This window comes from Haliotis cracherodii, unplaced genomic scaffold, assembly GCF_022045235.1.
Source record: "Haliotis cracherodii isolate W230 unplaced genomic scaffold, xgHalCrac1.p SCAF_6, whole genome shotgun sequence".
In the NCBI taxonomy this organism is placed as follows: Eukaryota; Metazoa; Mollusca; class Gastropoda; order Lepetellida; family Haliotidae; genus Haliotis; species Haliotis cracherodii.
Window position 1 is genome coordinate 58421595 of NW_027266319.1, and position 72089 is coordinate 58493683.

Consider the following 72089-nt stretch of genomic DNA (forward strand, 5'->3'; position numbering starts at 1 on the left):
GATCAAGTCTTGAGACCAGACGCCATACCTTATTTGGCACGTCGCCGCAACCACGAGTTGCAGCATGATAACGCCCGTGCCCACACTGCGAGAGCAACAAGAGACTTCCTCCAGCAGAATGGCATCAGAACCATGCAGTGGCCTGCCCTCATTCCCGATTTAAATCCCCTTGAGCACCTGTGGCACGAGATTCAAAGACAGCTGAATGACGTCCGACCAAGGCCGACAACTGCAGCTGAACTGCGGCAGGCGTTCCTCAGAGTGTGGGCTCAAGTGCCTATGGCCTTCATCAACCGCCTCATCCACTCCATGTATCGACGTTGCACGGCAGTCATTAATGCACATGGCGGACACACGAGATACTGACTTTTTCTCAGAGACTAGTGTTGTGTTTCACTCTAAGAACATTTGCCACTTAGGGTTTCTCATATATCTATCCATGGTGACGGGTTTTTTTGCGGTTCAGTATATCTATAAAAAAAATTAGGCAAATGTTCACTAGGTGTACACGTTATATATGACAAAATAATAAAGTTCACTTTCGTCCAAAAACTTCTTCTACATATGTGGGATTGGAAACAAATTTGCTGGGACTACCAAATAGGCGAGTCTAGCCTCCCTTTAATCTCTTAAACTCACGCAGATAACACACATAAAATTAGTTCTCTCTTTGTCTTAAGCGCTTCAATTGAGGGTAACTTTCCCTATCGTTGTCAGAATCCAATGATCTAGGGTTCGAATCCTAGATAATGAGTCTTGCTTTCTCAGCATGCACCATGCCTTGTTAGTTGGTTACATCAAACATTTAAGCAGACACGCTCACTGTTGAATATATGTAGTGTTGTGTTGAGGTCTTTATTTAACCAACAGTCTGTCCAGGTCCACATAGGTTACAGTACTTCTTGCAGTAGTGCACACCGTCCTCCTCGTCCAGACAGATGGGTTTGTGAGTCTCGTTCATCAGGGCACAGTCACGGCCACTCAGCATGTCGCGACACTCGTTTGGAGCAATGGTTCCTGTAATAATAAATACTCTTATGCAAGATTGTGATAATGTCTCTACACCTCACACAAGGCGACTTCAAACTCAACCTATTGACTGATTCAACTGGTTGACTGCTCGACATCTATTCCGGAGCTGGTTATATTCCAGTCAAGAAAAAGTGTATATCTCAGCAACAATACTGTCTTTGTAAAGACCAAACCTTGAGTGTCTCTTTTTAAGACAAAATCCGAATGTATTCCCAATGATCGAATCGAATTTGTATATCCAATCCAAAAAACATTTGGACATATTCTAAACTTCCTAGAAATGTGAAATAAAAATACATTCAGCCAAACGGAGAGCAACGTGGACACAATGTCATGCAAACACGAGTAGGACACCAACTTGGATCTCAAACTTCACATGTTCCTATTGAACATAAAACAAAGATCCGATTTAAAAACTAAATGTTTCAGGTTGATAGAATATTTTGACAATCACCAAAAAACCACAGAAGTCCACTAACCACAACTGCCCCTCTCGTCGGAGAAGTCGTCACAGTCATTGTCGCCGTCACACACCCAGCTCTTCTGAATGCACCTCCCGTTGGCGCACGAGAATTGGGTGGTCCTACAGGTTCCTTGAACACATTGAAGACGTTCAACGTCAGATGCCTCAGAACTCGGTAAGGTTGACACAGTCTGGTTGATATACATGTATATCGTACAGACAGCGACGTCAGAATACCTTTTAGTTCACAAGAATAAATTTGGTATCACTTGAATCAAACTTGCTAGAGCTGACAATTTACCTCGGCACACATGAAAGTCAGGTATAAAACAGAAAAACATACCGCAGTCATGTTCATCTGTGCCGTCACTGCAGTCATCGTCGCCATCACACTTCCACTGCAAGTCGACACACAAACCGGAAGTACACCGGAATTGGTCCTCAAGGCACGATGCTGCAAATTAAGGAAGCAAGGTTGTTAGTTTGGGTTAGTGAGGTTACCATATTCCTTCATTGTTAATCCAGCAGTTGTATGTGTATATATGTTGTATACTGGGGCAAAGGGTCCATCAATCAGAAACGATTGTGAATCTGTCCATTCTACATCTTCTTTTGCTACAATTCATTAATGTGAAGTATGTTAAAAGCATATATCGTCCTTACCAAATACATTCACTTTGTTTAATCCAAAGACACATGTAAATAATGATTTGAGATCGAAACTAAAACTGGTAGAGGTTTTGGAAGGAAAGGTGAATAGAGGTTCCCATACTTTTCATTTTCGGAAAGCAATATTGTAGAAACATATTTATTTGTTCGTTTGTTTGTTTGTTGTTTAACGCCGTACTCAGCAACATTCCCGCTATATGACGGCGGTTTGTAAATAATCGAGTCGTGACCATGCATCAACCAGAGCCTGATCACCCGGTCTTCTTACGACCAGCATGGGTTGCTGAAGACCAATTCTGAACCGGATCTTCACGGGAAAGAAACTTATGCAAAACCATATCAGAATATATACGCAGTTTAAAGAAAATTATTTTTTTGCCTTCTTTTTTTCCAGATACTCTAAGCATTGTTTATAAATGGTGTACAAACACGTCAATCAATGTGTATTGTATACTTACTGCAGTTGGCCTCATCTGAGCCGTCAGTGCAATCCTTGTCTCCATCGCAGTACCACGCGTCCTCGATGCAGATACCGTCAGATACACAGTGGAACTCATACTGGTCGCACTTCTTTTCACCTGTCACATCATGAATTTATCATTTTGTATTTCTTGTCATTCATTTTTGTATATTTTCCTGCCAAACCCTCTCTTTTTACTTGAAAAGAACCCCTACACAGGTATTTCGGTTTTACAAGCTGCTTGACTAGCCACCATAACAAACTACGCGTGGTGACCATAGATATACTTACATACCATCTGTCTTCAAAGGTTCAGGACCATTTGTCAAAAATAAAAGCAAAAATAATCAGAGAAAACAACATGTAATTGGCTAAACATCCTCATAGATAACATCTTAGGTGAAATCCGGTGATATAGTCAAGAGGTACGCATATCCATGGGCACAACTGTTCTCCCCTTCCTGCTGATTTGTTTCTGTATGCATATGAATTGGAATTTAATCTCGATTGGCAAAATCAAAACACGGGAATTTGGCCAAAACGTTTAACTGGTGCGTGAGGTTTATCGATGATCTGATATCGTTCAATAATAGCCCATTCCATACCACTGATTTATTTGTTAAACCTTCTCTCCATTTTCATTTTCGATCTAGAGTGGCAACACTATCTATAAGACAGTATGACAACAGGTATAACTTTAAATTTTCAAAAGTGAAATTAATTTTATTTCTTGCCTCCAGTCTTTGGTGTCTATATTTCACCACATTTAAGTGCAATCGAGCATCCTCTTGCTACAAAGTTTTCCATGAGCGTCAAATGATTCCAGCTCAAAAATGTTGTTTGATAAGGGTTACAGCAACCTAGCCTAGTACAAGTTTTATGACAGACATGCAGGGCACAATTCCGAATTTGAAGCATCAGTGGCCAAATTTACCAAAATATCTGATGCGAATCCCTATTATATTACCGTGATGGGTCAGGTGAACACTTGCCTTTGCATGAATTTATCACTGGTGCTATCCGCGGCGAAGGATACGATTATCTTTTCGCGAATAGGGCTTTGTCACTTATTTTCTAAAATCTTGGTCGAAATAGAAATAGGATTACACTCTTCAATTATTTATTTTGGTTTTGTAATAAGTGAGAAACATATAATATCAATATATAGTATCAAATGCTCTATTTCCATTTCTGTGAAATGTGACATGAATATTAACAATTTAATAGTGTTTAACTGTAAAACAAAGCACCGCACTACATGTATTAGTAAAGCCACAAATTTGTACAAACAGCTGCTGTTCCTTGGGCATTATCATTATTCATTTATTGACTTTTGATCAGTCAGACAGGAAAAAATACAATTTTCTATACATAAGTATGATTATCAGGCTCGTGGTTAATAAATCAATCTTTTGACTGAAATATGTTTTTCACATTCCTGATTCCTGATCCGTAACCCGAACAGGTACTCCTGGATTTATCCAATACCTTCGCAACCAAGACAAACAATAACTCAGGTCCTTTACCTGGTACTCATTATAGTCCGGTTTTCCAACAAACATTGGGACGTCATTGGTTGTATGAGACTGAAGAAAGACCACACTCCCGTGACAATTCTTAGAAGTCGCAAAGTCACGTCAATGGACAATATGGTTCATGATATAAAGGTCTAACATATGAATTAACATCATCTTTGTTTTGATTCCTTAAAGATGCAAATGTTAATGTCATTTGTTCTTACTACAGTCAGCCTCGTCGGAGCCGTCGCCACAGTCGTCATCGCCGTCACAGAAATACTCGTGTGAGATACATTTCCCCGAGTTGCACTTGAACTGATGAGCACCGGAACAGTCGGTGGCTACAAAACGATGAACTAGGCTAAACATTTATTGGGAACTATCCAGCAATGAATATCAAAAAGGAAACATACGTCTTATTTATCCACAATCGCAGACAGGTATGAAACTTTGAATAGAAATATGTGAAACAATTTGGCGGGACATTGTCAGAATAATAATGATCTGTCATTCGTGTTCATATTGGCAACATAATCTCTTAGAGAGACGAATATAGCGTCAATGCACACCCAAAACAATCAATGTGTTCTTCAAGCATCAAGTAAGGAGAGTTTAACGTTAAGCTCTCAATTCCAGGCCGAAACAAATTCAAGCCAAATTATAGACCTACACCAGGATATTGTAATTTCCATGAAGACGACCCTTAAAAACTATCAAATTTTGAATTATTGATGTGGGATTTTTTGTTATAAACATGAACTCATCTGAATTTCACTTTTAATCAAACTAATCCTATCAATGTTTCAGAATCCAGGAATTTATTTGCAATTTAATTTTGTTGTTGTTTTTTTTCATACAAAAAGAGAAGAAAAGGTGGATTTTTTCTTTATTGACATGAAATTCGTTGTGTCCTTACAAATCCTATCAGTGTTTCAGATGCCTGGGCTTTGTGGTTTCGTAAAGGAAGACTAAAATATCTTTTTTTCACCCAACGTTTAACACCAGGAACACATCTGAGTCATATTGTGGTGCTTGACATCCTCCTTGCTACTTGAACTCGGATGATATCGGACACAGGACCACCGTATAACACTCTATGTCATAACCCACGTTGAACCGGTTGAAGCACAGATACTCATACATACCACAGTTGATCTCATCGGAACCGTCAGTGCAGTCTTTCTCGGTGTCGCACGTATATTCCTTGTCCACGCAATCGCCACTACGGCATTTGAATTCGCGGTCAGAACAGCCAGTATCTTGAAGAAAGGGTGAACAGGTGAGTGGGTAGATAATTCACAATACAAGGGGGCATTATTTCGCAATGTTTGTACAGCCTTATCACACCCAATAGCATCATACAGCGACTTAAGCATAACTTTAACATTATTAACATATAGATTTACGGTCACCCACCAGCCCTCGATATTGTTTCACTATTATTTCATTATTTCATACAGTAGAAAAGGTTCTTATCTCTGAAGCCTTTCTTCGACGAGACTCACACAAAGCAATCTCTATGCTACAACTTTCATTTAACATAGTCCTAGTCTTAATATTAAGATCGTTGTAAGGTTTGATGACCTTTCGAAGAACACGTAACAATTACCCTTTGAGAGAGAAATTTTATAATACTTATTTTAGGGGGCCAACCATTTGATATTCATGTGTGTGTGCGTCTGTGTGTGTGTGTGTGTGTGTTTTGGGGGGAGGGCACCTTTGTGAACATATCTGTCAGAATAATAATTTATCCTCACGTTTTACACACAGAAGAATAGTATTAACTGGATATGCTGAAGGTCTGTAAAAATCTGTTGTGGGGTAAAAAAAAGTGTTTGCCTCCTTTTCCAAGAAATGTCTACCATAAACATTCTGGAATAACTTCACTATTGTATATCGTAAAGCGACAAAACCCTTTCCATATTTATATGAAAGCTCCGCCAAAAGGAGAGTTTATTTACGATTCCGACTATATCATGAGCATGTATTTTATGAATCACTATCAAAAAATGATGATACTAGGTGTTCGGGAAAAGGTGTTGAAGGGACTGGTTCTAAGAAAAATGTGTCTTACCATGAAAATTGATTACAGGAAACTGCTCTGTAGGACCTCAGATGGAGCTGATGGTATATTGATATTGCTCAACTTGAAGGGGAAATACATGATTTGAAGCTCGAAATTACCCCTCTTCTTATACAGGTTTATAGAGGCTGACATAATTATCAATTTCTATGCAAAAATCAAGATAAAAAATGTTTCGCAGTTGTTTCCTTCATTTCCAACTTAGGTGGATAAAAAGGTGAAGATACATATTTATCTTGGTGTTGTTGAAATATAAACGTCAATGCAAGAGAATAACCAGTTTTGATTATTGGGCAGATCGGATTCCATTTGACAAAATAGCCATAAAAATGATAGGAATGGAACACTGACAATCACTGATGACACATCACGAAAAGGGTAAACATGTCCTGCCCTACGGGTAGCACCCACTATGCACACAGTTTTAATTAAAGAAAGTAAGTAGTTTTTGCTTGACGCCGCACAACAGTAGTCAAGTGATCTGAGGACCAGAAAATCCAGTGACACGATAATACTTTTATTGATTTTACTGACACTAATAAAATGTTATGTTCATTTTGAATAATTTCTGCTGTGTACAAAAGGTGCAGAGATTCTGCTTCTTATAAATAAATATATATTTATGTATTAGTTTTGCAACACAGTAGGCGACAGTTTTAATGTCTGGACACAAACATTTCTTTCGTAGTTGACTCAGCATAAATAAATGCTCCTGAGCTTATGACGAAACTCGAGGAGTTCAGTCCACCAGCAGAAACATCGACCCAGTTCAAACAAATACAAAACGTGAATGCAAGAGTATAACTAGTCTTGATTATTTGCCGAAACAGATTGAATTTTAGGTAAAGGGCAAAATAGTTGTGATAACTGGAGGAATGGACCACCGAAAACCAGTGATGACACCAAGTGTTCCCAAAATGGGTAAGCCCGCCCCTCCCCACCGACAGCAAAACAAATATATAAATGATCAATATACTAGTATCTGATAGTGAGGTTAAACTTTTGGGCAGAGTGTCCTTTCTTTGGAAACAATCTGATTCATAATAACAGATCGGCTAGGAGAGGGGCGATGTTCTGTTATTGTATGCATATGAATCAGGATTGGAAGTATTGGCAAAATCAAAACACCTGAAATTGACAGAATTGTTTCTGTGAACATCAAGGCAAGGCACAGAGACTTCCTTGACTTTCAAAATGATGATATAAGGGTAATCGGTGCTCGGAAAATTGTCCTACTTGTACAGCTAGGCCTACATCATTCCATACTGTACACGATTCAGTTATACCGTCTTGATTGGAACATACACGAAGCTTCCTGTCATGGTTCAGGTCATTTCCATCCTGATGTCCAATGGTGACAAGACAGAAAACATGATGCTGGGAATCCGGCTAGACAAGATTTCGATGACGACACTCACAGTTGACGGCGCCGTTATCATGCCAACTGATCATGAGCAGAATCTAGGACTGATGATCAACTAGAACATGAAATCCGAACAACATCCATTCTGGACAGCAAGAGCTGCAAACTTTCATTCGAGGAACATCAGGAAAATACGTCGGTATCTGGACACATAAACAACACAGATACTGGTCCATGCATACATCACATGTCAACTTGATTACTGCCAATCCCTGCAAATTGGATCAGGCGACAGAGTGAAGAATACAACGTATGTGCTGGCACACGGACAAGGAAATATGAGCACGTCACACTGGTGCTAAAACAACTTCACTGGTTGACGGCCATCAAGATTCTAATGCAGACATACTCATTGATCGATGACAGTTTGGCACCTGCATATCTCGGAGTACTGATCCACGCCTGCCAACTACCAAGACAGATGCGATCAGAACATCACAGACAACTACTGCTGCCCAACACCATTTATTAACAGTTTGTAATCAATTAGCAAGTACCAGCTTACAAATAAACCTTTCTGTTTCCCTATCACCAAGTCAAAAAATATTTCAAATAAGCCATTTACATTGTTAATTACCAAGACGAAACATTCATTCAATATAACATTTCTTTTAAGTAGATATATTGTATTGATGTTTTTCCCCAGAATTATTAACACTCACTGTCAAAAACGAAGGCCCTGGCAAGGCCCAAGCATATTAAGAGCACTGCAACTTTGTACATGACGCCTGATCTTCAGAGAGATACAGAAATGAGATGAGAGTGTGTCTGATTATTTCTTTATAGAGGGGCAAGGTTCGAATCTTTGATTGAGCCTTAGCAACAAAGATACCCAGCCTACAAAAGTCCAGTGTCACTTTGGTGAACCTCTTCATCGAGTCCCTGCAATGAATATGACTCCCTTGTGATAGTCAATTTAAAATAGTTTTCGTTAAAGGATAATGCTTTCTGCATTTCTTTAAAGGTAACAGGTGCACCTAAATGGTGTGTGCTCGGGACAGCTGTGGGGCTAAACATGGCATGGCGCATTTTGGCTTATCTCTAAATAGATCCACCTCTCTACATATGGCCATGACAAACTTCATTTGCTGCAGAAGAAATGTTGAACTGCAAGCGCACAATGAAGACAACAATCCTAAAATGTCTTTGAATAGCACTACTGGTCAGACATAAAATATTCTGCAACATCGTTCGTGTAAGGATGACATTCCTTTTGCTATTCTTTGATGTTCAACGTCAGAACAAACTACATACTCTACACAGCATGCTGAGATGGCTAGAGAACCGATTTAAGGACAACTCGTACGAATAGGCGCCTCGCCCTACGTGGTGGATAATTTAAATTGCAAATAGGTTTTCTTTCTATGCTTGGAATTAACAGTTAGTGGAGCTCGAAGTCGCTATTTAAGAATATGATTCACCACACTGGTATGTGAACGATTCCGTATGGTGAAAAGCCAGGTTGATAAATGTAATATTCTTATCTTGTCTGTATTTTTGTCGTTCTTAATTATCAAAAACTTAAGTATTTATATTCGACTTCAGCGTGCACTCCTTAATATTTCCGTTTTAAGGCTTTAATTGATATTAATTGGATATTACTAAGGATATGTTATGGAGGTCAATATAAACCATTGCTTCTGTTTTGGGTTCGTTTGTTGAGGCTTCACTTTGCAGAACTATATTTTGTCAAATACCACAGAAGTACTGAGACTGATAATAAGACTTGTGTGAGCAAGTGGAATCTAAGTTTTAATAATATTTTCCTTATTCCGTTTCCGTACAAACTAAGATTCAAATTTCGGTTGTTATTGCCTGGCCGATTTTTTTTTATAAAACACCCATCACCAAGCACTCCGCTTGATTTACTTTCTGCCTCAAGATATTCCAAGTAAGCATTTCAATAATCACTATATTTGTTCCTCTGCTAAATAATGATGTTTTGGGACCTTGTACATAGGTATTTTACATTGTTGCAGGATAGTTTAGTGTTTATTATAAAGTAAGACTTTTGGGTACCGCGAGGTCAATTTTCCCGCCTTGCGTTAGCGGTATTTGTATTAATGTTTACGAGTTTATTGATTATGGCAAACACTGTAAGATACTGTTTCCGTGTTGTCATTAGTATAATTAGATATCAGCACAAGTTAACTGCACCATGTAAGACATAAGACTGACCAGTGAACTGCTGTGTTGCCGGTAAATGAGGCACACAGCTATGTATATCAAGTAGATGACACCTCATGCGTGATGGTTAGCTGGCATGATTAGAGATAAATGTCTGTAGCAAGATGGCATTTAATTTTCGTGACGGAATGTTGATGTATATGATCAAATAGCACCCTAAAGTCAGTATATCTCTAGTCATGATGGTATTGTCGGGTATTTTATGGAAGTTATAGCACTGAACTTTCATGTAGATGAATATCAGCACCAAAGGTCAGATGTCACAGAGGTTATGGCCTGCTCTATCAATATTGTCCAAGCCATTTAACTAATATGTAATATTGATTGCCATTATCTGTCTGGTACTTTGAGAGGGATGAATTGTCTTTGTTATTTGTGTTATATAGCCTAGCTGTACTAGATTAGATATCTTATAGGTTATGGCGTTATGCTCTATTTAAATAATTCACGGGCTATTTTAACCAGTAGGTAATGATTACTGGTATTATCATGATTATATAGCTGGTACTTTGAATTGTGTTGTTATTAAAACTATTTAGCTTAGCTACACTAGAGTACTATGTCAGAATATATTTGTTAGTTATCTGATGCTAAGGCATTATCTAATTGTTTTTTTCTGCTTTCAGGTTTTCTTGTCAGAGGCAGGCTAGTGAACTGCCGCCCTTATCTAACCCTGTAATTCTCAAAATCTTATAAGTAATTCTACTAATAAACAGACATTAAATTCAAGTGATGTGTGTCGTGGACCTGGCTACACTTGCATAGATAACACTTAATAAAGGTAATATAGTCATCTAAAGCGATGAAATTAGTTGTGCAGAGTTACTTTCCTTAGTTTCCTCAGAATCTAATGAACTAGAGTTTGAATCCCAGCTTCGCCATGATAATGATACTCTTGTTGTCAGCAGCATACTGTTGTCCGTGGTTTCAGCCAAAGTGGTTAACATGTAGAACACCCCGAGTTTTATGGTACAGGATATGTTTCCTTTTCGTTAAGGGGGCACGGGTGGCCCAGTCGTCTAAGGCGCCGCGATTCGCTGTGCAGAGTTGCGTCCCCTGGACACACCAGAAACCTATGATTGTGGGTTCGAATCCCGGTTCACCCCGATTATGTTTCTAGGTTTGTCAGCACCATAACCGTGCTCGTGGGTTTTACCGAAGTGGTAAACGTCTTAGACCTGCATCACTTCGGGCTTTCCTCCCATATTAAGCTGACACGCCGTGATATAACTGGAATGCTGTTAAAAGCGGCGTTAAACCCAATTCACTCACTGACCACCCGATCCCGTTAGTCGCCTCTATCGACAAGCATAGTCGTATTTTACGAGTCGAACCTGGGGTCTTTGGCGTGAAGAGCAAATGATTTAACCATGCATTATGTGCTTACTGTGAGATTAAATCCCAATCCTTGTTTCTGTCACAAACCTACATTTGCAATAGTAATTCCTTGAAAGTTTGCAAGAAGATGTCCAAGTGAAATGAGTATATACTTCTGGTTCTATGTGAATGCGAAATGATGTTCAGACATGAACGATGGGCTGCAACAAATCTCAGAGGAGCTGACAGTGATAGCTAGGAAGAAAGATGGACATTATTACTTGGTAACATTTCAGGCGAAGTATGGATCTCCTGTTTCACATTGAGGTCCGAGAGTTTGTAATGTCTTACTAACAACTGTGACTCACATATTTGACTTGAATATCCACATGATCATGACAAATAAAGATAATAAATATATCATGGTTACAGCGCAGAATTTTATCTGTGTTCTTTTAATATTACAGAAAATGTGTATAATTGTGTAGCGGGTTTGAATTCTTACTCCTTGAAAGACTACAATCGGAAATTGCAGAGTTTCCAATATTTTTTCGAGTCATATGACGCTCTTTGAAATCTTTCTTGAAAGAGCACACCTCACAAATTGAGAACCGAAAACGTCAAAGGCTGGGGCTGCTGGTAAAATGCCTGAAAAGTCTTTATGCATAGATCTAAATATGATGATGCGGCTTTACTATGTTTTAATCAAGGGGGCTAAATCAATGCATGGGAAATGGCTATTTGACCATTTTAATAAAATATCGATATACCTGAAACTTAAATTAAACTTTCTAGCTGTATGAGACAGTGCAGAAGAGACAATCTCTGTAACGCTACACAAAGATCTGAGGTCATCCCATCACAAGTCACCTCAGAACGACCTTTCGCGAACTTTGACCGACCAATGAAATGACTAACAAGAAGTCGACATTAGGCAGTTTTCTCGAGCCATACGGCACTAGTTGGCGATTTCTATTCCAGACTACGCTTTGAAAATTGATTTGCCAAAGTTCTTGATTAAAATTTTGAAAACTGAAAGAATATTCTGGAACGTCTAATAGATGGCCGAGATTTCATGGCAGAACTTCCCGCGGGCGTATACAAAATCTCGTCCGTTCAAATGTTTAGCCCTTTGAAGCAGGATAGAGACGATGATTTTGACAAATTCACCAAATTCAGTTGTACATTCTGTAACTGTTGTTCGGAGTACCCCGTGTTAACCTTTCCGAGGTTGCATGATTAGAAAAAACATTCTCACTATCACTTTCCTGACCTGGTAAGCGACACTCTTATTGGTCGGATGAAAGGTCGTTCTGACGTGACCTATAATGGGATATCCAAACTTGTTTGTTGAGCCATAGCGAGAAAAAAGATCTGGTTTTAATCAACTTGAGAGCAGCAGAAATGAAATTTCAAAAATACCTTTTGCATCTAATTTTCTATCTAAACACTAAACAGTGCAACATGTTTGTTTCTTAAAACGCATAGGCTGAATTTATCCTATATTTAATATATATATAGTTGTTTCAGATACCAAATACATTCTAATGGACATCGCGCATGTTTTGTACTAACCAAACAAGTTTTGATAGTGTGTATGGTCAGCACTGGTTATAAACACGACTTTGTCCACAAAAAAGGCGACACAAATGTAAGAAAAACACAGTGACTACTAACATGAAATAGATAAGATCTAGTGTTAACCGTTGGAAACTGATGTACATGGCTTTTATGTTCGAATCGCTATATATTATAACCAAATCTCTCTATAGATCATAATCTATACAATCTCTACAATCACAAAACCTCCTGAGACAGTAGTCCATCTAGGGGTCAATGGGATTCAAGCCATTTGACTTGTCGTGTTTGTTGTTTAACGCCGCACTCAGCAATATTCCAGCTATATGACAGCGGTCTATAAAATAATCAAGTCTGGTCCAGACAATCCAGTGATTGATATCATGAGCATCGATCCACGCAAATGGGATCGAACCTGACCACCCGACTCCGTTAGTCACCTCTTACGACAAGCATTATCTGACATATCTTACAGGATGAAATTATAATCTTACGTAAGAGTGGATTGATTATCAGTCGGAGACCCATCTAAGTTTTAAAACCATAGACTTTTCCTCATCCGCATGTTGCCTTCTGATGGTATTGATCCGTTTTTACAGTCTCACTAGAACAACGACAAGAGAATTACAAGTCTCAACGAAAGAATTTACTTTACTGTTATCGCTCGCCAACAAGCCTAACCACTGCATTCTTACAACATAGATTAGAAAAGTCGCCAGCTGTGATTAATGCAGCCTATGGTCGGTGAAGGAAATATAGTATAAACACTGATGAATGTCCATTGTGTTTCTGTATGTGAATCTATGTCACACACACTAAGAACATATACACTTACTGGAATATCAGCACTTTGACATGCCAGTGAGCGGTTATAATTAATGGAAGTTTATACTTTTGGCCCAATCAGTAATTTGAAGCTATTCACGTGTATTCAATGTTGGTGAATAAAATAGATAACCTTCTTTCTATGTATAGATATTCTTTTTAGATAAAGTATTATTCTAAGTTGGACAAAGTTGTAAAACACATGCACAAGCCTACTTCAATCTATGTATTTTTATCTCAAATTCTGGGTTTAACCTTATCCGGGCCTTATTATTGTTGTTGTCTGTCACGCGCCACAAATACGAATGTTAATGCGACTAATATTTGGACTTTTTTGAAATAGTATGTCACAGAAATGGATGCAAAATGTTTCCAAACGCACGTCTGTGTACGAGTCTCATTTGGTCTGCAGAGCTGCGTGCCAGATTTCTGTAATCAAGAGTCGAAACTTGAAACTCGAAAGGGAAGAAATGTGTTAACGCACACGGATGTGTAAATCACAAGAGGTGCCACAGAAGAAGGAATTTTCACAGTTCTGGTATTGCACATACTAATTAAATAACACTATTATGTGTACAACATACATACTATCTGTATTATTAACCGACATTTGTTCAAACGCTCTAATGTTGTTCTAATCATTTTTCTTTCAAAACATACTGCAGTTAAAAAATAAACATACATTTGCATGAAGCGTTTGCACTAGCCTCCCTCTAGAGATGAAACTTCTGATACGTGTGACCCTCTCCCTATGGCATGTTGAGTTCATAACGGATTTTATTTTATCATGTGTTACTTATCATTTTTTTTTTTAAATAATCTAAGATACCGAAAATCAGTATTTAAAAACATACGACTGTGTGTTTAGGGATGCTAAATATCTTGTTTGAGAAGTCGCCAAGGCTTGCTAAATACAATGTTTATTCCCAATACAGGATATTTACAATCCCAAAACACACCAACAGGCAATCACGTAGGGTTTTGCACCACCATCAAGCTGACACGCTCACTGTTGAGTATATACAAGGACAAGTGTTGTGTTGAGGTCTTTATTTAACCAACAGGCTGTCCAGGTCCACACAGGTTACAGTACTTCCTGCAGTAGTGCACGCCCTGCTCCTTGTCCAGACAAATGGGGTTCCTAGTCTCGTTCATCAGGGCACAGTCACGGCCAATCAGCATGTTGCGACACTGGTTTGGAACAATGGTTCCTGTAACAACAAGACAGAAAGTGCTCACTAGGGCTCACTAATATCCCCGACTTCGACTCCAACATATTTCTAACTTCAAAACATGACAAAGGCAATATGTTCTCAGAAAATTCTTTTATCGAAATCAAACTTTGCACTGCACCTCTCCAATTGGTATAGAAAAGTAGTTTTAAAGTTATAGGTCGCACAAATGTTGAAGTAAAAAACATATTCTAAGCTCAAAATATGAACTTTTTTTCAGAAAATACACATATCAAAATTCAACTTTGCACTGCACCTCTTCTTTTAGTATGGAAACTGTTCCCTAAATTTGGAAGAATCCCTACTGTAGTTTTCTTGTTAAAGGTCTCACAAATGTTATATTAAAAACCATTTTAAGTAAATGTGTTAATTCATAAAACTGAGAGGCCATAGGCCTATAGTACATGTTATATAGTAATGGGTGTATATACATTTATAAGGTAACATATTTGCATCTTCTTAGGTTCATAGAATGTAATATGAACAGTGTTTCATTACTACATTGTTACTTGACGTTAACGAAACAAACTTCTGTAAGCTAGGAAAAAGAATATAATATTTATGAAAGAACTGTGTTCTGAATTCAGCGTACAAAGGACATATTTGTAAGAAGTGGTATTAATTTTCTACCACGTTTAAATCATTGACAACTTCTGTGTTCTCTTCCCGTCTCGATAAACCCTTCGTTTGAGCTACATCTAAATCTTGCAAGTGCAAATGGAAATGTTATTGTGTTAGATTGAATACGTTTTGCTCTCTACAAAAACTGATTTTAAAGAGGGAATAAGTTGATGATGATGTATTTGATAATAATAGGGAACGATGCCAATATTGAATGTACATATCTTTCAGGGTCCGAGTAAAAACATCTATGAATAATCTGGTATATAGGTGTCCTGTTTTGTCCATATACTAGTATTACCATAACCACATGAATAAAGCTGTGGCTTAACAGAAGATGCTCAGTTAGGCTGTCCTTGTTGATCAATGAGTAATAGCATGTAATAACACGTCTTTACACTGAAGATGCCCAGTTAGTCTGTCCCTGTTGGTCATAGAGTAATAGCATGTTATAGCAAGTCTTTACACTGAAGATGCCCAGTAAGTCTGTCCCTATTGGTCATAGAGTAATAGCATGTTATAACAAGTCTTTACACTGAAGATGCCCAGTAAGTCTGTCCCTATTGGTCATAGAGAAATAGCATGTTATAACATTTCTTTACACTGAAGATGCCCAGTTAGTCTGTCCCTGTTGGTCATAGAGCATTAGCCTGTTAAAACATTTCTTTACACTGAAGATGCCCAGTTAGTCTGTCCCTGTTGGTCATAGAGTAATAACATGTTATAACAAGTCCTTACACTGAAGATGCCCAGTTAGTCTGTCCCTGTTGGTTATAGAGCAATAGCCTGTTATAACATGTCTTTACACTGAAGATGCCCAGTTAGTTTCTCTCTGCTGGTCATAGAGTAATATTATGTTATAACAAGTCTTTACACTGAAGATGCCCAGTTAGTCTGTCCCTGTTGGTCATAGAACAATAGCATGTTAAAACATTTGTTTACACTGAAGATGCCCAGTTAGTCTGTCCCTGCTGGTCATAGAGTAATAGCATGTTATAACACTTCTTTACACTGAAGATGCACAGTATGTCTGTCCCTGTTGGTCATAGAGTAATAGCATGTTATAACACTTCTTTACACTGAAGATGCCCAGTTAGTCTGTCCCTGTTGGTCATAGAGTAATAGCATGTTATGACACTTCTTTACACTGAAGATGCCCAGTTAGTCTGTCCCTGTTGGTCATAGAGCATTAGCATGTTATAACAAGTCTTTACACCGAAGATGCCCAGTTAGTCTGTCCCTGTTGGTCATAGAGAAATTGCATGTAATAACATTTCTTTACCCTGAAGATGCCCTGTTAGTCTGTCCAGGTTGGTCATAGAGTAATAGCATGTTATAATAAGTCTTTACACTGAAGATGCCCAGTAAATCTGTCCCTGTTGGTCATAGAGAAATAGCTTGTAATAACATTTCTTTACATTGAATATGCCCAGTTAGTTTGTCCCTGTTGGTCATAGAGTAATAGCATGTTATAACATTTTTTTACACTGAAGATGCCCAGTTAGTCTGTCCCTGTTGGTCATAGAGTAATAGTATGTTATAACAAGTCTTTACACTGAAGATGCCCAGTTAGTCTGTCCCTGTTGGTCATAGAGTAATAGAATGTTATAACGCTTCTTTACACTGAAGATGCCCAGTTAGTCTGTCCCTGTTGGTCATAGAGTAATAGCATGTAAAAACACTTCCTTGGATGTCTTGTAACAACATTTTAACTAATTTAATCCAGTACTTTACCATTGTAAATACAGACAGACAGACAGACTCACTTTTATTTTGACTAAGGCCATATGTGGCCTCTGTTCATGTACACAAGATACATTGAATGTTTTGCGTAGTGGATATAATTATATTACAATACATTTTTGTTAGTTCAGAATAAAGTTCAGAACTTTAGGATAGGCAATAAAACTTACTTGTTTCTTTCTTTCTTTTCTTTGTCAAAAAAATATGTAAATCTCAGCAACGTAAAACCTCCGATATACACTTACCACAACTGCCCTTCTCGTCGGAGAAGTCGTCACAGTCATTGTCGCCGTCACACACCCAGCTCTTCTGAATGCACCTGCCGTTGGCGCAGGCGAATTGGGTGGCTGAGCAGGTTCCTGGAACGAATTTAAGACGTTCAACGTCAGCAGCCGGACAACTCGGTTAGGTTGACGCAGTCTGGTGTTTATACATGTATATTTATATATGGCCAGTGCAGTAAAAAACAAATCACTTGAATCAAACTTGCTCAGACTGACACTTATCCCGAACAAAGGTCACGTGTAAAACAGAGAAGGACATACCACAGTTGTGTTCATCTGAACCGTCGCTGCAGTCATTTTCGCCGTCACACTTCCATCGCAAGTCGATACACAAACCGGAAGTACACCGGAATTGGTCGTCAAGGCACGAGGCTGCAAATCAAGAGATGCTGTGTATATAGAAAGCGGGAGAGGTGCGGAGTCGATGTCGGGGTCGGGGTGGGGGTTAGGGAAGGAGGGGTTTGGGTGCGGTTACCATCTCTGCGATAGTTCATATGTTGTATCAGTTTTATATGTTACTACGTCTCAAACGTCTGTCAATGTGCACTATAGGTTTAACAGGGCCAACCAACATCTTCATTAAGCTGCAAGTGATGAATATACATATTGTTTAAAGTTTATACCTTCCTTACAGAATACATATACTTAGATTAATAAAAAAAAACATTAATCAAGGGGCACATGGCAGAGGTTTTGAAAGGTATGGTAAATAGCGGCCCCCTGTTTTCATTTTCATTTTCTGCCAGTTTTCATTTTCGAACAGCAATATTATATTTTTTAGAAACATATTTATACTTATATTAGAATATTTATGCAGTTTAAAGATAACTATTATTTTCTACTTCTTCTCTTTCAAAAACTCCAAGCCCTGCTTTTTGTGTTATACATTTAAGAAATAAGCGACACTGCAGGCAGAATAAACAACTCGGGATGTGCCCCTTCTTGCAGTGTGCATTATGTTGGCCTTTTTGGGGATGTTGAAGCTTTAAAAATATTTACCCAAATTTTAGTAATGATGACTCCCTGAATGAAACCCGACCACAGAAATGTAGGACTAGTCCATTTTACGAACAGGTGGGTTAAGTTTGTTATTTCCAGCATTTCCTAACAATCCTCACGTCGATTACCTGTACCTTTTACCCCAACACCGATTGTCATATCTCTCCCGCTTTTGGATGCGATCAGCCATTACGTTTATCTGCATAGGCCAGCTACATCTATGGGGAACAAAAATGCTTTATCGTGAAATAAATAACGCTTCGTTTTTCATTATTTTTTTATATAGTATACTTACTGCAGTTGGCCTCATCTGAGCCGTCGGTGCAGTCCTTGTGTCCATCGCAGTACCACACATCCTCGATGCAGATGCCGTCAGCCACACAGTGGAACTCATACTGGTCGCAACTCATTATACCTGTCACATCATGCAAATATATATATATTTGTATGCTTTTATGCCAAACTTTATATCAGAAGAACAACTATGCAGCATTTAGGCATTTCGTTCTCACATGTTCCCCATTCCAAAATGGGAAGTTAACCCATAAAAAAGAATTTTGTCCTAGAAAATTCTTGAAAAAAATAATTATGCTGCAGACTGTGGGGAGAAAAACTGTCTGCCACAAAAATTGCATTGTTGCAGGGTGTTTTTACTTTTAAAAACTATTCAGCTCAGTTTCATTTTTTTTTTAAATCTGGTTTTGCAACTGTAGATGAAAAAATATCTAATCTCCAGACAATATTCCAGCAGACACAGAATTGCTATTTATACCATACTGGATTCCATCGCAAATATATCTGTGAAAAAAGTCTTTGAAAGGCATTTAGAGGGAGAGAATTTATGGATGTCAACTGCTTTATTATGAGGAGCGCAATGTTTTGGAGTATATACTAACAGCTTCATCAAGTTATTATTATCAGGTTTTTCGCAATAAAGAAGCTGACATACATAAATGATCTTCCTTATATCTGTGAATGTTGAATGCTCCCTCTTCCTAAAGCCTAAACCCAATATATTGTGTAATTGGGAGCTCCCACAGCTGGCATTCTTGAAGTTTAGACAGGGAAGTTTAGACAAGATCAACTGAGTAAAACAAGCCCGAATCTCGCTTTTGAGACCTGCAGATTTCGACAGTCCCAAGATCTGAAGCCATCTGGTCTTGCCAAATCATTCTGAATTTAGTAGGACTCCTGTTTGAATTTTACTCTAGGGTCAGAGAGAGAGAACACGACCCATCTTGCTGATTTGTCTCTGTCTGTATATGAATCGGAATTTCATCTCGGGAGACAAAATAAGTGAATTTGTCTTAGATGATTAACGTAAGCTTTAAGTATACTGAGTCAAATTAAAAACTTCACATTTTTAAAAGTAATCCCATATATGATATACAACGGATAAATGTATCAGAGAAGGTAATTTTTAATCATTAATGTCCAAAGAAGGATTTTAATTAACGGTGGTAACCATAATTTGTTCCAAGCACCTACGGTATTCGGTAATGACATCAACAGTTTAAATCATAAGTCCCAAGCACAAGAATCTGATGGCACACAAGTTCAGTAGCGTGTATGGCCACCATGTGTGTTGACAACTGCCATACAACGCCTCCGCATGGACCTTGTGATGCTTGTGAACACATGATTTGGAAGACGACGCCATTGTTGCTGTAAAATGGTGCCAAGATCCTGCAAATTCTGTGGTTGGTTCTGGAGAGTGCGCAGACTTCTGCCAAGAGCATCCCAGACGTGTTCGATGGGATTGAGGTTGGGAAACCTTGACGGCCAGTCCATGACATTGACTCCCGCATTCTGAAGGAAATTCCTTGTCAAAATTGCTGTGTGGGGTCTGTCATTGTCGTGTTGGAAGATCAAACCGGGTCCACGTGCTGCCATAAAAGACAGAAGTTCTGGTGCCAGGACCTGGTCGCGGTAAGCAGCAGCGTTGAGGTTGCCACGGATGACAAGAAGCCTGGTACGTGCATTGCCACAGAAAGCACCCCACACCATGACACTTCCGCCTCGAAATCTGTCAACTTCCTGTACACAACACTGGGCGTAACGTTCATGACGGCGCCTCCACTCCCTCGACCTACCATCAGCAAATCGAAGATTAAGTCGGGATTCATCACTGAAGACGACTTGATTCCAATTCCTCTGAGTCCATCGTAAGTGTCGCTGTGCCCACAATTGACGTTGACGTCTGTGTAATTGAGTCAGAATCGACCCGCAGTATGGCCGTCGTGCTTGAAGGTGAGCAGTTCTCAGACAGTTTCGAACAGTTTGCGCACTTAGTCTACCCCTAAACACTTCATTTCTGATTGATGTAGCCGTCAAAAATCGGTTACGGAGGTGACGTAAGACAATCTGACGATCCTCTGCATGTGACGTCACACGTGGTCGACCTGGCCGAGGGCGATCAGCGGTGGTACCCGTTTGCTGTAGACGCGTCTGTAAATCATAAACAGTCCATCGACTACAACCCATCGTCATTGCGACTTCAGCTACGGACGTTCCCGTCTGCAAATTGCCGATGGCACGTTCACGTTGCACATTTGAAAGGTGTGGCATGACGAATGGAAGTAAAGACTTTTGTTTTCTTGTGTTTTTCTTTTTTGTTAATGACTGCTAACAAGTATGGCTGAAAACACGTTCGGTATTATGGCCACGTGACCAGATGCACATTTTGATCGATTCACCTGCACAAAAACGGGTGTTATCTGAAGACAATACGTGGTCATAACTGTTTAAATACACAATAAGGGGCCACAATGATAACTGGTCAAAATGTTAAATTTTTAGGATTGTGAAGTTTTTAATTTGGTTCAGTATGTATTAATGATCTAATATCGTTCAATAATGTCAAGTAGCCAATTCCATTCCTCTTATTTATGTGTATATCTCCTTATCTGTTTCACATTTAGATCTATGCATAAAGCATAGTGACAAAAACTATCTCTAAGAAGGAGAATGACTTCAACTTACCAATAGTCCATTGTCCCGTTGTTTCGTGCGTGTTTCAGCAACTATAGTTATCTATGTCCAAATTTCACAAGTTATGGGGTACAATCGAGCATGCTCTTTCCACGAAGTTTTCAATGAGCGTCATACGACTCTTGCACAGCAATATTCCAGCTATACGGAACAATATCTTCCCTTGTTTTCTCAGGTAAAGACGTGACTTGACTCTGCATGTGTTTGTGACTGGTGAGACCATTCCTCAAAAACAACACTGGTATCGTCACTATTTGATAGTGATTCACAAACCATTGCTCATGATATAGTCGGAATCTGGGCTTTCATGACATCATTGGTAAGTCTGATGTCATAAGACGTATTCTGCCCCGGAATCCCTACGGACTTTCGGTACGCAATAGGAGAATCCTTGAATCTTTAAGATAGACACGTCAAGTCTCTCCCAAATTGTGAACGGATAATAAACTTAAGGATCTATGGTCTTACATATGAAGCAGCATCATTCCCTTGTTTCGATTGCAAATGTTCATGTCATTTGTTCTTACCGCAGTCTGTCTCGTCGGAGCGGTCGCCACAGTCGTCATCGCCGTCGCAGATATACAAATGTGTGATACACTTCCCCGACTTGCACTTGAACTGATGATCGCCGGAACAGTCGGTGGCTACAAAACGATGACGATGACATACATTTATTGTGAGCTATTTTTCAACGTGTCGTCGAGCGATGTTTGTTTGTTTGTTTGTTGTTTAACGCCGCACTCGGCAATATTCCAGCTATATGACAGCGGTCTGTAAATAATCGAGTCTGGACCAGTCAGTCCAGTGATTAATGTCATGAGCATCGATCCACGTAATTGGGATACTATGACACGCATCAACCAAGTCAGCGAGCCTGACCACCCGATCCCGTTAGTCGCCTTTTACGACAAGCATAATCGCCTTTTACGGCAAGCATGGGTTGCTACCCAGGATCTTCCCGGGTACCTCGAGCGAGGACTATGTAGAGGTACATAGATGTCTAACTCATCAGCAGACACCGACAGGTCAGAAAGTTTTACTTTAAAGATGTGAAACATTGTTGGGACATTGTCAGAAGTTCCAGGCCCTGTCATTCGTGTTTACTGTAAATACTGGCAAAATATTCCCTTATGAGAATATGGTGTCAAGGCACTGTTGCTCATCCAAAACAATCAAAGTGTTCTTCAGACATCAAGTAAGGAGAGTTTTACGTTAATCCCCAGATAGGAACAAATCCAAGTCACATTATAGTCCTACACTGGTGCATTTTGGTTTCTGTAAAGATGACCCTTAAAGGCTGTCAAATTTTCAATACCTGATGCATTTCTTTACATTAATTCATCTTAATTTCACTTTTTTCTGTATAAAATCCTATAAATGTTTTAGATTCCTAGATTTTTTTCCAATTTAATTTTTCGATTTTAAAATCAAAATGGAAGAAGAAGAAATCCACGTCCTGTTAAGGAGCTAGATTATCATCCCATGTTTCGGGCACAATCTCCCCAGCTGTCTCAGGGTGGAAGTCGGATGTGAACTGACTTGGTCTTTCTGTTCTTGACATGAACTCATTATAATTTCACTTTTCTCTTACAAATCCTATCAATGGTTGAGATTTCTAGATACATTTTACAATGTAATATTTCCAGGAAACGCTGTGTCATATTGAGCAACTGGATATCATCCCATGTTTTAGCCATATTCCCTCAGCTACTTTCTATGTTCTTGACATGAACAAATCTCAATTTCTTTGTGCTGTGCTTTATTCCTAAGAAAAAGTCGTATGATAACGGACGCAGGACCAGCATACATCACTCTATGTCAGAGAGACTCATACATACCACAGTTTAACTCATCGGAGCCGTCAGTGCAGTCGTGTTGGGTGTCGCACGTGTAGTCTTTGTCAACGCAGTCGCCAATACCGCACCTGAACTCGCGGTCAGAACAGTAAGTACCTGGAACAAGCAGGTGATAAGTTGGTTGGTGGTATATTGTTCTTCTGCATTAGTTCTACAGCCTTATCACACCAACTAAACAACATCTCATAGAAATTGTAGCACAGATAACTTTCTCGTATTTTTGTAAAGTGAACAAAAGAACATTGTGGAGTGGAATGACACCCAAATATATCACACACACACACACACACACACACACACACACACACACACACACACACACACACACACACACACACACACACACACACACAGACGCACACACAGACACGCGCGCACACACACACACACACACAGTATGGCAGTACATCTCACGGGCTACGCAAAGTCGCTTTTCTTCAAATGTATAGCCTGTGAAGCCAGGGCCAGACGATGTCGTGACCCATAATGTGGTGTCCTCCTCAGAACTTTATTTCAATTGAAAAAGATAAGATGGGTATATACATACTTGACAGGGAAATTAACTATCTTGCTGTAGTGTGTGATGCAGAGGCTGCCTTAATTGTATATTTCTATGTACATCTCGAAGTACGACACTGAATATTGTTCTCAGTTTTTACTTTTGTTTTCAACTCTGGTGTGCAGAAAGGTCTGGACCAGACAATGCAGCGTTAAACAACAAACCAAACCACAAATTCATTAATTATATACTTAAGCGTGAAAGATTTACTTTTCCGAAGTTGAGAAAAGTGATATTTTCATTGCAGTGAACATAACAATTGACATTACACTGCAGTGAACATAACTCTTTCACGGAACTATTTTCATAAAAGAGTGACCTCCCTTCAAATTATCTCCCTTAATTCAATGTCTGGACAGTTCACAAACTGTTGACTTTCTTTTTATGTTAGTTCCTTATTGACAAGGCAAAATAATGACAGATGGTCATTTATGGAGTAAATACCGATTCATGGCGTTTGTTATTCTCTTGAAAATGTAACTCGTCAATCGATACCTTTCGTTTTGCAAAGCGCCATTTTGGTTACTTGACCAAGTTTTTTGTTACTATTTTTCACATTTTCTCAAGGTTTTACATTTGTAATGAAATTATTTAATTGCCCGGTAGCCAACCACACAAAAAGTATATAATAAATAGGATATTCCATGTGTCTCGTGAAATATCACGTTTCTCTCATCTCGTGACAGGGACGATGAGAGAAACATGATATTTCACTCGACACATGAAATATGCTAAAATTTATCTTGGTGTTGTTAAAGAAGATAAGGCCATCAATAAACTGATATCTGAAATTGAGGTTAAACATGTCGGAAATGGAAACAATCCAATGATTATGTGAAGAGACACAGATCAGCTTGAGGGTGTTGTTTAACGCCGCTTAAAAAGTCCAGTTTCCACCCTTGCCGATCTAGGCTGGTATTATGGAATTACAAGATTATCTATCAGATCGTCCTGACCGGGCGCTATTACGTGATTTGATGCATTTCGTGATGTAAGACTCTTTTTTTCACAATATAGATCTTGATTATCAATCAGATCATCTTGACTGTTTGAAGCAAATGCAAGTGATACGAGAGGTTGAATCTGATTGGTCAATAGGAGAGGCATAGAAAGGACATAACTCGTAATAGCCACTGGTGGCGCTCTGATCGAGCCCAGTAATTCCAGCCTAGTTCAGCAAGGGTGGAAACTGGACTTTTAAAGTCAGTTGACTGTCTGGCCTCGGGAAGATGCACTCAGCAGTATTCCAGCTATATGACGGCGGTCTGTAAATAAACAAGTCTGGAGCAGACAAACCACTGATTGATATCATGAGCATCGATCTACGCAATTGGGATACGATGACGTTAGTCGCCTCTTACTGCAAGCATGGGTTGCTGAAGACCAATTCTTTACCCCGATCTTCACGGATAGAAGTTGTCATATTTGTCCTTTTTATACATAGGTCTGACTTTGTAGGTTGGATTTGTACACATCCCATCCCATCCTTGTATAGATCGACAGTTCATATAAAATTGCTTACAAATGATGGTCTTTTCTGCTTTGTCAGTTGGTAAATTTCTAATGTAATTCAGCTATACTTGTAATAACTGTATTTACTAACGTCAGTATTATTTGTTCCTAGTTTGTGCCTCCTTCCATTAAATATGTTACGAATACATTTAATCTCTAGTTTTGCCCATTTTTGTCATAGACTCGATAGTATGAATTATTATATCCAAATTATAGTCAAAATTGAATGCAAACATTGTCAATTATCGAGAAATCACCAGGGATTATATTTCCAACAGGTGAAAAGAGGGAGTTTGTGGCAATTGGATTTGAATACACATTCGTGGGAGGGTTGTAATTAATAAAAAAGTACCGGCTTATCAATAAGAGTATTCAGTCTACCTTTCCGTTTGACTATCATCGAGTCAATAACTTTACAAAGGAGTAATTTACATTCTTAATGTCCGACGAAACATGTATTTAATTTGACACATCTTTCATGTAAATATATTGCGAGGTTTTTTTTTCCCAAAAATTATCAATACTCACTCTCAAAAACGAAGGCCCTGGCAAGGCCCAAGCATACTAAGAGAACGGCAACTTTGTACATGACTCCTATTCGTCTGAGAAACGAAATGAGGCGAAAATGTGTCTGATTAGTTCTTTATAGTGCCGCAAGGTTCGAATCTTGGAAAGAGCCTCAACAACAAGGATCCCCAACCAACTTCAGCGTCACTATGTAGAACCTCTTCATCGAGTCCCAGCAATGAATATGACACCCTTGCGATAGTCGATTTAATTTAGCTTTCGTAAAATGAGATTGCTTTCTCAATTTCTTACAGGTTGTCTGTGCATGACGTGTGTGCATGACACTTGTGAGGGTAAACAGGTGCCCTTGGCATGACACTTCCTGGCTTATCTCGTAATACATGCAACTGTCTACATTTGGCTTTGATTTCTTTTTCTTTAGAAGAAACTGACCCGAAGCATGTAGAATACTGTAATCTGAAAATTAACAGCGTATTTCAGTCACATAAGCAAAATTCACAACAATTCCCAAAATATGGAGTCCACAAGTTAAAACAAATATACAATCATAAAATTAATGTAAACTGACAGAAGTTACGTGAAACGCGAAACGGGTCAACATTATATCTCGGGGCCCACTCGGAATATTCCGCGACCTACGTGATACGAATGGGATCAAGACGTGCCGTGCTAAACCCTACACAGGAAGCACACAATGATGACAAGGGGGCCTTTGGCACACCACCACTGGTGAAACTTAAGATATTCTGCTTGCTTGCTTACTTACTTATTGTTTTACGCCGCACTCAGCTATATGACGACGGTCTGTCAATAATCGAGTTTGGACCAGACAATCCAGTGAGCATCAATCCACCCATGGGATACGATGACATGCATCAACCAATTCAGGGAGCCTGACCACCCGATCTCGTTAGTCGACTCTTACGAGATATTCTGCTACAATATTCGTGTAAGGATGACATTCCTTTGGCTTTAGACTGTTAAAAGATCACGTCAGAAGAAAGCACATAGTCTGCTAACATGGCTTGGGAACCGATGAAAGGGCTACTCGTACGTTTTAGCGGCTAGCCCTGCATGCTGGATAATTAAAATTCATGTTAGTTTTGTCTATGCTTCCAATGAACGTTTTGCTTGAGTTTTAAGCATCCAAACAATACCAAAGAAGAACAAATACTTAAAAGTAGTCGCACAGACAACACATAATAAAGGTGGGCTAATCACCTAGAGCCCTGAAAGTAGTTGTGCAGAGTTGCTTAACTAAGTCTTCAAAAAATCAAACGATATAGAGTTCGAATCCCAAAATCGTCATGATCATTCTGCCGTTGTCAGCACCATACTCGTGTCCGTGGCTTTCATCTGGGATATACCGGACTTACTAAGTTGTCACGCTCACTGTTGAGTATATACAAGCACTAGTGTTGTGTTGAGATCTTTATTTAACCAACAGGCTGTCCAGGTCCACACAGGTTACAGTACTTCCTGCAGTAGTGCACACCGTCCTCCTTGTCCAGACAAATGGGGTTGTGAGTCTCGTTCATCAGGGCACAGTCACGACCAATCAGCATGTCGCGACACTCGTTTGGAGCAATGGTTCCTGTAACAACAAGACAGAAAGTGCTCACTAGGGCTCACTCATATCCCGACTTCGACTCCAACATATTTCTAACTTCAAAACATGACAAAGGCAATATGTTCTCAGAAAATTCTTTTATCGAAATCAAACTTTGCACTGCACCTCTCCCATTGGTATAGAAACTGGACTCCCAAGTGGAAAAGAATCCATGAAGTAGTTTTAAAGTTATAGGTCGCACAAATGTTGAAGTAAAAAACATATTCTAAGCTCAAAAACTGCACCTCTTCTTTTAGTATGGAAACTGTTCCCTAAAATTGGAAAGAATCCATACTGTAATTTTCTTGTTAAAGGTCTCACAAATGTTATATTAAAAACCATTTTAAGTAAATGTGTTAATTCATAAAACTGAGAGGCCATAGGCCTATAGTACATGTTATATAGTAATGGGTGTATATACATTTATAAGGTAACATATTTGCAACTTCTTAGGTTCATAGAATGTAATATGAACAGTGTTTCATTACTACATTGTTACTTGACGTTAACGAAACAAACTTCTGTAAGCTAGGAAAAAGAATATAATATTTATGAAAGAACTGTGTTCTGAATTGAGCATACAACGGACATATTTGTAAGAAGTGGTATTAATTTTCTACCGCGTTTAAATCATTGACAACTTCTGTGTTCTCTTCCCGTCTCGATAAACCCTTCGTTTGAGCTACATCTAAATCTTGCAAGTGCAAATGGAAATGTTATTGTGTTAGATTAAATACGTTTTGCTCTCAACAAATAAGTTGATGATGATGTATTTGATAATGATAGGGAACGATGCCAATATTGAATGTACATATCTTTCAGGGTCCGAGTAAAAGCATCTATGAATAATCTGGTATATAGGTGTCCTGTTTTGTCCATATACTAGTATTACCATAACCACATGAATAAAGCTGTGGCTTAACAGAAGATGCTCAGTTAGTCTGTCCTTGTTGATCAATGAGTAATAGCATGTAATAACTTTTCTTTACACTGAAGATGCCCAGTTAGTCTGTCCCTGTTGGTCATAGAGTAATAGCATGTTATAGCAAGTCTTTACACTGAAGATGCCCAGTAAGTCTGTCCCTATTGGTCATAGAGAAATAGCATGTAATAACATTTCTTTACACTGAAGATGCCCAGTTAGTCTGTCCTTGTTGATCAATGAGTAATAGCATGTAATAACTTTTCTTTACACTGAAGATGCCCAGTTAGTCTGTCCCTGTTGGTCAGGGAGTAATAGCATGTTATAACGCTTCTTTACACTGAAGATGCCCAGTTAGTCTGTCCCTGTTGGTCATAGAGTAATAGCATGTTATAACGCTTCTTTACACTGAAGATGCCCAGTTAGTCTGTCCCTGTTGGTCATAGAGTAATAGCATGTTATGATGCTTCTTTACACTGAAGATGCCCAGTTAGTCTGTCCCTGTTGGTCATAGAGTAATAGCATTTTATAACGCTTCTTTACACTGAAGATGCCCAGTTAGTCTGTCCCTGTTGATCAGGGAGTAATAGCATGTTATAACGCTTCTTTACACTGAAGATGCCCAGTTAGTCTGTCCCTGTTGGTCATAGAGTAATAGCATGTAAAAACACTTCCTTGGATGTCTTGTAACAATATTTTAACTAATTCAATTTAGTACTTTACCATTGTAAATTCAGACAGACAGACAGACTAACTTTTATTTTGACTAAGGCCATATGTGTCCTCTGGTCATGTACACAAGAAACACTGGATGTTTGAGGTAGTGGATATAATTATATTACAATACATTATTGTTTGTTCAGAATAAAGTTCACAACTTTGTCGAGGATAAGCAATATCTATCAAACTTACTTGTTGTTTCTTTCTTTTCTTTGTCAAAAAAATATGTAAATCTCAGCAACAAAGACCAAACCTTGAGTGTCTCTTTTCAGGAAAAAATCCGAATGTAGTACCAATAAGCGGAGACACAATCCAAAAACATTTGGACATATCTAAACTTCCCAGAAATGTGACATCTTTTCAGCCAAACGGACAGCTATGTGATCACACGATCATAACAACACTGGTCGGACACCGACTGAGCTCAAACTGCACATGTTTCTAGTGTTCATAAAACGAAAATCCAATTTAAAAACGAAATGTTTCAGTTTGAATAGTTTGACCATCACCAAAAACGTAAAACCTCCGATATACACTTACCACAACTGCCCTTCTCGTCGGAGAAGTCGTCACAGTCATTGTCGCCGTCACACACCCAGCTCTTCTGAATGCACCTGCCGTTGGCGCAGGCGAATTGGGTGGCTGAGCAGGTTCCTGGAACAAATTGAAGACGTTCAACGTCAGCAGCCGGACAACTCGGTTAGGTTGACGCAGTCTGGTGTTTATACATGTATATTTATATATGGCCAGTGCAGTAAAAACAAATCACTTGAATCAAACTTGCTCAGACTGACACTTATCCCGAACAAAGGTCACGTGTAAAACAGAGAAGGACGTACCGCAGTCATGTTCATCTGAACCGTCGCTGCAGTCATTGTCGCCGTCACACTTCCATTGCAAGTCGATACATAAACCGGAAGTACACCGTAATTGGTCGTCAAGGCACGAGGCTGCAAATCAAGAGATGCTGTGTATATATTAAGCTAAAAGTAATGAATATACATATTGTTTAAAGTTTATACCTTCCTTACAGAATACATATACTTTTATTGATCAAAATTAACCATTAATCAATAGGCACATGTTAGAGGTTTTGAAAGATATGGCAAATAGCGGCCCCTATGAAACCGCTGCCAGTTTTCATTTTCGAACAGCAATATTTTATTTTTTAGAAACATATTTAGAATTATATCAGCACATTTATGCAGTTTAAATAAATATAACTATTATTTTCTACTTCTTCACTTTCAAATAAACCAAACCCTGGTTTTTGTGTCATAGATTTAAGAAATAAACGACTTGTGATCGTTGTTTATCGTACAATGAAATGCTGCAGGGAGAATAAACACCCCGGGCTGCGCCCCTTCTTGCAGTGTGCATTATGTCGGCCTCTGTGAGGTTGTTGACAAAATGTACAAGCTTTATAAATATTTACCCAAATTTCAGTAATGATGACTCCGACCACAGAAATGTAGGACATGTCCATTTTACGAACAGGTGGGTTAAGTTTCTTATTTCCCGCATTTCCTCACAATCCTCACATTGATCATCTGTACCTTTTACCCCAACACCAATTGTCATATCTCTGCCGCTTTTGGAAGCAGTTGTTTGGCCATTGCGTTTGTCTGCGTAGGCTACCTACATCTATGGGGAACAACTTACTAGACACTTCCCTCTCAAAAATAAATCGTTCAAAACATGACGTCATCAAGTTGCAAGCGCATATTCGAATCTTCAGAAATGACTACACGAAAGAACAATGTTTTATCGTGAAATAAATAACGCTTTGTTCTTCGTTGTTTTTATATATAATACACTTACTGCAGTTGGCCTCATCTGAGCCGTCGGTACAGTCTTTGAACCCATCACAGTAGTACGTGTCGTCGACGCAGATGCCATCAGACACACAGTGAAACTCATACTGGTCGCACTTCTTTTTACCTGTCATATCATGCATTTAAATATTGGTATGCTTTTATGCCAAACGTTATATCAGAAGAACAACTACATAACGCTGAGGCATTTCGTTCCGACATGTTCACCATTCCACAATGGGAATTCATTGGAAAAAAAGAATTTTGTCCTAGAAAATTCTTGAGAAAATGATTATGCTGCAGACTGGGGGAAAAAACTGTCTGCCACAGAAATTGCATTGTTGCAGGGTGTTTTACCTATAAAAAGTACTCAGCTCAGTTTCATTTTTTTTAAATCTGGTTTTGCAACTGTAGATAAAAAATATCTAATCTCCAGACAATATTCCAGCAGACACAGAATTGCCATTTATACCATACTGGATTCCATATATCTGTGAATAAAGTCTTTGAAAGGCATTTAGTGGGAGAGAATTTATGGATGTCAACTGCTTTATTATGAGGAGCACAATGTTTTGGAGTACATACTAACAGCTTCATCAGGTTATTATTATCAGGTTTCTCACAATAAAGAAGCTGACATACATAAATGATCTTCCTTATATCTGTGAATGTCAAATACAGGAACGGTCCCCCATCCTAAAGCCTGAACCCAATATATTGTGTAATAAGGAGCTCCCACAGCTGACATTCTTGCAGTTTAGACAAGGAAGAGAGGATTCCAGATGTGTTAGTATGGGTCACCCACAATCTCGCTTTTGAGACCTGCAGATTTTGACAGTCCCAAGAGCTGAGGCCATCTGGGCTGGCCAAATCATTCTGAATTGAGTTGGACTCCTGTTTGAATTTTACTCTAGGGTCAGAGAGAGAGAGAAGAGGACCTATCTTGCTAATTTGTCTTTGCATATGAATCGGAATTTCATCTCGGAGTCAAAATAAGTGAATTTGTCTTAGAAGTTTAACTTAAGCTTCAAGTATATCGATGATCTGATATCGTACAATAATGTCAAGTAGCCGATTCCATTCCTCTTATTTATCCGTTTAAACCTCCGAATCTGTTTCATATTTAGATCTATGCATAAAGCTTCTCAGAGTGACAAAAACTATCTATGAGGAAAATGACTTCAACTTTCCAATACTGAATTGTCCCGTTTTTTCGTGCATGTTTCAGCAATTCTAGTTTTTTATGTCTACATTTCACAACTTATGGGAACAAGCGAGCAAGTTCTTTCCACTAAGTTTTCAATCAGCGTCATACGACTCTTGCACAGAAGTGGTGTTTCATCGGGGATACAACATTCTCACCTACAGTCCTTTTGACTCCAAATGAGAACGATGAATTGCAAAATAACTCGATATCCAGAAAAGTGTATGAAACATCAATACGGTACTTGACCATGAATACTCTGTACCCAACAAAATCTGAATTTTGTTTATTTTAAGACCCATGACGGATGAAGTTCTTGAAGAAACTATCATGTAATTTTGTATAGAAATGTGTACATGACACGTAGGGGGGCCGTCTCATGATAATTTCAGTCGCAATCTGACTCGCTCATGCCATAGATCTCGTCGTCGGAACTGCTGGTTCCTGAACCGACTGCCACTATTATAGGTTGGACTGTTGCTGGCCGTAGTCCATCTCGTGACCAATAACGTGGCTCTATCTCGTCAACGACTGTGGTCACACAACGCCTCCATGTTTCTACTGTTACCCTACCAGGGGATTCCTTTACGAGTTGTTCAACGTCTCGTAATTTGAACGTTGTGTTCGATCGTCCAACGTCACCCTTGACGATGCCCCATACCAACTCGATTGGATTCAGGTCGCAGTGATAAGGTGGCAGTCGTAAGACAGCGTGACCCTGAACCTTGATGTAACTGTCAACTTTATACACGGGGTCAGGTTTCATAGTTTTGATGATTTCATAGAGCTGTGGTTTCGTCGCTCGAGAAGGAAAGGTAATGTTCCTCCGTTGCAGCCAAGTACCCATGTCTCCTTTACGGTTATCAGAGGTTGGAGTCTTGCTTTCTGGATCCTGCACACTATGATACGGTGCATTGTCCATGACAATGAGAGACTTGGTAGGCAAAGCAGTAACTAATTTATCTTTCGCCCAGAGAAAACCCTGACTAGCAGAACCAGCATGGAGAACCATGAGTCTTTCACCCTTTCCCATTGGCAACTTTCTACCAGACTCCTTACAGTCACCACTGGGTACCCACTGACTGCTGGCTGTGTGGCGTGACGCATTTACCCATGTCTCATCTAAGAAGACGGGTTCATATCCTTCTTCACGTTTCTGCTTGATGGTACGAAGGTAATGATTTCGGAGACGAACAATGTCAGACCGTTCACACAATACAGCCCTATTTTCTCCAGTTATCTTTTTGTATTTGTAACCAAATGTATGCAACAGCTGCCATAGTTTGTACTTTGTAAAACGTAAATCATGGTCAGTTTCAAGGTGTTTTTTCAGGGACAGGTACTTATTTTCTGAGTGCAGTTTAACAAATGCACGTCTGACTTGATCCCTCTGAAAACTGTCTAATTTATCAACCTTGCGTGGTTTTGACATGTTCCCTACCTCCTTGGCCTGACTATTTGTATCTGGTCGACTAACAACATTTTTCAGTTTCTGAGGGGACATACCAAGAGCTTTTGAAGCTCGTTTCAAGAATTTATTAATTGCATGAAAAGGCATTGCTCTTTCTGCTTCACTTCTAAAGAAATCATACACATTCAACATCAACTGTTTAACATCTGATGAGTAGCGCATCTTGTCATTGAATGAACACGGTCACTGTGTAGCACGTGCAGACCATGCTTGCGCTGTTCCTTCCACGGTTTGTCCCCCTTACGTGTCATGTACACATTTCTATACAAAATTACATGATAGTTTCTTAAAGAATTTCATCCGTCATGGGTCTTAAAATAAACAAAATTCAGATTTTGTTGGGTACAGGGTATTCATGGTCAAGTACCGTATTGATGTTTCATACACTTTTCTGGATTTCGAGTTATTTTGCAATTCATCGTTCTCATTTGGAGTCAAACGGACTGTAGTAAATGTTTATGTTTGTTGGTGTTTTACGCCGCACTCAACAATATTCCAGCTATACGGAACAATAACTTCCCTTGTTTTCTCAGGTAAAGACGTGACTTGACTCTGCATGTGTTTGTGACTGGTGAGACCATTCCTCAAAAACAACACTGGTATCGTCACTATTTGATAGTGATTCACAAGCCATTGCTCATGATATAGTCGGAATCTGGGCTTTCATGACATCATTGGTAATTCTGACGTTAGACGTATTCTGCCCCGGAATCCCTACGGACTTCCGGTACGCAATAGGAGAATCCTTAACACGTCTAACCCTTGAATCTTTAATATAGACACGTCAAGTCTCTCCCAAACCTTGAACGGATAAAAAACTTAATGATCTATGGTCTTACATATGAAGCAGTATCATTCCTTTGTTTCGATTGCAAATGTTAAGTGTCATTGTTCTTACCACAGTCTTCCTCGTCAGAGCCGTCGCCACAGTCGTCATCGCCGTCGCAGAAATACTCGTGTGTGATACACTTCCCCGACTTGCACTTGAACTGATGATCGCCGGAACAGTCGGTGGCTACAAAATGATGACGATGACATACATTTATTGTGACCTTTTTTTCAACGTGTCGTCGAGCAATGTTTGTTTGTTTGTTGTTTAACGCTGCACTCAGCAATACGACAGCGGTCTGTAAATAATCGAGTATGGACCTGTCAATCCGGTGATTAATATCATGAGCATCGATCTACGTAACTGGGATACTAGGACATGCATAATCACCTTTTCCGGCAAGCATGGGTTGCTACCCAGGATCTTCCCGGGTACCTTGAGCGATGAATATGTAGAGGTACATAGATGTCTAACTCAGCAGCAGACACCGACAGCTGAGAAAGTTTGACTTTAAAGACGTGAAACATTGTTGGGACATTGTCAGAAGTTCAAGGCCCTTTCATTCGTGTCTGCTGTAAATACTGGCAACATATTCCCTTATGAGAATATGGTGTCAAGGCACTGTTGCTCATCCAAAACAATCAAAGTGTTCTTCAGACATCAAGTAAGGAGAGTTTTACGTTAATCCCCAGGTAGGAACAAATCCAAGTCACATTATAGTCCTACACTGGAGCATTTTGGTTTCTGTAAAGACGACCCTTAAAGGCTGTCAAATTTTCAATACCTGATGCATTTCTTTTCATTAATTCATCTTAATTTCACTTTTTTCTGTAACAAATCCTATAAATGTTTTAGATTCCTAGATTTTTTTCCAATTTAATTTTTCGATTTTAAAATCAAAATGGAAGAAGAAGAAATCCACGTCCTGTTAAGGAGCTAGATCATCATCCCATGTTTCGGGCACAATCTCCCCAGCTGTCTCAGGGTGGAAGTCGGATGTGAACTGACTTGGTCTTTCTGTTCTTGATATGAACTCATTATAATTTCACATTTTCTCTTACAAATCCTATCAATGGTTGAGATTTCTAGATACCTTTTACAATGTAATATTTCCAGGAAACGCTGTGTCCTGTTGAGCAACCGGACATCATCCCATGTTTTAGCCATATTGCCCCAGCTACTTTCTATGTTCTTGACATGAACAAATCTCAATTTCATTGTTCTGTGCTTTATTCCTAAGAAGAAGTCGTATGATAACGGACGCAGGACAAGCATACAACAATCTATGTCATTACCCCATGTTCATCCGTTGGGAGCACAGATACTCATACATACCACAGTTTATCTCATCGGAGCCGTCAGTGCAGTCGTTTTCGGTGTCGCACGTGTAGTCTTTGTCCACGCATTTGCCATCACGGCATTTGAATTCGCGGGCAGAACAGTCAGCATCTTGAACAAACAGATGGTAAGGTGGGTGGGTAGATAAGTCACAATATAAGGGGGCATTATTTAACAATGTCTGTACAGCCTTATCACACCCAACAGCTTCATACAAGTTTGACTTTAAAGACGTGAAACATTGTTGGGACATTGTCAGACATTTTGCAAAGCCCCATTTTGGTTATTTGACCAGCGTGTATTATTTCACTTCAAACACCGGTGTTAAAGTTTTCAAGAATATTTTTTTCTGTTTAAGTTGATTTTGTATATAATCATATCTTTATGTATGATACAGATTTTACGCGACCCTAATTGTTTTTTGTGACTATTTTTCATATTTTTTCAAGGTTTTACATTTGTAATGAAATAATTTAATTGCCCGGTAGCCAACTACACAAAAAGTATATAATAAATAGGATATTCCATGTGTCGAGTGAAATATCATGTTTCTCTCATCTCGTGACTGGGGGAAGGAGATATTTTCAACCCTGGCTACTCAATGAGAGAAACTCGACACATGAAATATCCTCTATTTATCTTGGTGTTGTTAAAAAAGATTAGGTCATTTATTTACTGATATCTGAATTTGAGGTTAAACTTGTCGGCAATGGAAACAATCCAATTAGTGTGCGAAGAGACACAGATCAGCTTCGGGGTGGGGTGGGGCTCCCATCCATCACATCTATGCACATGAATCAGACTTTATGCTCGGATTGTGATAAATCAAAACACGTGAATTTGGCCAAGACATTTAATTTAAACTTCAGGCTTATTGATCACACTGATGCTAAAACAACTTCATTGGCTGCCAGTCAAAGGCAGGATCAACTTCAAGATTCTAACACAGACATGCTCATGATCAATGACAGTTTGTCACCTACCATCAAGATCAGAGCTTCACCGACGACTAATACTGCCAAACACCAAAGAGAACTCGAACGGTATTTGGACTTCTATCTCAGTTGGACTGAGGCACGCAGAGTCAGTTGAATTATTTTGGAGGCTCCTCTTCTCCGAAAGGCATTTGACTAACAGGACTCAAGGTGTTAATTGTGATTCATCATTACTCTACATTGAAAATCAAAATCCAGAGCATGTCTCCGTCAGGTTTTATAAAAGCGCCTCTGGGGACCTTTCAGTTGAAACTATCAGGCGCTATACAAATACGTATTATATATTATCATAATGGACCAATAGCCACCTCCCTTCCACCGATTCACCGTCATGAGCTATGACTAAAAAGAGACCAGTGACACCGCCTCATCTGTTTCATATTTAGGTTAATGCATACCGATTGACATACGGAGAGACAAATTCAAACCAAAGAATGATGGAAAACAGGGATAACTTAGACATTCCAAAAGTCAACTTTCCCATTATGTCGAGCAATATTGATGGTATGCATCAACCACGCCAGCGAGCCTGACCAACCGATCCCGTTAGTCGCCTCTTACTGACAAGCATAGTCGCATTTTACGGCAAGCATGGGTGGCTGAAGACCTACTCTACCCCGGACCTTCAACTGTCCCATGATGTCGAGCATTAATAAACAGTTCCAGTAAGTGGTGTCTACATTTCACATACTTTGAGGCATAATCGAGCATGCTATTTCTTCGAAGATTTCAAAGAGCCTCATACGAGTCTTGCTCAATCAGGGTCTAAGCATTTAGGGCCCCAGGAAGAACTTCAAACTCTGTCATGGAAGACGTGTGAAGGACACTTCCAAATGTGACACATCAATGATCAGAACTACGTCTGATGCAATTCCATATTTCAGTTTGTTTGTTTTGTATGTTGTTTAACGCCGCACTCAGCACATCTTCCGGAGGCAAGAGAGTTTACAGACTATAAAAAGTCCAGTTTCCACCCTTGCCGAAATAGTCTGGTATTATGGAGTTACATGTTTATCTATCAGATCGTCCTGACCGGGCGCCACCATTTTCTGTGAAGCAAACGCAAGTGATACGAGAGGTGAAATCTGATTGGTCCATAGGGGAGGCTTAGAATGGACATAACTGGCAATAGCTACTGGTGGCGCTTCGATCGAGCCCAGTTATTCAAGCCTAGTTCAGCAAGGGTGGAAACTGGACTTTTAAAGTCAGTTAACTGTCTGGCCTCGGGAAGATGCACTCAGCAATATTCCAGCTATATGACGGCGGTCTGTAAATAAACGAGTCTGGAGCAGACAATCCAGTGATTGACATTATGAGCAAATTGGGATACGATGACGTTAGTCGCCTCTTACGGCAGGCATGGGTTGCTGAAGACCAACTCTTTACCCCGATCTTCACGGATAGAAGTTGTCATATTTGTCCTTTTTATACATAGGTCTGACTTTGTAGGTTGGATTTGTACACATCCCATCCCATCCTTGTATAGATCGACAGTTCATATAAAATTGCTTACAAATGATGGTATTTTCTACTTTGTCAGTTGGTAAATTTCTAATGCAATTCAGCTATACTTGTAATAACTGTATTTACTAACGTCAGTATTATTTGTACCTAGTTTGTGCCTCCTTTAATTAAATACGTAACGAATACATTTAATCTCTAGTTTTGCCCATTTTTTGTCATAGACTCGAAAGTATAAATTATTATATCAAAATTATAGTCAAAATTGAATGCAAACATTGTCAATTATCGAGAAATCACCAGGGATGATATTTCCAACAGGTGAAAAGAGGGAGTTTGTGGCAATTGGATTTAAATACACATTCGTGGGAGGGTTGTAATTAATAAAAAAGTACCGGCTTATCAATAAAGGTATTCAGTCTATCTTTTCGTTTGACTATCATCGAGTCAATAACTTTACAAAGGAGTAATTTACATTCTTAATGTCCAAGATGAAACATGTATTTAATTTGACACATCTTTCATGTAAATATATTGAGAGGATGTTTTCCCCAAAACTATCAATACTCACTGTTAAAAATGAAGGCCCTGGCAAGGCCCAAGCATACTAAGAGAACAGCAACTTTGTACATGACTCCTATTCGTCTGAGAAACGAAATGAGGCGAAAATGTGTCTGATTAGTTCTTTATAGTGCCGCAAGGTTCGAATCTTGGAATGAGCCTCAACAACAAGGATCCCCAACCAACTTCAGCGTCACCATGTAGAACCTCTTCATCGAGTCCCAGCAATGAATATGACACCCTTGCGATAGTCGATCTAAAATAGCTTTCGTAAAATGGGATTGCTTTCTCAATTTCTTACAGGTAGTAGGTGCATGACGTGTGTGCATGACACCTGTGAGGGTAAACAGGTGCCCTTGGCATGACACTTCCTGGCTTATCTCGTAATACATGCAACTGTCTACATTTGGCTTTGACTTCTTTTTCTTTAGAAGAAACTACATTTTGACACGAAGCATGTAGAATACTGTAATCTGAAAATTAACAGCGTATTTCAGTCACATAAGCAAAATTCACAACAATTCCCAAAAAATGGAGTCCAGAAGTTAAAACAAATATACAATAATAAAATTAATGTAAACTGAAGTTACGTGAAACGCGAAACGGGTCAACATTATATCTCAGGGCCCACTCGGAATATTCCGCGACCTACGTGATACGAATGGGATCAAGACGTGCCGTGCTAAACACTACACAGGAAGCACACACTGAAGACAAGGGGGCCTTTGGCACACCACCACTGGTGAAACTTAAGATATTCTGCTTGCTTGCTTACTTACTTATTGTTTTACGCCGGACTCAGCTATATGACGACGGTCTGTCAATAATCGAGTTTGGACCAGACAATCCAGTGAGCATCAATCCACCCAAATGGGATACGATGACATGCATCAACCAATTCAGGAAGCCTGACCACCCGATCCCGTGAGTTGACTCTTACGAGATATTCTGCTACAATATTCGTGTAAGGATGACATTCCTTTGGCTTTAAACTGTTAAAAGATCACGTCAGAACAAAGCACATAGTCTGCTAACATGGCTTGGGAACCGATGAAAGGGCTACTCGTACGTTTTAGCGGCTAGCCCTGCATGCTGGATAATTAAAATTCATGTTAGTTTTGTCTATGCTTCCAATGAACGTTTTGCTTGAGTTTTAAGCATCCAAACAATACCAAAGAAGAACAAATACTTAAAAGTAGTCGCACAGACAACACATAATAAAGGTGGGCTAGTCATCTAGAGTCCTGAAAGTAGTTCCGCAGAGTTGCTTAACTAAGTCTTCAAAAAATCAAACGATATAGAGTTCGAATCCCAAATTTGCCATGATCATTCTGCCGTTGTCAGCACCATACTCGTGTCCGTGGCTTTCATCTGGGATATACCGGACTTACTAAGTTTTCACGCTCAATGTTGAGTATATACAAGCACTAGAGTTGTGTTGAGGTCTTTATTTAACCAACAGTCTGTCCAGGTCCACACAGGTTACAGAACTTCTTGCAGTAGTGGATACCGTCCTCCTTGTCCAGACAAATGGGTTTGTGAGTCTCGTTCATCAGGGCACAGTCACGGCCAATCAGCATGTCGCGACACTCGTTTGGAGCAATGGTTCCTGTAACGATATAAGGACATATATGTGAGACCTCTTATACGAGTCTCTATACTTCCAACAAGAATGAGGTGGGTGGGTGTGTTGGCGTGGGTGTATATGGTTCCTTTTCATGTAAATATAAAGAAGATGTGTATGTGTGCGTGTGCGTGCGTGCGTGCGTGCGTGCGTGCGTGCGTGCGTGCGTGCGTGCGCGCGCGTGTGTGTGTGTGTGTGTGTGTGTGTGTATGTGTGTGTGTGTGTGTGTGTGAGCAACAATACTGTACTTCGAAAGACCAAACCTTAAATCCATCTTTTCAGGTTAAACTCTGGAATTAGTCACAATGATCGAATTAGTTGGCCTACACAATCAAAAAACATTTTGACATATTTTAAATTAATGTGACATCCAACATCTTTTCAGCCAAACGGACAGCCACACGATCATCTGACCGCTGGTCTGACATCGACTGAGCTCAAACTCCAAACGGTCGTATTGACAACTTGTTCATATTAAATACATGAAATGTTTTAAGTCAAAATCATATTTTGTATATCAGCAAAACGTTGAATGTATAGAAGTACACTTACCACAACTGCCCTTCTCGTCGGAGAAGTCGTCACAGTCATTGTCGCCGTCACACACCCAGCTCTTCTGAATGCATCTGCCGTTGGCGCACGTGAAGTCGGTGGTCTTGCAGGAACCTGGAACACATTGAAGACGTTCAATGTCAGCGGACTGACAACTCGGTTAGGTTCACCATCCTTTTTTCATAATGTACTAGCCACATAAAGAAACTGTGCACGGAGAAAATATATTCTGGATTGAAATACAACACAGCAAGAAAAAAATGATGCAGATGCTGTAGCAGCTGAATGATCGGACCATAAGAAAATGTCAACGGGAACTGAACAACATCTGTTACGATGACGTCAGAAGATCAAAATGGAGTAGGGGGTCATACGACAAAGTCACAAAGTCAATAACGGGTATGACCACCCTGTGCGTGAATCACATCGGCGACGCATGATGTCCACCAAATGGGCATGGAAGGCCTGGGGAATGGCCTGCATATCCTCCTCAAATTCTGTGCCAAGTCACGGATGTTATCTGGAGGATGTGGAAGACGACGCAGACGGCGCTCCATTTCATCCCACACATGCTCTATGCCATGGCAGTAACATGACATTGTTATGGTGAAGGAAATCTATTGCGACCCTAGCCGTGTGAGGACGAGCGTTGTCCTGTTGAAATGTCAATCCCGGGCCATGACGTTGCATGAAAGGAATGACCACAGGCCTCAGAATCTGATCTCTGTAGCAAACACCGGTGAGATTGCCCTGAACAACCACCAAAGGGGTTCGGTGCCGTGCTGTTATCCCACCCCAAATCATCACAGAGCCACCTCCAAAACGATTCCTCTCCACAATACAGTTGCGTGCATAACGTTCTCCCAAACGCCGGTAGACACGTTGGCGCCCGTCACTGTGGGAAATGTTGAACCTCGATTCATCTGTAAAGACAACATTTCTCCACCATATTCGAGGTTGGCGAACATTATTTCGACACCATCTTAGACGGTTGACTCGATGACGGTGTGTCAGGATGGGACGTATGGCAGGGCGTCGTGGTCGAATCTCGTACTGACGTAAACGATTCCTGACAGTGTTGGGATGGATACGGCGCAGTCCAGGAATTGTCTGGGACGTCGTTACTGCCGTTTGGAACCTGTGTCGGAGATGTGTAACTCGAATCCTTCTGTCCTGTCTTGGCGTCGTTACTCGGGGACGTCCTGAACGTGGGTGGTCGGCAACGTCATTTGTGTTCTGATAACGCCTTACCAATGCCGATATCGTCTTACGATGGCATTGGAAATGTGTTGCCACCTGTTGTTGCCTCATTCCCGCTCGGATCATTCCAATGGCTTCATGACGCTGTGCAGCAGTCAATCTTGGCATGATTTGCTTGTGATATGCTTGTGTCTGCGCCTGTGAAGTTTTGAATTTTTGAATGACCACAGATTATGCTTTCCAAAGTGACAGCGAATTTTGAGTTGCACATGCTGTGTACAGCTGCACAGGATGCACGTGCAGTAACACATTGCACGTCCATAGGCCCCCATCAATGACGTCATATCGCATGGCACGTGCATGAGCGTTTGAATGTCTCCAATAATTGTTCAAACCTATATTTCATATATGGACGGTGTGCCCTTATATCTATATTTCCTCCGTGCACAATTTCTTAATGTGGCTAGTATAGTAGTACTCAAAGGAAATTTAAGAACACCCACAATTGAAAAGTTGTGTTTTGCAATACTCACCGGCCATGACAGATTAATTCCAGTCATTAGAAGTATTTGGGTGTTCTTTAACGTCTTTATAACAGCATGCTCAACATCCCCATATACTAGGCCTTACTTTTAACGGGGGCTTTTCTTGGTCTGTTGCGTTTCAGTTTTAGTCTAGCGCTGGTCTAATAATTGAAGTTCTTAAGACATTGTCTCTTTGTAGTGAGTGAGTTGGGTTTAACGCCGCTTTTAACAGTATTCCAGTTATATCGCGGCGTGTCTCTTTGTAAATGTTAATTGTAAGACTAATATGCACCATGAAATTAGACCTTACGAAAATAGATTGTAAGTTAACCAGAAGAAATTTTGAATCACTGGAATCCAACTTGCTAGACTTGTTTGATCTTTAACGCCGCACACAACAATATTTCATCTGAGGGGGAACCTATTCTAACTCGGAATCCACGCTGGGTAATCTTGCGAAGAGGTTACGTGAAGATAGGTCCCGTCTATGATAACCCTGTAGTGTGACAAGAGAAGCACATACCACAGTGGTGTTCATCTGAACTGTCGCTGCAGTCGTCGTCACCGTCACACTTCCATTGCGAGTCAATACACAAACCGGAAGTACACCGGAATTGGTCGTCCATGCATGAGGCTGCAAATCAAGAGGTGGTGTGAATACAGGAAATAAGGTGTGGGTGTTGGGGGTTAACCGTGGTTACCGTGCCACTTCATCAGTTCTGCAGTTCTATATGATACTAGATCCACAACTGGAAATGTATGTTATTGAGCGCTATAGATTTTGTAGGTTTCTGTACATATACATTTTGATACAAACCTCAACTTTAAAAATTGATGAAGGAACATACATCAGTCTATTTTACTTTCTTTTCGAATACATATACCATATCTCACCGAAAGTATACTGTTGATAAGGATTCTTGTTCGAAAACTTAAAGTGCTTGAGGTTTTGGAAGGCAAGCTGCATAGCAGCCCCCATGGAAATGCTCACGCCGAAAAGCAAACAAATATTGACAGTATACATACGCGGGTTAAAGAGAGCTGTCACACCTGTAAGGCGAATGTAAAAGCCATTCGTGACCAACTCGTGTTATTCCGGGACAAGTCGAATAGCGACTCGTGCCCCTCCCGTGGCCTTTTTTGCGACTGGGTTCCGTCTAAGCACAAACGGGCATAGCTAAAAGTGTCGTCAACTCGTTGCGCAATGATTCACGTATATTTTCCCCATATATCATATATGTTCCAGATGCTACTGAAAATACATCGGAACTTACAGTATTATACAGTGTGACTGAATACATTTAACTGTATCTTGGGTATAATTCTAAAGGCAGGAATATGTAAAATCAAAAATTATTGCTGATAGATTCTGTGACCGAAGTACTTGAAGTCATACGGTTTGGTTTGTCGTATTTTCGACAATACATTCATCGAGAGGGGGGACGTGTCTTTTTGCAGCTTACGGAAAGGGGCGAGTGGTTACGAATGTCTAAAAGCATCTCTTTGTGATGTGTCATCATCTGTGATTTTCTTTCTTCTTTACACAAATACTCTGAGCTCTGGTTAAGTCCATCGACGTGTATAATATATATATATAAGATACTTACTGCAGTTGGCCTCATCTGAGCCGTCAGTGCAGTCCTTGTCTCCATCGCAGTAATACGTATCCTCGACGCAGATGCCGTCAGCCACACAGTGGAACTCATACTGGTCGCATTTCTGTGCCCCTGTCACACCAAACACGTATTTCTTTTTATTTCTTTTCAATGTGACTCCTTTTTCATACATTCTGAACAATTAGACTAGATTTGTTTGGGGTGAAACTGAAGGATGAGAAAAACATACACAATTTCTGATTTAAGTAATGTTTGCGCCAAGCAACGATCTAATCTGCGATTGACGAAACCAACAATAATGTGTTTTTGCTGTGCCATCACAGAGGCAGAATGCGCTCTCCTTTTCGCAAACACCTGGTATCATCACTATTTTAGAGTGATTTATAAGTACATGCTTATGATTAAATCGAAATCGTACGATTTCCAAGAATGACGTTTTTTGCCGTGTATATTAAAATGCTATCGGAAAATATGCTACAGTAAAATGAATATGAATAAGTCTTTTCACTTGTCTTGCCACGTAGACACTGTCCAGTGCCATTCAGGTTAAAACTTGGCAGATCCAGGCGATGGGTCAAGGGATGAGTAAATGTTGTTCACTATCGCAGCCAGCATACATGTTTACTATTTGTTTGATTGTTTGTTGTTTAACGCCGCAATATTCCAGCTTTATGACGGCGGTGTGCAAATAATCGAGTCTGGACCAGACAGTCCAGTGATTCACATCATGCGCATCGATCTAGGCAACTGGGATACCATGACGTGTATTAACCAAGTCAGCGAGCCTTGACCACCATTAGTTGTCTCTTACGACAAGCATAGGCGCCTGTAACGTCAAGAATAGGTTGCTGAAGACCTTTTCTACCCCGGATCTGTACGGGTTTAATGTATATAGTTACACAAAGCAAACCAGCAGCATGAGTAACGCTCTAATCCCTCGATTGACAAGACAGGCGTTATGACGTCATCGGTTTTATGGTTGAAAATCACATCACCCTCTTGTTTCTATTTCTGGATGTCCCAAAGGCACCCATGTCATTTGTTCTTACCGCAGTCGGCCTCGTCGGAGCCGTCGTCACAGTCGTCATCGCCGTCACAGAAATACTCGTGTGTGATACATTTCCCCGAGTTGCACTTGAACTGATGAGCGCCGGAACAGTCAGTGGCTACAAAACGATGAACATATATTGGGAACTATTTGGTTTTACGCCGCTTTTTTCAATATTGCAGCAATATCACGGCGGGGGACACCAGAAATGGGCTTTACACATTGTACCCATGTGGGGAATCGAACCCAGATTTTCGTCGTGAGGAGAGAACGCTTTCACCACTTGGCTACCCCACCGCCCAAAGCCTGAAGTGATGGAGGTCTCAGACGTTTAACAGAAGCATGGGCATGGTGCTAACAAACCTAGAAACATAATCAAGGCGAATCGGGATTCGATTTCACGATCATAGGTTTCTGGCGTGCCCAGAGTTTGCAAATCAGCACAGCGTATTGCAATGACTAGGAACATCCGTTTTCCCCATTTTTGAGAAAACAGTATACAGCATAAAACAGTATAAAAGAGCACCGTTATGGCAAGAAACAGTCCACTGCATTCGGTAAAACAGTTCCAGCCTACCAATATCAGGTACCTAAGCCTTTTGGTTGCTGAGAAAATAATACGATTAATACTTAATAGCATGTCATAACTGAATAATTTTGATTCAATAATTAACAAAAACTCTTATTTTCATGCAGAACAAATCCAAATCACATAATCTTGCACAAGGCATCATGGTTTCGATGAGGACGATTCTTAAAGGTTATCAGATTTTGAATGTTTGATTCAAAAAAATTCTGTAATTGACATGATCAATCTTAACTTCATTATACTGTTACGAATCATTTCAATGTTTTAGATTCCTAAACCTGAAAAATTCTTTCATATTTTCTACATTAAAATTAAACATATGTATGTTAAACGCCATTCTATGTATCAGGCACATCGCCTCAGCTGTTTCTGAGTAGAAGTAAGATATTAACGGACGTCCGGACGATGAGAGGACACCCCGCTATGCCATAATCTCAGGTGGCTGGTGAGAGGACAAACTCACATAAGTCGGATGTGTACGGACTGACGGACGGTGGGAGGACAACGCTGATCCGGTAGGAGCAAGGATACTCATACATACCACAGTTTATCTCATCGGAGCCGTCAGTGCAGTCGTCCTCGGTGTCGCACGTGTAGTCTTTGTCCACGCATTCGCCATCACGGCACTTGAACTCGCGATCAGAACAGCCAGTATCTGGAAACAAACAGGTGAATAGGTTGGTGAGTTGGTGAGTTGGTGAGTCTTTATTCGGGGTCTTTACCGGGGGTGTCTTCATCAAACAGAAACTTTAGCATAGATCTACGTAGATTTATGATAACTTATCGATCCATGACTTAGACTCGATTACTTACTGCCATCTTTGATAGTACTGATTACGATAACCTGAAGATCTGGGATAGGTCATTAGCAACCCAGGCTTTGCGTAACTGGTGACTTTGCTTGTCGTAAGAGGCGACTAACGGGATCGGGTGGTCAGGCTCGCTGATGCATGTTATCGTATACTAAATGCGTAGTAGTCAATCCTGGGATGTTGAGTTTGTCTGGACCAGACTCGATTATTTACAGACCGCCATCACTGGCACTGCTGAGTGCGGCGTTCAAGAACAAACAAACAAACTGTTTACTACCAAGATTAACCCTCACACGCCCAACCTCTCTCTCAATATTGTATGACTATATAAATTAAAAGCACATAAAAATGTCTCTTCGAAGCCTGGCGACGATGGGCCTCAACTACAAATGCCGATCCCTAAAACTAAATTCTTAGCATGTGTTTGGTTTGACCCCCATTTGAAGAACAGAAGCATTCACAGCACTTTGAAAGGGGGAGATTATTATTATATTGGAGTATACGCAAACTCAACCAACAATTTGAAATGTAGAAATTAGATAAAACATAAACAATTTAAGAACAAATAACAGCAACATGTTTTGATTGCATAGTTGATCTGGGGAGGTGTGGTAACGCTGTGAAAAATAATTGGACCCCAGGTTTACAAAATATATTGTGGGCAAGACATGATGGATATTCTGAATAAGATAAAGATATTTTATTTGTATTTACACAAGTTATCCACTACCGCTTTCTCTGAACATTATACAGCAGTCATCAACATCCCCGAAAACAGACAGACATTGGAAACATTGCTTTACATTCTTCATGCATAAGCAATATAATTATGTTTTTTTCCCACAGAACTATCAATACTCACTGTCAAAAACAAAGGTCCTGGCAAGGCCCAAGCATACTAAGAGGGCGGCAACCTTGTACATGACTCTTGATCCTTCTAGATAAACGAAAATGAAACGAAAGTTATGTCCGTCGAGTCCCGGCAATGAATACGACACCCTTGCGATGGTCGACTAAAATAGCTTTGGTAATATGGGATTGCTTTCTGAATTTCTTATAGTTAGTAGGTTCACCCAAATAGCATGTACACGTGATAGCGATTATGGTAAACAGGTGCCCTTGGCAGGGCGCGTCTTGGCTTATCTAGGAAAAAATTCACCTGTCGTTATTTGTCTTTGATACCTTTCGTTTTCTTCAGAAGATATGTATGTAGAATGCAAAGTTCTAAACAATTAACAGCGTGTCTGAGTCACATAAAATATATTCACAACGATTCAGAGAAAATGGAATCCACAATTACACAAACACTAATCAATGTATTGTACAAAAAAACCGGGGGCGCTGGGGCACTCAGACATATCCCGCTACGGACCTACTGTCACTCCTTTCGATGATTACGTGACCAAAGACACACTAAAGGACAAAATGGCAACTTTAGAACTCATCGTCGAGTATATCAGGGTGGCATCTCGAAAAGTATCTATACACTCGAGCTGGGCTTCGGACAGAGAAGTGTGCTATGTACAGGATAGGATGTGGACCTCTTGGAGATTCTTTCCTCATCTGCAGAATGGAGGTCAGTTTGTTAGAGACTATGAGAGTGCTGAGTGCAGACAGGTTGCAAAGTCTCTAGCAGGTTCTTCCCTGTCGACTTCAAACAGCTTGACTCATGGGAGATCTCGCGGGCTGGAATCTGGACAACTGAGTTGTGTAAAACACTATACAGGATGTAGTCAAGGATTGCAGGATGTCAGCAATCTTCGGCCCAACACCACTGGTCCAACTTCTAGTATCCTGCTACAATATTCGTGTACGGATGACTTTCCTTTAGCTTTATATTCTTAAAAGATCAACGTCAGAACAAAACTCTTAGCCCGTGGACATCGCCAGTAAACCGATCAAAGGGCTACTCGTATATATAATCGGCTCGCCTGCGTGCTGAATGATTCAAACTATTTTGGTATGAACGCTTTTTTAAGTTTGAAGCCTTCAAAAAATGATGTTTGACTCGGCACACTATTGTGAGAACATGTCTGTATGGTGAAAAAAAAATTTGGTATATTTAATATTCTTTTCTGTATGTTTCTCGTTCTTAATTATCAGCAAATATAATTACTATTTTCCACTTCATCGTACCATTTTAATATTTCATTCTAAAACTTTATTTTCTTATTTTAGTGACTCTTATTATCTCCTATTAAAGATATGGATATTTTTTTAAGGACAATATATACCATGGCTTCTGTTTTGGTATATTTCTTAAGTCTTCATTTTACTTTTTCATGTACCACAGAAGCACTAAGACATATAATTAGACTCGCACGGGCAACACACAAGAAACCTGAAACCCTGAAAGCGGTTGTGCAGAGTTGCTTCCATTAGTCTTCTCAGAAACAAATAATATAGAGTTCAAATCCCAAATTCGCCATGATCATTCTTGCGTTGTCAGCACCATACTGGTGTCCGTGGTTTTCATCTGGGACACACCGCACTTTTATCCACTATTAGACTGCACGCTCGCTGTTAAGTATAAATAGAGGGACAAGCTTCGTGTTTATGTCTTTATTTAACCAACAGGCTGTCCAGGTCCACACAGGTTACAGTACTTCTTGCAGTAGTGGATACCGTCTTCCTCGTCCAGACAAATGGGTTTGTGAGTCTCGTTCATCAGGGCACAGTCACGGCCAATCAGCATGTCGCGACACTCGTTTGGAGCAATGGTTCCTGTAAAGATAAATAGAGAATATGACCCTCATTAGATACCATTTGTACGACAAGTGTAGCTGACAATAGGATATAGTGACATCGTTCAGCGCCACCCATTCTTTTTTAGCCTATCAAGAAACAATCGTTTGTTTTGCCTAATTTGTTTTTAAAAGTAATTGATCCATTAGCCACAAAAATGGCACTGAATCACATGCACTTTATTTATGGACATGAATTCTGAAAGGGACATGGCCAAATAAGGCACACAAAACTAGAAAAACTTGTCCAAAAATCATTTTATTTATGTTGGCAACATTTACACCAATCCACAGAGGGCCTCTTATCCAAGTGACTGACTGCTCGACCCCTAAATCTCAGGAACCATACTGCCTTTCTAAAGACCAATCCTTGAGTGCCTCAGACCCAACTAATTTCACGTCGTTTTGACTTCCTGGATATGTGACGACTAAAATCTTTTTCAGCCAGATGGACAGCCACTCAACTACGATCATATCGAAAGTGGCAACTGAGTTAAAACTCCCAGTGCACCTCTTCAAATAAAACTTAAACCAAACATCATCCATAAATGTTCACTTACCACAACTGCCCTTCTCGTCGGAGAAGTCGTCACAGTCATTGTCGCCGTCACACACCCAGCTCTTCTGAATGCATCTGCCGTTGGTGCACGTGAAGTCGGTGGTCTTGCAGGAACCTGGAACCAATTGAAGACGTTCAACCTCAGCGGACTGACAATTTAATTGGGTTGCCGTAGTCTGCCATTCATATGATGCAGCGACTAACAGGATCGGATGGTCAGGCTCGCTGACTTTCTTGAAGCATGTCATCAAAGTATCCCAATTGCGTGGATCGATGCTCATGATATCAATCAGTGGATTGTCTGGTCCAGCTTCGATTATTTACAAACAGTCGTCGTATAGCAAAACTATTTGTGAGTGCGACATTAAACAATCAAACAAACCATACAAACCAAATTGCATGGCCAGCGCCGACAATCCGACAGTCATGTTATCCGCGTGTCCTAAAAACCACATCCTCCCTTTCTATTTAAAGGTAGACTATGTTCTAAAGCCCGTTTCATATTTTCAGTCTTGGTTTACCTGCCGTAATTAGACCCTGTGAGACACTGTCTCTTTGAAATTAAGGTAAATGTCAACTGTAAGATTGTATTAATTCAATCTGACCTGAGGAAAATAGATTTTGAGTTAACAATAACAAAAATTAGAACTACTTGACCCAAACTTATTCATACTTTTTCACCTGTGTGTAGGTCACGTATACAACAGATCAGAGAAAGACATACCGCAGTGATGTTCATCGGAGCTATCGCTGCAGTCGTCGTCGCCGTCACACTTCCATTGCGAGTCGATACACAAACCGGAAGTACACCGGAATTGGTCCTCAAGGCACGAGGCTGCAAATCAAGAGATTGTGTGTATACAGCAGGTAAGGTCCGTGCGTGCGTACGTGCGTGGGTGGTTTGGGTAAGTGTCCCTTTATAAATTATGTTTCAGTATCCTCAGGAGCAGTTTCATTCGTTGCAAACGTCTATCAATGTGGGCTATAGGTTTAACAGGCCCCTTCTACAATTTCATATTTCTACAAATCATTAAAGGAATTTACTTTAAACTGTTTACCGAACACGTCATCGAAAGCAATCTTGTTCGAAACTTAAACTGACAGAGGTTTTGGAAGGCAAGGTACATATCAGCCCCCATCAAACTGCTGCCACCAATGTTTTAACTATGTCGGAATATACATGTAGAGCTGTTATAGCTTTAAGACCAATGTGAAATCTCATGGTAATCTGCGCTGTGAGATATGCAGGTACCAAGCCCTGGTGATGGGTGGTCGATCAATGTGAACTGCATACTTACTGCAGTTGGCCTCATCTGAGCCGTCGGTGCAGTCCTTGGTTCCATCGCAGTAATACGTGTCCTCGACGCAGATGCCGTCAGACACACAGTGGAACTCGTACTGGTCGCACTTCTTTTTACCTGTCAAATAATGTATTTATCACCAAACTATTTCTGTACATCAGAGTGAGTGAGTGAGTATGGTTTAACGCCGCTTTTAGCAATATTCCAGCAACATTACGGCGGGGGACACCAGATATGGGCTTCACACATTTAACCCATGTCGGGAATCGAACCCGGGTCTTCGGCGTGACGAGCGAACGCTTTAACCACTAGACTACCCGACCGCCCCCTGTACATCAGAAGCACAACTGCACAGAACTAAACCCATGACACACGGAACAGTTTATGTCTGGCAACATCGGACAACAAACACCATACAATCTTCCGCCAGACCAACAAATCCTCAAGATGCTTGCAATCCGTCTCGTTGCTAAAGAAACGCCAAATATTCAATTTTCCCGCCTTGTTGGTTTGGAAAGGTAACGTTATTAGGGTTTCCTTGCGAACAACCCAGATGGTTGGCAAGTTAGATGATCATTGTCTGTGAGTGTGACAGGGCCTGTCGACAAATCTTATCGTGTCATTCGTCTGATGCTGCCAGACAACAACTGCCACGTGCTTAAGGTGAACGACTGAATTTGGTTCAGTATGTTGAAAGGATTGCCGAGATAGAAAAGGTTTTGTATTTGGTGTATATGGACGGCAGACCAAATATAATAATTTGGGCCAATCTTGGACAATTTGCAAATTTCGTAAATGTTATAAGCGATCGACCAAATCGTTTCTAACCGGGTGGCTCTTTGAGAACAATAGCCTTAAAGGACAGGGTGCACATTCAGGGACTTCTTTTCCGAACTGTGAATGAATTACAAATATAACGACACAAACACATGCTCATGATTTAGTCGGAATCGTACATTCGACTTTGCTTTTTGCATGTTCTTATGAATATGGAAAAGGTTTTGTCGCATTTATTTTATTATTTACAAAACCTGCAGTATCATCACCCCGTGTGTCGATTCATCCAAGTTGAAAATGTACCCGTGTCAAATTTTCTTACCGCAGTCGAGCTCGTCGGAGCCGTCGTCGCAGTCGGCATCGCCGTCGCAGAAATACTCGTGTGTGATACACTTCCCTGACTTGCACTTGAACTGATGAGCGCCAGAACAGTCGGTGGCTACAAAAGTTACCGAGGGTGAAGTAAGTTTAACATTCAAAGGGAACTATTCTTCAGCATATCCTTGAGCGATGAACAGAAGGTCACAGACCTGGGAAGAAAACATCAAATACACACTAAACTGTGACGATTCAAATCGAAATGATTTATAATTCATGTGTGAATAAGAGAAACTATAAACAGAAAATATAGTAAACGGTCTGTTAGTCACTGGGACATTGAAACAAATTTAAAATATTCCCAACTCTACCTGCTGACAATACTATTTTTCATGAAGGCTTTCTTGATTGTTTTTAACACCGCAAAATGCAATAATCCAGCCATATTAAGGTAGTCTGTAAATAATCGAATCTGGACTAATCCAGTGATTGACATCATGATCGTCGACCCACGCAATTTGGATACGATGACATGCATCAAACAAGTCAGCGAGCCTGACCACCCGATCCTGTTAGTCGCCTCTTCCGACAAGCATAGTCGCCTTTTGAAAGAGTGAGTGTGGTTTAACGCCGTTTGTAACATATTTAATAAATATCACGTCGGAAATAGATTTCACACATTGTACCCAAGAGAGGAATCGAAGTCGGGCCTTCGGCTTGACGCGCAAACGCTTAAACCACAAGGCAACCTCGCCGCTCGTTAAAATTAACAGGAAATCATTAATTTAACAATCATTTATGTAAAGCACCACTTCATTTGGTAAAGCAGTTCCTGAAAAGTTAAGGTTTATGTTCCCAATCAATATCATCTCCTCAACTTATCAGAAAAAGTTTAATCATTAATGTGAATGGCTTGATTACATCTGAACACCAACTTTAATTCTATGTATCTCTTGCTTTCAGAGGAGATGATGCTTCACCATTTGTCCCAACTAAAGAACACTTTTCTGTTCGGCAATAAACACTCAATCTAATGATTTTTTTTTTTTTGTTTAACGTCGCACGCAGCAATATTCCAGCTAATGACAGCGATCTGAAAATAATCGAGTCTGGACCAGACAATCTAGTGATTGACATGAGCATCAATCCACGCAACTGGGATACGATGACATGTATCAACCAAGTCAGCGAGCCTGACCACCCGATCCCGTTCGTCGCCGCTTAAGATCCGGGGTAGAATATGTCTTCAGCAACCCATGCTTGTCGTAAAAGGCGACAGCGCTTGTCGTAAGCTGAGACTAACGCTGACTTGGTAGTTTTATGTCATTGTTTCCCAATTGCGTCGATCCATGCTCATGATATCAATCACTATATTGTCTGATACAGACTCGATTATTTTCAGACCGCCGTCATATAGTTGGAATATTGCCGAGTGCGGCGTTAAACAAAAAACAATACAATAATCCCATTATGCTGTAACAAATCCTGTTTTAGATCTAATGTGTTCAAGTTTGTTAGAATTTATTTGGTTTTCCGAAAAAATAAATTAACTCCATGAAAAAAAAACATTATAGTGCTTGACTCCTATATGCGTCAGGCTCAAGCATTCAACTGTTCGAGTCGGATGTGAACGGACTGACGGACGGTGGGGGGACAACGCTGATCCGGTGGGAGCACAGATACTCATACATACCACAGTTTATCTCATCGGAGCCGTCAGTGCAGTCGTCCTCGGTGTCGCATGTGTAGTCTTTGTCCACGCATTCGCCATCACGGCACTTGAACTCGCGATCAGAACAGCCAGCATCTTGAACAAACAGATGGTAAGGTGGGTGAGTGAGTTATAATATGAGGGAGTATGTTATCTATTTTCATTTTCATTATTAAGCAACATTTCTTCAGTCTTACTTCATAAAAATAGCATTTTTTCCCCAGATCCGTTTTGGTTCGCCAAAGTCCCATACATCTGGAACCATTCAGTCACGGATCAGTGAAACGTCTGTTGATTCTAAAAAAAATATTGTTTTCTATAAAGTCCATTTTATGCCTCACAAACTGTTGTTATTTGCTCTCTAAACGTGCAATGGTACATTGAAAGTTCGTGGCCTCATAGAAATTAATGTTTATGATGTGAAGTTTCAACAGGTGTATGAAGACTATTATCTCTTGTTCTAAATTGACACAAAAAGGTCAAACAGATTAGGTGATATGAGGCCAACGCACGACGCCCTTTCCATAAGTTGATATACAGACGGCGGACACTATACAGTGCTCGATTTAGCCAGAAAAAAACATGCACCTATTATAGCAAAATGCTACCTAATAGTTATGTCAGGAGGTGCATGTCAAAATGTTTCAAATTTGAGTTTGAGCCTTACTTGTCCACACAACATCGATTTTTGAACAATTCAATACCTCAAAAGGGGGCACGGGTGGCCCAGCCGTCTAAGGCTCCGCGATTTGCTGTGCAGAGTTGCGTCCCTTGGGCACGCCAGAAATCTATGATTGTGGGTTCGAATCACGGTTCGCCCCGATTACGTTTCTAGGTTTGTCAGCACCAAACCCGTGCTCGTGGGTTTCACCGAAGTGGTTAACGTCTGAGACCTGCATCACTTCGGGTTTTCCTCCCACATTAAGCTGACACGCCACGATATAACTGGAATATTGTTAAAACCGGCGATAAACCCAACTCACTCAATATTTCAAAACTGTATTCACCACACAACATCAATAATCCCTGTGTTACGTGTAATTTGTCATGCTGTTGGGGGCTTGACCTCATCAAAAGGTGAGTAGTTCAAGATTTTATGCACACATTTCAATTTCTGTGAATCTATGGGACCAGGGTGCAACTAATGTCAGCTATTGGTGGTGAAAGGTCATTTAAATTAGATGGACATACGTTGTTAAGAATTTTATATGCGGTACATATTTTTTTTTATAGGTTTTCGTCTACTTGATGGTGTCTCCCGGGATGATCCATAACGAACTGCACCCGTGAAGTCCGGGATAGAATTGGTCTTCAGCAATCAATAAGACTTTTTTAACACGAGCACCAAAAACGCGCTTTCTGGCATGTGTTCAAGGAAAGTCAAGTGTACAGTGGTTGGTTTGGTTGATTTGTTGGTTTGTTGTTTTACGCCGCACTCAGCAATATTCCAGCTATATGACGGCGGTCTGTCAATAATCGCGTCTGGACCAGACAATCCAGTGATTGACAACATTATCATCGATCCGAGCAATTGGGATCGATGACATGCATCAACCAAGTCAGCGAGCCTGACCACCCGATCCCGTTTAGTCGCCTCTTACGACAAACATAGTCGTTTTTTACAGCAAACGTGGGTTGCTAAAGACCTATTCCACCCCGGATCTTCACGGGTCTGTGTATACAGTGGTGGTATAAGGTGGCGGTAGGTAACAAATGCAAATAAATATCCACGTGGTTTCCGAGATAAGAACTTGTAGGTCAAGTCTACGTTTGGTACAAATGTACCAGAGACGTATACTAGTATACCACTCCCAAGGCAGCCCGTCCCTCCTTTGGGGTTCAGCGTTGTGATCCAAGAGAAAGTCGTTTGACTGCACTCATTTGTCAAGATGGGATTAGATGAAACGTAAAAGGTCACACATCATTATATAAAAGTATTTGTGGCGAATACTCCTCTTATTCAAATGAAATCATATCATGTCTTGGAAGACATAGGGCGGCGTCCATTTAATTTTTGTAGGAGAGGAGGGGGATCATTATCTCTTCCGCAGTTATATCAAAGAAACTATTAATTAACTTAGCACCATCAAACAATATGTTCGTTTTGACTAATAACACACATTTTTTTATGTTTGGATATTTTCCACAAAATTATATACAGGGGAGGATTGATTTCGTTAAGAAATTAAGCAATGGGCCGCTGAATTTAAGTGAGGCAAAAGTAGCACAAAGGATGACCTTATGACTGGTACCCCTGACGATAGCACGCCTGAAACCCATGTGGGGGCTGCCAATGGCATGATTTGGGCTGACTGACTACTGTGGTCAGTTCCCGGCCAGTGCAGTCGAGCCAACTAACACATTCCACATATTGTTTAATTTGTACATAAATGATCTCATGACTTTAATTAATAATACGGACAATGGTGTATCTCCTGGAGAATGTAAAGTAGGTATTTTAGCCTATGCTGATGACATAGTACTACTGGCCGAATCTGAAAGTGAGCTGAACATGTTGTTGAATTGCCTTAACAGTTGGTGTTTGAAGAACGATATGTCTGTGAACTATTCCAAATAGTGAAAAGAACAACCGAGGTTTTCAAGTGTGGAGATGAATATATGGAAATAACGGAGAAATATACATATCTGGGAATACTACTCACAGAGCACTTAGATTACAAGAGAATGGCTAAGGCATCAGCAAGTTCGGCTAGCAGAGCGCTAGTGCTTTTAATAGCGAAATTCAAGCTTTTAGGTGGCATGGAGTTTGGGACTTTTACGAAACTCTATGACTCGATGGTGTGGTCGATGATTGAATACGGAGCTAGCATTTGGGGTACATAGTACATGTCATGCATAGAAGCTGTCCAGAACCGAGCCATGATATACTTCCTAGGGTTGAGAAAAGTTGCGCCAAACAACGCTGTATCCGAAGACATGGGCTGGGTCCCGACCACAGTGCGACAGTGGGGGTCAGTCACCCGACTATACATGCACCATAGGAGAATGGACCATCAGCGTCTCAACTACAGGATATTTAAGTGGAGTCATCAATGGGCAATAAGACGAAATTCCAACTGGACCTTCCGACTACACAAGAAGTTACAGGAATCAAGCCTAACTCACATTATACCACTGGACAAAGTATATGGAAGTCATTACATTATGAATACCATCCAAGATAAGACTATGCAGCAATTTAAAGAGAATTGGAGGAACGAGGTTTCACAACAGGAAGGAAAGAGGGGAATCGGCGGAAATAAGCTAAGAACATACAACAGTTTCAAGGAAGGTTACGAAAAGGAGTATTATGTTCGAACCCCTATGCCGAGGAGATACAGGTCGGCTTTAGCCAAGTTCAGGAGTGGGGTAGCGCCCCTCAAAGTAGAGACTGGACGCTACGCAAACACGCCCCTAGATGAAAGAATATGTCCATTTTGTGCTGTTGGTATAGAAGACGAAGAGCACGTATTACTAAGATGTCCTAACTATGAAACCGAAAGAGAAGAACTGTTAAGAAAATGTTGCGATGTTGAAGACGATTTTAAGAATTTCGATGATCCGAGAAAAGCCAGTTTTATCCTGTCTTCCCAAGATGTGATATATTTAAGTGCCAAAACCTGCTTTAACATTTTATCTAAAAGATATGATTGCCTTTATTCTTAATTCATGGTTTTACTTTAATATGCTTTGTAGTACCTTTTATTTATATTTTAATATGCTTTTTTTTATGAAAAGTATCTCGTAACCCTGTATAGGGTGGCTCGTTACATTTTATACTTGTATACTCTTACATATGATATGTATTTGAGATATAAATTTTTGTATTTTAAAAATATGTATAAATCAGTGTAATGAGGTGAGACTAAAATAAACTGTCTGTCTGTCTTCCACATGCAAGGTACCAAGGACATTGAGGCCGGATCACACGTTGGCCCGACTGAGCATAGCCATTGTCCGTTTCTAGGTTATCCTGATTAAAGTTTGATGAAAAGGGGTCATTCACTTTGACCTTGACCTTTGACTTTGACCCAGAGTCAAAACATCATAGTGACAAGTCTGTTTGTTGTTAAACGCCGCTCTCACCAATATTACATGACGGGGTATGTGAATAATCGATTTTTGACCAGACAATCATGAGCATCGATCCATGCAATTGAGATACGATGACATTCATCAACAAAGTCAGCGAGCCTGACCACCCGATCCGGTAGTCGCCGCTTAACACAAGTATAGTCGCCTTTAACGGCAAGAACGGGTTGCTGGAGACCTATTCTACCACGGATCTTCACTGGTCTTGTAACAAGTAGAAACAATCGGTCTACCTACCAAAGAAGTACAAGTGAGTGAGTATGGTTTTACGCCGCTTTTAGCAATATTCCAGCAATATCACGGCGGGGAACACCAGAAATGGGCTTCACACATTGTACCCATGTCGGGAATCGAGCCCGGATCTTCGGCGTGACGAGCTAACGCTTTAACCACTAGGCTACCCGACCGCCCCCAAAGAAGTACAAGCGCTTGGTAAATCAGTTTTCGGTTTTCTGGGACAGTCAGGTGATAATCATGATTGACAATCTACAATGAGGTCAGGCGTTAGTTGAGAAAATCTCCGTTCAGCTACTGTTTCAGTACAATGCGCCGATGCACTCGTTACAAGTTGTCGTAGCCGCAACCGCAGATTGGGGGACCTTTGGACTTTTGTAGGGCACGGATAACAAAACTGCTGTATTGCTGGACCAGGGGTATTAAAGTATTGAAAGAGATTTATTGGAAACAATTTTGATTCTGAACGATTTTTATGTGAGACCACGAATTTTTCAACTTAACATCGTGCTGGTCGGATAGGCGGATATGCTATGCATTATATAGCATTATTCTTGTAGTCTTAACACTAACAAATGCATCAAACAGCAATCATAGATACATTTAAAGGGGCCTACGTTCGAGCAAATTGGCAGTCCCAGCAAGTTTGATTCAAGTCGTTCGAACAATGCCTTGTCGATCTACTATCTCAGGGGTTGTAAATAAAGATCAGTCACCCTTGACGATTACCCTAATACAGAGAAGCAATGTCTCACTTTCACGTCAGACACCAATTACAAAGTTCTGGATCATGCTGGAAATGGACACCAGACAATAGGCCATAGTCTCCCTTTAATAACACACTAACATAGATTGACCAGCTGTGATAAGATAACTTATCAATGCATTGTACGGACTTGATTACTTACAGTCATCTCTGATTTTCAGTGATCAGTTCATGTAATTTTCACCTCTAATTTGAATTTTACGCCCCAAAAATCTATTTCGGTAGTTAATCGAGACTGATTTTTCTCTGGTATTGACATTTCATATTAACACTAAGATCACTGTATTGATTGATGCTCATTGAAAGAACAGCGAGCTGACGTGACTGAAATCCTTAATGGAGTCGTACCGATGTGATCTTACGTCCTATGGATCGTTCTATTTTGTAGAAATGTCAGACATGGAGTTCGTTCGGGGAGCAAAACGGTTTTATTTTGAATAGCATAATTGCTTTAAATGAATAAAACATCTTTAAATATTTATTTCTGAAACATAATCGATGCAGTTAGCATTGACATTGACAATTCCAAAGAAGATATTCTTCATACAGGTGCATTATGGCGATGTTTTTCCTCAGAATTGTAAATACTCACTGTCAAAAACGAAGGCCCTGGCAAGGCCCAAGCAAATTAAGAGGACGGCAACCTTGTACATGACTCTTGATCTTCAGGAGGTACGAAAATGAGACGAAAGATTGTCTTGTTTATTTTTTATAGTGGCCCAGGGTTCGAGTCTTGGAATGAGCCTCAACAACAAGGATCGCCGACCAAAGAAGTTTTCAGTGTCACTGTGGTGAACCTCTTCGTCGAGTTGATAATCTTCTAAAATTAGCTATCAAAAACTGGGATTGCTTTCTGAACTTCTTTTAGGTAGTAGGTCCACCTTAACTGTGTGTGCGTGATAGCTGTGAGGGAAAACAGGTGCCCTTAGCATGGTACTTGGCTTATCATTTGGCTTGAATAAATCCACATGTCGACATTTGGCCTTGATAACTTCCTTTTCCTTCAGAAAGTTTGTTTCGAACGTATATTTGGATGTACAAGTTACGAACAGTTACCAGCGCATCTCAGTCACGTGACAAGATGTCACAAAGATTCAGAAAGAAATGTAAGCCACAAATACACAATGACCGTTTACGAACTGCAGAGTTCATTGTAATCAATTTTCCCGAACACCTGGTATCATCACTATTTGATAAACACATGCTCATGATATTGTCTTTCTCTTTCTTTGCTGTTAACGCCGCAGCAATATTCCAGCTATACGATGGCGGTCTGTAAATAATCGAGTCTGGACCAGACAATCTAGTGATTGACATGATGAGCATCGATTCACGCAACTGGGATACGATGACATGCATCAACCAAGTCAGCGAGCCTGACCACCCGATCCCGTTAGTCACCCCTTTCGACAAGCATAGTCGCCTTTTACGGCAAGTATGGGTTGCTGAAGGCCTATTCCACCCCGAATTTTCACGGGTATCATGATATAGTCGGAATCGTACAATCGACACTGCTTCCTGCAGAGATTTCTATTGGATATGGAAAGGGTTTTAAATTTGTCGCTGTATTTACAATAATGTAAAAATATGTTCCTTTTGTAACCAACTCTCAGTCCACCAGGCGACTGATCCTTGACGGTCTTGGTGACCTCATCTCTTAGCATGGCTACTACTAAATGACGGCACCATTCCCGTGATTGTGGTTACACCAAAGAGTAATGTAACTGGAATACTGTTCAAAGCGGCGTTATACCCCTCACTCTCTCTCCCACATAAAACTCAAACCGAACGTACCACATTACACGGTCATTCATTTGACGGTGACATTGGGTGGCGAGTACTAACGGTAGAGCAGGACAAGCTTATGCCTTTCGCGAAAATCTGGCGTCATCTCTGATTTTCAGTGATCCATTCATACAATTTCCATCACTGACTTGCCTTTTACGCCAAATGGAATCTGTCTCGGAAGATAATAGAGACTGATTATTCTGACGTATTCTGACCTTTTATAGTCTCACTATCCCCAGCTATTTGTGTTTGTGCATATTGTTCCTTTTCATGTACTAAATATATTTTATCTTTAATATTTATACGAGTGAATGTCAGCAATATTAATGTTATATCACGGAGAATTATCAAATATTTATCACTTTATATAGAATGGAGATTCAATACACTGCAAAATAAACGGATATTATTAGTTATGGTGTCTTTAGTTGCCGTATACGATGTCATATTAGGTTAGCAGGAAAATATTGGGCGAGGCGTGAAGACGCCATAACGAATTTATTATGCCGAAAAGTTTACACTATTAGGTATCTTTGTTGCACATGTCATGTCAAAATGAAAACTTGACACTTACAACCGGTATAAACGACAGGAGCAGTACATATGTTTCTTATACAAGGCTCTAATGTAAACATAAACGTTAACAATAGAATATATAATGCACTAAATGTGAACGTTTAAAGTACTATAGCTAAAATAGATAGAATTATCATAAAAATGCCCACGTGTTTACAGAAATCTGCGGGCCACTGTCGCTTTCCCCACTAACGACGGGCTGCTATCTATTCTATTGCTATGTGACGTCATTGGCTTCACGTTTCTTGTTTGTGACGTCATCATTTAGTATATTCTATGACGTTGGTATTTGTAACTCAGTGACCTCGTTGTAAGCTTTTTTTCTCTATAATTTTTATAAATAAAGTCACAAGCGTGGTTTCTTTCATAAATAATGTCTTTGCTTATCACAATTAATTATATTAAAACACAAAACAGTGTCGAATAACGAATTTCTGCACCAGAATTTCCATGTGAAATATATGTGATGTGGTTGTTGGAAAATTCAAAATGATTGTTACCGACGGTATACGTCTCATATATTAGGTCAGTAACAACAATCTTGGATGACGGTATACGGGTTCATGTGGGGTCAGTAGTTCTGCACTCGGATTGGTCAATCTCATCTGAGGCATAATAAATAAGTATATGAATTGTGCTTCGAAAATCTTGATCTATGTCATACAATGTGCTAGATGCGAGGCCGAATACATTGGACGGACAGGGGACACCCTACGAGAGAGAGTGAGAGTCCACCGACAACATATAAGGGCCCCCTCTTGCCGGTGTATCACGCTCAGTCAACACATTGATCAATGTGCCGGGAATACAACACCAAATCTTGTGATATTCCCGTTTTACAAATGTGAAAATGATGCACTGAGAAAGATGAAAAAGAAAGTTATGTTATTAATACTTTCAAACCAAAATTAAATGGCCTCAAATGATTGAATTCTTTTATACAATTATTGTACATTTTACTGCCACTACAATACTTATTTCTGTTTGTGCCGTACGCCTGCCCCACAAAGTGTTATGCGTCTTATTCATTCGTGACCAATTCGTGTTATTCCGGGACAAGCCGAATAGCGGTCTTCTTGCAGTTTACGGAAAGGGGCGAGTGGTGACGAATGGCGTCTTATTGTGACTTTTCAAAGTTAGATTGCACTATGACGTCATGCTATGTTAGAGTGCACTGAGACGTCAAAACAGTGTTACGGTATAACTTGGGCGCGTTGCAAGCCACGAATCGCTCAGAGAAAGCAAACTAGGGCAAGTTCACACGAAAATTAACCTATTTTTCCTGTACTTTTTCCATATTAAAAGTGCTAACCTGGTAGTGTCATAGACAAAAATATAAAAATATCACAATAAATTCACATATTTTTTGCATTAAAACGATTTATACTTTTCACATTTACCAAGTGTTCCATAAAAAAACACCATGGTTTATACCCCTTGCAATATGACGTCATCATGCTTTTTTGGAGGCGGTGTTTAACCCCCTGGATGCCAGAGGGACATATATGTCCTTCCTCTACAACCCTCACTTTGAAGTCGAATAAAATTCAAAATACATCACCCACACAAATACACTTCACAGTTTTGAATAAGGTGGGAAATTCCCTGTTCTGTGATATCATCCACTGGCATTTTAGGCCAAGCAAAATTACTGAAAATGATCTCTGACAATTAGGTACATCGTAAATGTCGCCATTTTTTACACATTACTAAATCACCACTCACGGCGTTATTTACAGCATGTTTTGAAATCTAAATTTAGGATATTTACTCGGAGAAATGAATTTCAAAAAGAGCATATTAGTGATCACGGGTATCTGTCTTTTATGAAATAACCAATGATCATTCCAAAACGTCTCCGATAACCCGAGAATCGTTTCGAATGTTTTGGAAAATACGCAAACACGAACGCCGAAGTGAACTTTCCGCCATATTGGATAGTGTTTACAATATCACGTTTCAGGTACACCGGTTATGAGGCGCCTGTAACATCGCGTATATTTCAAACTTAGCTGCCACACACACATCCTTGAATTCCTCATACATTTTAGAATCAAATGACCAATGGTCTTTGTCACCAATACAAAGTGGCTGGATGAAATCAAGCAAAATATGTAAGGTGTGAAAACGAACGCTGTGCTCGAAAAACTGCATTTGTTTGAAATGTAAACAAAGCAAAATACAAATTTTGCACAGTGTAGCATTTTCTCCTATTTTGAGCTATTCATTCGTTTATTCTTTCAAGACATTGGCTTAACATTTTCAGAATATGCACGAGAAGAGAATAGTAGGAAAAATTAGGGAATTTAAAATAGATACATTGCAATGATTTGATAACCCTCTGGATGCCGAGTTTTTTTCTGACGCACATTTTCCTAAGATCGGAAAAGTGAAGGTTGTGCGAGAATTGCGCTCACGCGGCACTGGATCTACCTCTGGCTATAAAATTACGCAGAGGTGGAGAATATTAAATTTCCTAATTGATGGTGTAAAGTTAACTGCAAATAATGAACCAGTTTTAAAAATATACACTTCTAAGTGTTGCCCGAGAATTTTTTCTGCCTTGAAAAACAGTGAATTTCTCCACTTTGTATCGTACACCGATAAAAGTACTGTGCTACGATTTTTTTTTTTTACAAGCTTTACGGAATCTGCGCGCGAACAAAGTACTGCCTTATATCTGAACGACATAACTATATACCAAATGGAGTTATATGCGTATGTATAACGACAAACATGCAATGCCAAAAATAGCTTGCCGTAAATGACGAAAACTGATTTTTCTCTATGACGTCAACAGGCGACAGAGAGGTTACACACGTACAAAGAAAAGGGGGCATAACTCCGCTATGCTTAGCACTAGGTTATTGTAACTCAGGTCACTTGGTGAGAATTAGCTGTGGGTAAGGTTAACATATTTTCGTGATGTTTTGTTCGCGGGGAACTAAACTATTCCAACACAAATATCGATAAAGAAACTGTATACGTTTAGTTGTAAAAAAAACCATAAGAAATGATGAAATCGTGCTTCATAAAAAAGAGGTAATAGAGAAATGGATGGCCCTATCTAACCTATAACTTAGTCCCTAGATTCCAACATTTTCCTGAATGTGTAAGTGTAATTTGACTAGTGTTGCATCATTATTAATGGAGCACTAGCCTTATCATCAAATGTAATGAAATACCCTAAAAATAACACGATTCCTTTTGACGTCATGGCTGGTTTTATGTCTTTGATAACGTCGGAAAAAGACGACACTTGTATTTTGATTAATATATATCTCCCCTAATTTTCGTTCATGGTATGGAAAATCTCGATGTGTGGGACGGAATTTGACGCATAAAATGACTGCTCTCACCAAGTAAATAATGTCTTGATTAGGTAAACAATTAGATAGGTTATCGTGTATCTTAATTGGACAAGACACGCACCTGTCTGGCATCAATTTACGTAATGAAATTCCCAAAAGAATATTTCAAAACAACCAATATTATATTCAATATTGGACATATATTTGTTCCTTATCATGTTATTATTTCTGACACAATAAAAGATGCAAAGAAAGCTCTATTGGTATAGAATTATCAGGATAATCATATACGTTTGAACCAACGGGGTACCTGACATGGGTTTTATTTTTATACATTTTACAATTCCTGGACAAATAAAGTAGACTGTTTACTATCCTGTGATCAAAATATTTAAAAAATAATGTAACCATTGATTATATAATGCAAAACGAGAGCAATAATTCGTAAATTGTTTGTGACTAACGCGCACCTGGCGAATCGTTGGATATCACAGTTCTCTGTATCCAACGACATAAAAGAGAAATCCAAGACCAAGACATTTCAGGAATGTGTGCACATATTTTACCGAAAAATATTATCCATTTTGTTAAAGTAATTTATTCAGTTTTAGTTATAAAATAAAATGAAACAGCTATTCATGGACATTGGTTATATGAACTTATAATATTGATTTATTACACATCCCAAGAAATACGTAGATGCTGCAGTTACATTTACACTTCATCTTGTAACACTTGTCCAAAGGAAAGAAATATCGTAGTCGACACTATAAACCTATCAGATTGTTATGTAAACAATGTTCAAACAAACAGGAGATTAGCAAAGGTTCGTTCATACATGTTGTGGCCTATATGTACGTAAAAAATAACACCGTTCTATTTGACGTCATGGCTGGTTTTATGTCTTTCATAACGTCGGAGAAAGATGACTCTGGTATTTTGATTAACATATATCTCCCCTAATTTTCGTTCATGATATGGAAAATCTCGATGTGTAAAACAGAATTTGACGCTTTTTCGACACAACATAAAATGACTGCTTTCACCAATTAAATAATGTCTTGAATATGTCAATTCCAAGACCAAGACAATTCTTTCAGAAATGTGTGCATATCTTTTTACGAAAAATATTATCCATTTTGTTAAAGTAATATAGATCTATTCAGTTTTAGTTATGAAATAAAATGAAACAGCTATTCAAAGATATTGGTTATATGAACTTATGATATTGACTTTTACACATCCCAAGAAGTACGTACATGCTGCAGTTACCTTTACGCTTCATCTAGTAACACTTGTCCAAAGGAAAGAAATATCGTATTCGACACTAAAAACCTATCAATTGTTATGTAAACAATGTTCAAACAAACAGGAGATTATCAAAGGTTCGTTCATACATGTTGTGGTTTATATCTGCGTATGATATCATTTTGAACATTGACAAATATCCAAAGGGAAATTAATTGTGTGAAAAAATGTATAAAACATGCAAAATCTACATCATAACTGAAAATGTAAACAGCATGATACAATGATCGCGTGCACTCTCATTCAAGGACCTTCACCTCAAAGAAAATACCAAATATGTACAACAATGTTGACGTATGACATCACTACCTGTGACCCACTTTTACAAAATGGCGTCTTCACTGTCAACAGTACGCGGGATTTTACGAGGGGACTTTCGTTGATTCAGGGATCGCATATACATAAATGTGACATGTAAGTAATCAGAAACATTCTGACAATCTATGTACTGTTATTTGTTGTTATAATTTTCATTGAAAAGAACCGAAACAGGCAGAAATTCCGATAAGTACCGTTGTCGTTGTGCGTGATTTTGCGTCAGTCATGGCGTCACATAGGACGGTAACTTTGACAATTTCTGTTGAAAATATCAAATCATTGCAATGTATCTATTTTAAATTCCCTAATTCTTCCTACGATTCTCTTCCCGTGCATATTCTGAAAATGTTGAGCCAATGTCTTGAAAGAATAGACGAATTGATAGCTCAAAATAGGAGAAAATGCTACACTGTGTAAAATCTGTATTTTGCTTTGTTTACATTTCAAACAAGTGCAGTTTTTCGAGCACAGCGTTCGTTTTCACACCTAACATATTTTGCTTGATTTCATCCAGCCACTTTGTATTGGTGACAAAGACCATTGGTCATTTTATTCTAAAATGTATAAGGAATTCAAGGATGTGTGTGTGGCAGCTAAGTTTGAAATATACGCGACGTTACAGGCGCCTCATAACCGGTGTACCTGAAACGTGATTTTGTAAACACTAGCCAATATGGCGGAAAGTTCACTTCGGCGTTCGTGTTTGCTTATTTTCCGAAACATTCGAAACGATTCTCGGGTTATCGGAGACGTTTTGGAATGATCATTGGTGATTTCATAAAAGACAGATACCCGTGATCACTAATATGCTATTTTTAAAATTCATTTCTCCGAGTAAATATCCTAAATTTAGATTTCAAAACATGCTGTAAATAACGCCGTGATTGGTGATTTAGTAATGTGTAAAAAATGGCAACATTTACTATGTACCTAATTTTCAGAGGTCATTTTCAGTAATTTTGCTTGGCCTAAAATGCCAGTGGATGATATCACAGAACAGGGAATTTCCCACCTTGTACAAAACTGTGAAGTGTATTAGTGTGGGTGATGTATTTTGAATTTTATTCGATTTCTAAGTGAGGGTTGTAGAGGAAGGACATATATGTCCCTCTGGCATCCAGGGGATTAATTCTAGCGTCTCAGATGCGCAGCCGACTGATTTGAACATGGTATACTTTTCGGTTCCTGGCTGTTCAGGTTTCAAAGAAAAATTATTCTAAAATTAGTTATTTTCGTTGCCCAACAATGGATACAGTACTGTAAGATTTACGATGATGGATCGAAAGGTCCGTTGTGGTAATCTCGCGTTTGTGATGCTCACTTCGACACTTGCTGTCGTGTTTCGCGAGCAATGTCTGCCAGTTGTTCGACTCATCGGAAACAATTACGCCCGGATGCTGTACCATCCTTATTTGGAAACGGGGATCAAGGGACAGCACTCCAATAGGTCTTCAGCAACCCATGCTTGCCGTAAAAGGCGACTACGCTTGTCGTAAAAGGCGACTAACGGATCGGGTGGTCAGGCTCGCTGACTTGGTTGATGCATGCCATCGATCCCAATTGCGTGGATCGATGCTCATGATATTTATCACTGGCTTGTCTGGTCCAGACTCGATTATTTACAGACCGCCGTCATATAGCTGGAATATTGCTGAGTGCGGCGTAAAACAACAAACCAAACCAAACCCTGACTGGAGTGGGTTTTTTTAAACAAACGTCGTAAAGTCGAAGCATCTCGGGTAAGTTTGATGTATGAAATATCACATAAAATCTAAACACGGTAGCATAAAAGGTAGCTGATGAACACAGGAATAAGCTAGTATTTGTTCATAGTTTCACTAGATACATTAGAGATGTCAGACGTACGTCTCTTTAACTTCCTGGTTACACTCAGACATCGACATTCGGTGATCAGCTGATCGCAGTACCATAGTTTCCTGCTCGGTTTTGTGATTTTGATGGTTGACATATGTGTGGTAAGTAATTTTCACGTAACGAACTTAATTCATCGATTGTTTTTTGGTTGTTTTTTTAATTTACAGTCGTTCACCTTCACGAGCGATAACAGTGAATTTGAATATAACTACCCCTCGAAGCCCGTGGGCAGCCAGTGTTGAGAGGGACCGTCTGAGAGGAACAACTTACACATAGTCCCTCTAATTGGTCAGCAGATGCAGGAACTGACGCCAACCATCTCATTTCGGTAAACTATTTAGCGACAACAAAACAAACTACACGCATGTCATTTAGCATTTAGCATGATTAGACTAATTTAGCATTAACTGAAAATTATACCCCCAAACTTTTATACCAAGGTTCCGTCCGTCCGTCCGAAAACTTTGTCCGCGCGATTTCTCTTAAACTATTCAGTGGATCGTTCTCAAACTTAGTACATATAATCTGTATCATATGGAGGGGTGCAATCAAAAGAAAAAAATGTTTTTATTAATGTTCCATTTTTTTTATGAATTTTTCAAACAATAACCCTATCCATTATTTAATTTGAAACTACTGACACACAAGGCGGGTCGGAGGTATTAGTGAGCCACGCTCACTTTTGCCCTTGTTCTCATAGTTCTGGAAAGACGAGCATACATATATGTAGTGTTCTGTCTTTGATGCAGTTAAAATACACAAATGACTAACATATATAGTTAATTGATAATATAGGGCGGTCGGGTAGCCTAGTGGTTAAAGCGTTCGCTCGTCACGCCGAAGACCCGGGTTCGATTCCCGACATGGGTACAATGTGTGAAGCCCATTTCTGGTGTCCCCCGCCGTGATATTGCTGGAATATTGCCAAACCAAACTCACTCACTAATTGATAATATGATGTTGAATTTTTGTGAATCACATTGATGACAAAGTTGTGAATGTTTGTACTATTTTTTTCAAATGTGTAGTCTCGAAGCAAGTCATGCCAGACTGATGCCCTCAGTCAGGTCAGTGGGTACTCAGAAGCGCCTGACTACATCCTGGTGCAGGTCGCTGTCCAGTGTACACCGCAAACATGTGACGTGGTACACAGTATGAGGTATCAAATTCATATTTCAAAATAATCAAGCAAATATGTATGTAAAATGATTTTTTCATAATTGAAATATGTTGTACATCTGTTATATTCTTGTGATACTGTAACAGGATTGTCTCTTGAGCTAATGTAGTGTGAATGGTATATCTCTGGATGTAACTGACATTTTCTACATCTAATTATGGCCCTAATACTATCAGTGCATTGTAAACTGGTGACATTTGTAACCAGACACCAAGTGAGGCTGACAGCAAGGATGATACACCTTGCACAAGTGATGATGACAGCAAGCATGATACACCTTGCACAAGTGATGATGACAGCAAGCATGATACACCTTGCACAAGTGATGATGACAGCAAGCATGATACACCTTACACAAGTGATGATGACAGCAAGCATGATACACCTTACACAAGTGATGATGACACTGACAGTGATGAAGACTACCACCCTCTTTCAACCCAAGTCAAGTTTGAAGAATTTCAGTCCCAGCAAGAGTATGTATTGTATGTACCATTTTCCAGTTCATGTCAAATCTACCATAGCATGAAATATTTAAAAAACATTTGAACACACAATCTGATATGTACAATCACTTCAGTCAATCAACAATGTAATTTGACAATTGTTATTTTAAATTTCAGGCCCCTCAATGATCATCTTGAAGAAACAAAGTTTCTGGTGTTTCTGGTGTTTAGCAAGTTATGCTTTTGTTCATGCATAGCCACTATTTATAAAGTCTGTGGTAGTCTTGTGACTGTGCAGATACAGTGCCTTAGACACAAAGAGCATCTGTATTTCTGAAGTAGTCAGCCAGTGCACAATCAACTGCCACTTGGCAATATATCCATAGCTTGTGCTATTTTCTTTTGCAGCCTTTCCCCAGTAAAGGCCCTGGGGAGCTACCCAATACTGAACATGTACAGCATAAGCAGATCAACGTTTCATAAGATCCAGAGAGGCTATATTGTTCCAGCCATTTCAAGAGTGTGGTCAAAACATCAAAAACAACATCTGCTTGAAAGAAAGGAGAAATCTATACGCCTGGCAGGGGATGCAAGAAGTTGCTCACCTGGACACACAGGTAAATCCAAATTTTTGGGGGTCTATATTGTTTATGGATATTTTGCTAACCAATTGCTTTGGTAAGCTGAAATAGTACATGTATTTAAAAGTGAACTTTAGTCCAATATATTTTTTTTATATATGTGCCTAAAGCTTTTGAGACTACAAGCCTGAATATGGCTCTTAGAATAATTTTCAGTAAAATTTAGTGTTATTATAAGGATTATTATCAGCTGAGGTTATTTGACCAGACAGAAGTTTGCTATATTTGGGCTTCTGACTTTGGGCTAAATTGTCAACAGTGTACATGTGCGATATAGCTTGGTGACTTGGCTGATTGTGTGTAAGCATACCAATAACTGACAAAAATGATAAATGCCAGGGCCGACATAAAACTTAGAATTGTTCATTGCCTTTGATATATGTAATGTAACCAGGTATTACAAGAAGACATAAATTGCACTCAATGTTATGTCAGCTTTGTGTAGTGTCTGTGTTTTTTAACATTGTTACAGCCAAGTGTGATTGATGTTGACACAAATCATGTTTTGGACATCAAGTTGGTACAGGTAAGAACACAGATTCTTGTCATAACAAGGATTCATGATACAGTAAAAGAAATACATACAGTTAAGTAAACCATGAGTGACATGAACATGATGAGTTGTGTCCAAAGATACTTTCAGACATCAAGTACTTTTGTAAAAGTGTTGAACATCTCTGTACAGGTTTGAACAACTGAATTTCTATTGTTCTATTTTCAGTCGAATGAGGTGGCCAATTCTAATGCCATGGACCTTGAGGGATTAATAAGGGGCCTTGCACTTCCTCAGGCAGCCAGGTTGGATGTTTCAGACATCATTACAGACCGGCACACTCAAATTAAAGCCTACTTAAGGAAGGAGGAAGCTGGCATTCACCACTGGTTTGATGTATGGCATGTAGCTAAAGGTGAATACATAGTTATACAAATCATCAATATCAGCATGATTAGATTGTAACTAATGTATTTCATCACCGAAAACTTAATAAACACACTTCCAGGTCATTTCTGTTCAATATTATCATTATATGACATCACTAACCATTGTACAGGTAGCTCTTAATGTTTTCAGGCATTTACAAGAAACTTTAAAAAATCAGCAAATAGAAAGGCCTGGAAATAATCAGCTTGTGGGCACATTCTATTTCCAATCACCTATACTGGTGTGCTGCAACCGGCAAGAGCAATGCTGAGGAGGTGCTAGATAACCACATAGCTAACATCCACGGTGGTCATGGTACAAGCTTCCCTTCATGTGTGCATGGGGAAATTCAAGATAGAATTGCTGCTGGTATGTAAAATAAACCAATAAGTTTCATAATGTTTGATACAAAAGAAATTGTCTGCCACAAAAATAAGTGTTTCTCAGAAAAAAA

The 72089-nt window shown here is 39.7% G+C and overlaps 4 protein-coding genes and 1 pseudogene across 4 annotated transcripts; 1 reads left to right on the forward strand and 4 right to left on the reverse strand.

Moving 5' to 3' along the window:
* Positions 1-859: 859 nt before the first annotated feature.
* Positions 860-25978, reverse strand: LOC139446537 (sortilin-related receptor-like). Its single transcript, XM_071227839.1, has 13 exons — positions 25880-25978; positions 23263-23376; positions 21952-22068; positions 18729-18848; positions 17696-17806; positions 17396-17509; positions 14613-14765; positions 5287-5400; positions 4366-4482; positions 2623-2742; positions 1839-1949; positions 1512-1625; positions 860-1017 (listed from the first exon to the last, which is right to left on the reverse strand). The coding sequence occupies exons 1-13, from the start codon at positions 25938-25940 to the stop codon at positions 860-862; spliced, it is 1524 nt and encodes a 507-aa protein (XP_071083940.1). The 5' UTR covers positions 25941-25978.
* Positions 25979-27297: 1319 nt separating this feature from the next.
* LOC139446153 (low-density lipoprotein receptor-like) lies at positions 27298-38968 on the reverse strand. The gene is made up of 7 exons (XM_071227452.1): positions 38814-38968; positions 35784-35897; positions 34518-34634; positions 30952-31071; positions 29970-30080; positions 29671-29784; positions 27298-27473 (listed from the first exon to the last, which is right to left on the reverse strand). Exons 1-7 carry the CDS (start codon positions 38872-38874, stop codon positions 27316-27318), a joined length of 795 nt encoding a protein of 264 aa, XP_071083553.1. The 5' UTR covers positions 38875-38968; the 3' UTR covers positions 27298-27315.
* A 1268-nt stretch (positions 38969-40236) lies between these two features.
* On the reverse strand, positions 40237-47724 carry LOC139446073 (low-density lipoprotein receptor-like). The gene is made up of 7 exons (XM_071227342.1): positions 47631-47724; positions 46498-46611; positions 45369-45485; positions 44311-44430; positions 43227-43337; positions 40980-41093; positions 40237-40412 (listed from the first exon to the last, which is right to left on the reverse strand). Exons 1-7 carry the CDS (start codon positions 47689-47691, stop codon positions 40255-40257), a joined length of 795 nt encoding a protein of 264 aa, XP_071083443.1. The 5' UTR covers positions 47692-47724; the 3' UTR covers positions 40237-40254.
* A 1591-nt stretch (positions 47725-49315) lies between these two features.
* Positions 49316-60052, reverse strand: LOC139446074 (low-density lipoprotein receptor-like). The gene is made up of 7 exons (XM_071227343.1): positions 59863-60052; positions 54161-54274; positions 52472-52588; positions 51370-51489; positions 50796-50906; positions 50073-50186; positions 49316-49492 (listed from the first exon to the last, which is right to left on the reverse strand). The coding sequence occupies exons 1-7, from the start codon at positions 59921-59923 to the stop codon at positions 49335-49337; spliced, it is 795 nt and encodes a 264-aa protein (XP_071083444.1). The 5' UTR covers positions 59924-60052; the 3' UTR covers positions 49316-49334.
* Positions 60053-67737: 7685 nt separating this feature from the next.
* Positions 67738-72089, forward strand: part of LOC139446735 (uncharacterized) — a 5672-nt pseudogene continuing 1320 nt past the window's right edge.

Bases quoted from the DNA above. Each gene is read 5' to 3' on its own strand.
- LOC139446537 (XM_071227839.1), bottom strand. From the start codon at position 25,940: ATGTACAAAGTTGCCGTTCTCTTAGTATGCTTGGGCCTTGCCAGGGCC. The intron at 22,069-23,262 runs GTATGTATGAGT...ATCGTTTTGTAG, and splicing joins CTCCGATGAGTTAAACTGTG to CCACCGACTGTTCCGGCGAT. The intron at 18,849-21,951 runs GTAAGAACAAAT...ATGATGTGACAG, and splicing joins CTCCGACGAGACAGACTGCG to GTATAATGAGTTGCGACCAG.
- LOC139446153 (XM_071227452.1), bottom strand. From the start codon at position 38,874: ATGTACAAAGTTGCTGTTCTCTTAGTATGCTTGGGCCTTGCCAGGGCC. The intron at 31,072-34,517 runs GTAAGAACAATG...ATGATATGACAG, and splicing joins CTCTGACGAGGAAGACTGTG to GTAAAAAGAAGTGCGACCAG. The intron at 27,474-29,670 runs GTAAGTGTATAT...TTGTTGTTACAG, and splicing joins CGACGAGAAGGGCAGTTGTG to GAACCATTGCTCCAAACGAG.
- LOC139446073 (XM_071227342.1), bottom strand. From the start codon at position 47,691: ATGTACAAGGTTGCCGCCCTCTTAGTATGCTTGGGCCTTGCCAGGACC. The intron at 41,094-43,226 runs GTATGTGCTTCT...AATGTGTTCCAG, and splicing joins TTCAGATGAACACCACTGTG to GTTCCTGCAAGACCACCGAC. The intron at 40,413-40,979 runs GTAAGTGTACTT...ATATCGTTACAG, and splicing joins CGACGAGAAGGGCAGTTGTG to GAACCATTGCTCCAAACGAG.
- LOC139446074 (XM_071227343.1), bottom strand. From the start codon at position 59,923: ATGTACAAGGTTGCCGTCCTCTTAATTTGCTTGGGCCTTGCCAGGGCC. The intron at 54,275-59,862 runs GTGAGTATTTAC...TGTTTGTTCAAG, and splicing joins CAGGGCCTTCGTTTTTGACA to ATGCTGGCTGTTCTGATCGC. The intron at 50,907-51,369 runs GTAAGTATGCAG...CTTGATTTGCAG, and splicing joins CTCAGATGAGGCCAACTGCA to CCTCGTGCCTTGAGGACCAA.